At 42.7% G+C, this 72,089-nt stretch overlaps 1 protein-coding gene across 1 annotated transcript; it reads left to right on the top strand.

The window, feature by feature from the left end:
* Window positions 1-33,351: 33,351 nt before the first annotated feature.
* On the top strand, window positions 33,352-67,761 carry LOC147881882 (hydroxyproline O-galactosyltransferase GALT6-like). Its single transcript, XM_087401376.1, has 7 exons — window positions 33,352-34,479; window positions 34,848-35,080; window positions 55,095-55,385; window positions 66,341-66,469; window positions 66,596-66,769; window positions 66,856-66,963; window positions 67,122-67,761. The coding sequence occupies exons 1-7, from the start codon at window positions 33,498-33,500 to the stop codon at window positions 67,323-67,325; spliced, it is 2,121 nt and encodes a 706-aa protein (XP_087257502.1). The 5' UTR covers window positions 33,352-33,497; the 3' UTR covers window positions 67,326-67,761.
* The last annotated feature ends 4,328 nt before the right edge of the window (window positions 67,762-72,089 follow it).

Raw genomic sequence — 72,089 nt, 5'->3', positions numbered from 1 at the left:
ATCCCAACACACAAAATATTCTGAATGTGACAAAACTCTCACTTAGTACAAAAATTCTTCAAGTAATTCTCATATTAATAATATGTATAATTTCTTTTTATCCTCATACATTAAACCCTATCTTTCAATGTATGCCTGGCAAAATACACAAATGCATAATTTTCTAGCAATTATGCATCCATTCATGTTAAAATTTAATAATAGCATGCATATGTCTATCGGAAGGGCATGCCACTCTGCATGTGCCTCTACCCCTAGGTTGAGATGCGTACAAATTATTTTTCACATCGGATATGCTTTGCATGGTCAATCAGACATTAAACATTGTTTTTCCCTAGAAGTGCCAAAAAATTGGATGGGAATACCACTTTGCACGTGCATCAATACTACGGTCCCCTACCCCTTCTACAATAGCTAGATTATAGGAAATCTTTTCCAATATCATGGGAAGGTTTGGATCGATAGACCTAGTAGGCTTGCTAAACCCATTTGCTAGGCAGATGATGAGGGCAATGACAAGAGACTCAAATGCCATCCCAACCATCGATGTCAGAAGCAATACTCAGGCCAAGTCCCACTATGGATTTTAGAAATCAGGCCCCACCTCACCAATTCTTTGAGGATAGGCAATCCTATGGGGATGGATTTGACCTCTGACTCCCTCAAGAGTCTTAAATGTTACAACAAAGTCATAACATGAAAGGTCCACAAATAAGAAGTTACCCCCACCTTGTAATCCCCGATGTTCCCTCCTTGGCATTAGAACATGGGAGATTTTCCATATCCAACAAACACCCCTTATGGACCTATGCCAAGGGTGAACATGACACTTCTTAGAGGGCCCATCAGCCCAAGTTGTTAGGCCTAGTGTGACCCAAGTCACAATGCAAACGCCTAGTGGGTCAGGGCCCTCAAATCCCAACTTTATGCCATTAAATCCATGGAACCCTTCATCAAGACCATTGATGTATAGGACAGGGCCCACCATTCCACAACCTCCTCTTGTACCGCAAATGGTCCTTATGGATGAAGCTTTGAGAATCTTAGTGGAAGCTCTAGGAAGGGGGGCCTCTCAACCCCCAATGCTACCAAGGGACTTAAATATCTTGAGGAGTAGTCCAATTGCCATCTCCAAATTGATTACCAAATTCTTAGGAGAGAGTAATCCAGTCACACATGTGGAGCACTTTGAGCAGATATGCATTTAGGTGCTCCGGGTGACTTGGAAATGGTCAATGCCTTCAACCTTACCTTAGATGGCAAGTAAGGGCAATGGTTTAAGGCTCTAGGTCTAGAAGAGAACATTAATTGGGAGATGCAATGAAAAGCCTTCGTAGTAGGGTTTGCCCTAAGAGGTCCCAAATGGAGCCCAATCAACCAACTTTATGTGGTGATTCAGAAAGGCCACGAGTTTCTTAGAGACTATATAGACCAAATTAAACACCTCAACACCTACTGCAAGCCTCATGAGAGGATGAGCGATGAAAAATTACTCCCACGCTTCCTCATAAGATTGGTAGATGCTAAGTTACATGATCATATATGGCCATGCATCCCACCTCCTTCGAGCTATGCAGTAACTTTAGCCATACTCCTAAGTGACAATATGAAGGATAAGGCCCAAAAGGATAAATCCGAGGCCACATCCAAGGTGTCACACATGGCAAGGTCTTCCACAACGAAGCCTACCAAAGGATGAGATAAAAGCCTTAGGGGCATTGATATGATAGAGTTGGCTACAACCCTACTTAGTCAACTAGACCAACAATGGAAGGCCAAACCATCAAAGGACCCCAACAACCCCCACTTGTTCCCTAGAAGAGCCAATGTGTGGTGTAGGGAACCATCCCACCAATGAGTGTCTATGCCTAAGGGAGGTAGTGTCGACACTCTAATGTGGCCATTGTGTCAGATGGGGTAACCACGACACCTCTCAATGTCAATTCCCTAAGGCAATTCCCCAACCAATGTTCCAACTGAGGCCCCAATTGGTCTTACCTTCCTTGCCTAATCAGACACCCCTAGCGATTCAAGGAGCCCAACCTATGAACCAAGGGCAATGTAGGGCACAAAATATTCCATTAGCCCCACTAGTCTTGGCCCCACAACCCCTCCCACTGAAAATTACACCAGTAAACCAAATACTAGTGGAGGAAGTGCCCAGTGGTTGGACAGGTCTAGAGGTATATTGTTATGGATAAATTTAAGTAAAAGGCATAAATATGTGTGTGTTCTTGTATGTGTGGCAATAGTATAATAAAATATGGTGTGCATAAGGCCCAAGGTTGAGGTGGCACGGCATGACCATGTGCCACCCTTCCACGTAAGAGGACCCATAAGGTGTGTTGTACATAATCCATGGTAGTAATAATATAAAAGGATAAGGTGGCATGGGTCCTCCATGTACCACCCCTCTACCTAGGCAGCAGTCCCATGCCTGGATTTAATGAGATATGGCCCAAGGACCATGGGAGAAGTAATATAAAATAGGTGGAGATGGATATTATATTGGATTATTCCCTCCATGTAGGAGAGGCCCACGTGGGAGGGGGTGTAGAAAGTCCAAGAATGCAAGTTAAATAATGGGAAAGTAGGATGAGGTGGCAAGATTCCTTGTGCCAACCCTCCACTTGTCCTCCTAGATGTTTGAACATATTATAAAATTGGGAGGAGACCAAGGGAGTATCTTAGACTTGGGATATGGGGGTTGATTTATGTGGAAAAATGAGGCAAAGGGTTGTCGCACACAATTGAGAGTGCGTAACCAGCTAGCCCACAGGGGAGACTCTTCCACACACACCATGCATGTGGAAGGATGCATTTATTGGGAGAGACCCCCTCTCTTGGCTATAAAAGGAGGGGGCTATTCCTTGATGGGACATGCTCATTCTTGTAAAGCCGCCTAGCTAGTACTTTGATTTCTTCCCCCCCATCCTTCCTTTCAAATAAAGCATGACCCTCCTCCCTTGATGTCTCCATCTCTACATTTCTTCTCCCATTATGTACATGCTCCTCTTTCCCCTCTCCCTCTCCTCTTGTGCCATAGTCTCCCTCTTCATTCCCACCCCTCTTAATCCCTTTTCCCCACCCACGTTAACACTTCTCCCCTCACGTTCCCTTTTTCTATATGGCCCTCGAGTGTCGCCATGCCTGGCATCTAGCCTCTTGTCTCAAATTCTTTTCTAGCTAATAGAATTGGTATGGCTGCTGGGATCGAAATTTCCACGGCTAGTGGCATAAAATTCATTACTCCTATGGCTGGGTGTAGTTTTACAGCACCTTTCACATGCAGTTCTTTGCTTCTGCCCCTCCAATCTGCGTGTCTTCTAATTTAGTGGAGGAATCTTCACCCCCCCATTCACGCGTCGTTCTCTTGGCAATACCAGCAACAATGGATAAGAAGATATAGTCGAGAGACTCAATTCCTCCAATCAATGAAATTCTAATGGAGATGACTAGGGCACAATAGAACTCGGAGGGACCACAACCAATGGTCAAAAGTCAAGCACCACTGACGCAGGTGCTTTGAGGGAGGGGAGGATTTTGATCTAGGAGGAAAAGAACATTAAGCTGCCCTCCAACAATGCCGACACCCACACAACAGATGGACGTAGAGCAGGCAGCCACCTAGGGAGAAGAACAGCCTCCCCCATCAGTAACACTAGTGATGGCGCAAATGGAGGGACCAAGCCAACAGACAGTAAAGAACAAAAATAAAGGAAATGCACCAGAGGACACACGACCACATCAATAAGAGAATCACCAATCTAAGATGAGGAGAAACCACCTACTAAAGGTAAAATGGCTCCTTTCCTAGATGAAGATAGATTAGAGCAATCCATTGATTGGCTAGAATCTCATGCTTTAATTCGGTATCTCCCAGGACCTAGACCTCCAGCTCCTTTTCTTGAGGGATGGCTGAGGAATAATTGGATTAGAAAAGGTTTAATGGTCACTAGTGTGAGATTCCTGAGAAGGGTTTTCTTCTGCTTTTTATTTGAGATTGAAGATATGGCTTGGAAGGCCCTGCATCATGCCCTCCAAACCATCAGACATCAACCGCTATACTTACAGTTTTGGTCTCAAGATTTCAATCTTGACAAGCCTATATCTACTTTTGTACTTATGTGGGTTGAACTCCCTGACCTTCTCTTTTCTCTAGTAAACCAAGCTCCTAACCTCTGTAGAAGTTTAGGTCAAGTCATTGATATAGATGAGAAACAATTTATTAATCCTAGAGGGCACCCTCAAGTTTGTGTCAAGCTAGATGTTTCTCAAGAACTCCCAGACACCCTGGTAATTGTTAATAGGAATGGGACTATGTTCATGGAATAGCCTCTGGTTTATAAGAACCTTCCCAAGTCCTATTTTTGTGTGGGTTGTCAACCCATACAATGAAAAGCTATCCTCTGAAAAGGAACACAGGCCCAAGCAACCTAAAGAACCAATAGGCTAGCCAACCCCCCAAGCCCAAGTGGACTATTAAAGGCAAACAAAAAAGTCAAACTCAAGAGAAGAGTGCAGATATAGTGATAGGCAATGGGTTAGACAAGGAGGCAAAGAAGATTCCTGAGGTTCACCAAGTGAAGGTCAGAGTCACATTCTCTTGGCCACAAACAATGCATTTGAGGCACTAATAGATCACCACACCTCAACATAGATGATATTGATGGGAGTGCAAAGTGGCGTGCCCATCCGATGGGTACTTGTTCAGATAACACACCTAGGGGCGTGTTTTTTTATAGTTGTGCATCATACTTGCAGAAACATTGTTTAATGAGTGATCAACCATGCAAAGCATATCCAATGGGCATGATAATTTTCATGTGCCTCAACCTAGGTGGTATTGACACATATGCAAAGTGGTGCATCCATCGGTACTTGTTCAAATAACACACCTAGGAGTGTGTTTTTTAACGATTGTGCATAACACTTGGGGGAAAGGAGTGTTTAATGCGTGATCAACCATGCAATGCATATCCAATGGCCACAATATTTTCATGTGCATCAAAATAGTTTGGATTGATGTGCTTGCAAAATGGCATGCCCATCCCATAGGTCATTCTTAAAATGGCACACCAAGGTGTTTTTTGACTGTTGTGCATGACATTTGGAGACAAACAATATTTAAGGAGTGATTGACCATGCAAAGCATATTCAATGGGTATGGTACTTTTCACACACCTCAAATAGGTTGTATTGATGCAGTGCAAAGTAGCATGCCCATCTGATAGGTACTTGTTCGAATAACACACCTAGGAGCTTATTTTTTAATGGTTGTCCATAGAAGTTGTGGGAAAATAGATTTTAATGCGTGAACAACCATGAAAAGCATATCCTATGGGAATGATGCAATGCACATGAATCAATATAGATTGTATTGAAATAGGTACAAAGTGGCTTGCCCATTTGATACGTACTTGTTTGAATAACACACCTAAGAGCATGTTTTTTTATAGTTGTGCATGACACTTAGGGCAAAATAGTGTTTAATGTGTGATCGACCATGCAAAGCATATCTGGTGGGCATGATACTTTGCTTGGGTGTGCAGATTGGCATGCCCATCTGACAAGTACTTGTTTATATAACACACCTAGGAGAGTGTTTTTTGACGGTTGTGCATGACACTTGGAGAAAAACATTGTTTAATGCGTGATTGACCATGCAAATCATATCCCATGGACATGATACTTCAATGCACCTCAATAAAGTGGGATTGCTACATGTGCAAAGTGGCACGTCCCATCCATGAGGTACTTGTTTAGATAACACACGCAAAAGATTGCATTTTTATGGTTGTGCATTACACTTAAGGAAAAATAGTGTTTATGCAAAGCATATATGATGGAAACGACACTTTGCAAGCACCTCATCATTGGTGGGATCGACATACTTGCAAATTGGCACATCCATCCACTAGGTACTTGTTCGGATAACACCTAAGAATATGTATTTTGGCGGTTGTGCATGACACTTTGGGAAAAATAGTGTTTAATGCATGATCAACCATGCAAAGCATATCCAATGGGCATGATACTTTGCACACGTCTTAAGCTAGGTGGGATTGAGGCGCATGCAAAGTGGTGTGCCCTTTTGATAGACATACGCATGTTCTTATTAAATTTGTACATTGAAAGACATAGTTTAATGTACGAGGATAACAAGAATGTGTACATATTATTTAAAATGAGAATTACTTGAAGATTTTTTGTCCTAAGTGAGAATTTTGTAACATTTAAAAATATTTTGTGTGTTGGGATATACATATAGATGGGAGATAACTTTGCATGCATCTCAATGTAGATAGCATTTATGCATGTGCAAAGTTGTGTGTCCATCCGAGAGGTACTTGTTCAGATAACACACCTGGGAGCATGTTTTTTTAAGGTTGTGCATAACGCTTGGGAAAAAATAATGTTTAATGCGTGATCGACCATGCAAAGCATATCCAATGGGCACAATACTTTTCACATGCCTAAAACTAGGTGGTATTGATGCACGTGCAAAGTGGTGCTCCCATCCCATAGGTACTTATTTGAATAGCTCACCTAGGACCATGTTTTTAATGGTTGTGCATGGCACTTGGAGAAAACCAATGTTTAATGCATGATCAACCATGCGAAGCATTTTTTATGGGCATGATACTTTTCTCACACCTCAACGTAGATGGTTTTGACACATGTACAAAAAGGATAACATACCTAGGAGCATGCGTTTTTTACGACTGTCCATAACACTTGGGGAAAAACAATGTTTAATGCATGATTGAGCATGTAAAGCATATCCGCTAGGAGCGATATTTTGTGCATGCCTCAACCTACATCATATTTCAGTACACATAAAGTAACATGCCCATCCAAGAGGCACTTGTTGAGATAATAAACTTAGGAACGTATATTTTGACAGTGTGCATGACACTTGGTGAAAAACAATGTTTAATGCATGATGAAACATGCAAAGCATATCTGATGGGCATGATACAATGCACATACATCAAATTAGGTTGTATTGAAGCATGTGCAAAGTAGTGTGCCCATACGGTAGGTACTTGTTTGAATAACACACCTAGGAGCCTGTTTTTTGATATAGTTGTGCATGACACTTGGAGAAAAGCAATTTTTAATGTGTTATCGAACATGCAAATCATATCCGATGGGCATGAGACTTTGCTTATAGCTTAATTTAGGTGGGATCTAGGGGCATGCATAGTGGCATGTCGATCCAATAGGTACTTATTCTGATAACACACCTAGGAGCGTGTTTTCTAACGGTTATGCATGATAGTTGGAGAAAAACATTGTTTAGTGTGTTATTGACCATGCAAAGCATATATGATGGACACGATACTTTGAATTCTCATCAACATAGGTGGTATTGATGCACTTGCAAAGTGGCACGCCCATCTAATAGGTACTTGTTCGGATAACACACCTCGGCGTGTGTATTTTGATGGTTGTGCATTACACTTGGGGAAAAACAGTGTTTAGTGCGTGATCGACCATGCAAAGCATATTCTATGGGCATGAAACTTTGCACGCACATCATCATAGGTAGCATTGACACACATGCAAAGTGGCATGTCCATATGATAGATACTTGTTTGGATAACATGCACGAGCATGTATTTTGACGGTTGTGCATGACACTTGGGCAAAAACAGTGTTTAATAATCGACCATGCAAACATTTTCAATGCACACCATACTTTGGATACACTTGGACATAGGTGGGATTGATGTGCATGCAAAGTGGCACTCCCATCTGATCAGTACTTATTCGGATCACACACATAGGAGATAGACAATGCAAAGCATATCCGATGGTCATGATGCTTGGCACCCATATCAATGTAGATTTGATTGATGGGCGTGTAAATTGGCATGCCCATCTGATGGGTACCTGTTTGAATAGCACACCTAAGAGCGTGTTTTTGGACAATCATGCATGACACTTAGTAAGAAACAGTGTTTATTTCATGATGGATCATGAAAATCATATTCTATGGGAATTATACTTTGAAAATACATCAACCTCCATATTATTTAGGGGCATGCAAAGTGGCATGCCCATTCAACAAGTACTTGTTTGGATAACACACCTCGGAGCATGTTTTTTTATGATTGTGAATGACACTTAGAGAAAAACATTGTTTAAAGCGTGATCAACCAAGCAAATCATATCGAATGGACACGATGCTTTACATGCATGTCAAATTAGGTGGTATTGATGCATGTACAAAGTGGTGTGCCCATGCGAGAGGTACTTGTTCAGATAACACACCTAAGAGCGTGTTTTTTTATGGTTGTGCATTACACTTGGGGAAAAACAGTGTTTAATGTGTGATTGACCATGCAAATCATATTTGATGGGTAGGATAGTTTGCACGTGCTGCAAACTTTTTCATGTTGATGTGCTTGCAAAGTGGCACGCCCATTCAATAGATACTTCTTCGGATAACACACCTAGAAGCGTGTTTTTGGACAGGTGTGCATCATACTTGGGAGAAATTGTGTTTCATGTGTGATCAACCATGCAAAGCATATCCTATGGGTAGGATACTTTGCATACATGTCAATATAGGTGGGACTGATGTGCCTAGTAAGTGGGGCACCCATCCCATGGGTATTTGTTTGAATAACACATGTTGGAGCATGTCTTTTCATGGTCATGCATTACACTTAGGGAAAAACCGTGTTTCATGCGTGATCGACCATGCAAAGCATATCTGATGGGCACAATAATTTTTGCATGCCTTAACCCACGTGGTATTGATGCATGTGAAAAGCGAAACATCCATCCAATAGGTACTTGTTCGAATAGCACACCTAGGAGCTTGTTTTTTGACAGCTGTGCAGAGCACTTGGGGCAAACAGTGTTTAATGCATAATCGGCCATGCAAAGCATATCCTATGAAAGATAGGCATGCCTCAAAGTAGGTAAGATTGACATGTGTGAAAAGTGGTACACCAATCCGATAGATACTTGTTTGGACAACACACCTAGGAGCGTGCTTTTTCACTGTTGTGCATGACACTTGGGGAAAAACAGTGTCTAATGTGTGATCGACCATGCAAATCATATCTGATGAGAAGAATACTTTGCACCCACATCAATGTAGATGAGAGTGATGGGCATGTAAAGTGGCATGCCCATCCGATAGGTACTTGTTTGGATAACGCACCTAAGAGCGTGTTTTTTGACGGTTGTGCATCACACTTGGGAAAAAAATAGTGTTTAATAAGTTATCGACTATGCAAACAATATTCGATGGGCATGATAATTTGCATGTACGTCAACCTATGTGGTATTGATGCACTTACAAGGTGGTGCATCCATCAATAGGTATTTGTTCTGATAACACTCCTAGGAGCGTGCTTTTTGTGGGTTATTTATAACACTTGGAAAAAAATATTTTTTAATGCATGATCGACCATGAAATGCATACTCGATTGGCATGATAGTTTTCATATGCCTCTACCTAACTGGGATTGATGTGTTTGCAAAATGGTGCACCCATACCATAGGTACTTATTCAAATAGCACACCTAGGAGCATGTTTTTTTACTATTGTGCATGACACTTAGGGAAAAAAATGTGTTTAGTACGTGATACTTTTCTTGCATCTCAACCTAGGTGGGATTGATGCGTGTGCAAAGTGGTGCACCCATAAAATAAGTACTTGTTCGGATAACATATGTTTTTTGACGGTTGTGCATTACACTTGGAAAAATAGTGTTTAATACGTGATCGACCATGAAAAGCATATCCAATGGGTAGGATAGTCTGCATGTGCCTCACATTATCTCAGATTGATATGCATGAAAAGTGGCACACCCATCTGATAGGTACGCATTTGGAAAACACCCCTAGAAGCGTATTTTTTCAAGTTGCGCATAACACTTGGGAAAAGCCATTCTTAATGCATGATTGACCATCAAAATCATATTGTATGAGCCTGACACTTTCCACACACATCAAACAAAGTGTAATTGATGTGTGTTCTAAGTGGGGAGGCCCATCCGATAGGTATTTGTTTGGATAACACACTTACGAGCATTTTTTTGACGATCGTGCATTATACTTGGGGAAACACCATGTTTAATGCATGATCGACCATGCAAATCATATCTGATGGGCACGATAATTTTCATGCACCTCAAACCAAGTGGGATTAATGCACATGCAAATTGGTGCAATGATCCAATAGGTACTGGATCAAATAACACACCTAGGAGCATGTTCTTTGATGGTTGTGCATATCACTTGGAGCAAAAGAGTGTTTAATTCATGATCGACCATGCAAAGCATATCCCATGCACAAGATACTTTGTGCATTCCTCAAAGTGGCTTTTAGTTACATGTGTGCAAAGTGGTGCACCCATCCGATAGGTACTTGTCTGGATAACACACCTAGGCATATTTTTTTACGGATTTGCATGACACTTGGGAAAAAACACTTTTTAATGCGTGATCGACCATGAAAATCATATCCAATGGACATAATACTTTTCTCACTCCTCAACATAGATGACATTTATGAGAGGGCAAAGTGGCATGCCCATCTGATGGGTACTTGTTTAGATACTACACCTAGGAACCTGTTTTTTGATGGTTGTGCATCACACTTCACGGAAAAACAGTGTTTAATGAGTGGTCGACCATGCAAAGCATATCCGATGGACATGATAATTTTCATGTTCCTCTACCTAGGTGGTATTTACACACGTGCAAAGTGGTGCATCCATTCATAGATACTTGTTTGGATAACACACCTAGAAGCATGTTTTTTTACGGTTGTGCATAACACTTGGGGAAAAGCAATGTTTAATGCGTGATTGACCATGCAATGAATATCCGATGGCCATGATACTTTTCATGTGCATCAAAATAGTTTGTATTGATGTGCTTGAAAAGTGGCATGCCCATCCATAGGTACTTATTAAAATAGCACACTAAGGTGTTTTTTGATTGTTGTGCATGATAATTAGAGAAAAACAATTTATAAGTAGTGATCAACCATGCAAAGCATATAAGATGTGCACGGTACTTTTTAGGTGTCTCAAAATATATTGGAGTGACACGTGGAAAGTAGCATGCCCATCCGATAGGTATTTGTTAAGATAACACACCTGGGAGCCTGTTTTTTTACGGTTGTGCATAACATTTGTGAAAAAATAGCTTTTAATGCGTGATCAACCATGCAAAGCATATCCTATGGGCAGGATACAATGCACATGCATCAATGTAGATTGTATTGAAGCATGTGCAAAGTGGTGTGCCCATCTGATAGGTACTTGTTTGAATAACACACTTAAGAGCATGTTTTTTTACGGTTGTGCATGACACTTAGGAAAAAAGAGTGTTTAATGCATATTCGGTGGGTATGATACTTTGCTTGCACCTCAAAATAGGTGGGATTTCGGGGCGTGCAGAGTCACCTGCTCATCCAACAAGTACTTGTTCATATGACACACCTAGGAGAGTGTTTTTTGGCAGTTGTGCATGACACTTGGAGAAAAACATTGTTTAATGTGTGATTGACCATGCAAATCATATCCCATGGACATGATACTTTGAACGCACCCCAATGTAGGTGGGATTGATGCATTTGCAAAGTACTACATCCATCCAATGGGTACTTATTTGGATAACACACTTAGGAACGTGTTTTTTAACAATTATGCATTACACATGAGGAAAAATAGTGTTTAATGCGTGATGGACCATGCAAAGCATATCTAATGGGAATGGCACTTTGCACGCACATCATCATTGGTGGGATTGACATACGTGCAAATTGGCATGTCCATGCACTAGGTACTTGTTTGGTTAACACATATAGGAGTGTGTATTTTGACAGTTGTGCATGACACTTGGGGAAAATTAGTGTTTAATTTGTGATCGACCATGCAAAGAATATCCAATGGACACGATACTTTTAACACATCTCAAGCTAGGTGGAATTGAGGTGCATGTAAAGTGGCATGACCTTCTAATAGACATATGCATGTTCTTATTAAATTTTAACATTAATGGTATATAATTGCCAAAAAATTATGTATTTGTGTATTTTGCTAGGCATCCATTGAAAGAAAGGATTTAATGTATCAGGATAACAAGAATTTGTACATATTATTTAAAATGAGAATTCCTTGATGAATTTTTGTCCTAAGTGAGAATTTTGTAACATTCAAAAATCTTTTGTGTGTTGGGATATATATACCGATGGGAGATAATTTGCATGCACCACAATGTAGGTAGTATTGACGTGTGCAAAGTTGCGTACCCATCTGAGAGGTACTTGTTTAGATAAGACGCCTAGGAGTATATTTTTTTATGGTTGTGCATAACGCTTGGGAAGAAATAGTGTTTAATGAGTAATCAACCATGCAAAGCATATCAAATGGGTACAAAACTTTTCATGTGCCTCAAACTAGATGGGATTAATGCACATGCAAAGTGGCACACCTATCCCTTAGGTACTTATTCGAATATCTTACATGGGAGCATGTTTTTTAATAGTTGTGCATGACAGTTGGAGAAAAATAATGTTTAATGCGTGATCAGCCATGCAAAGAATGTTCGATGGGCAAGATACTTTTCACACACCTCGACTAAGGTGGGATTGACATACTTGCAAACTGGATAACACACCTAGGAGCGTATTTTTTTATGCTCTACATAACACTTGGAGAAAAACATTATTTATTGCGTGATTGACAATGCAAAGCATATCCATTGGGAACGATACTTTGCACATGCCTCAACCTATGTTGTATTGAGGGCCAAGTAAATTTATGTGCCCATCCCAGAGGTACTTGTTTAGATAACACACCTAGGAGTATTTATTTTGATGGTGTGCATGACACTTGGTGACAAATAGTGTTTAATGCGTGATGGAACATGCAAAGCATATCCGATGGGCTTGATACAATGCATGTGCATCAAAGTAGGTTGGATTGAAGCACGTGCAAATTAGTGCACCCATCCAATCGGTACTTGTTTGAATAACACACCTAGGAGTGTTTTTGACAGTTGTACATGACACTTGGGAGAAAATAGTATTGAATGCATGATCAAACATGCAACCCATATTTGATGGACATGATACTTTGATTCTAGCTTACAATAGGTGGGATCCAGGGGCATGCAGAGTGGCGTGGCCATCCTATAAGTACTTGTCCTAATAACACATCTAGGAGCATTATTTAACAGTTGTGTAAGACAGTCAGAGAAAAGCACTAGTTAGTGTGTGATTGACCATGCAAAGCATATCCAATGGACACAATACTTTGAATTTGCCTCAACATACATGGAACTGATATAAGTACTTGTTCAGATAACACACCTATGTGTGTGTATTTTGATGGTTGTGCATTACACTTAGGAAAAAATAGTGCTTAATGTGTGATCGGCCATGCAAAGCATATTCGATGGACACAACACTGTGCATGCACCTTTGCATAGGTGCTATTGATACACATGCAAAGTGGTGTGTCCATACGATAGGTACTTGTTTGTATAACACACCTAGGATCATATATTTTGATGGTTGTGCATGACACTTGAGAATAAATAGTATTTAATGCGGGATCGACCATGCAAAAATTTTTGATGGACACCATACTTTGGATACACCTGAACATAGGTGGGATTGAAGTGCATGCAAAGTGGCATGTCTAGCCGATAGGTACTTGTTCGAATAACACACCTACGAGCATGTTTTTTGATGGTCGTGCATTACACTTGGGGAAAATAGTGTTTAATGCGTAATCGACCATGCAAAGCATATCTGATAGTTAAAATAGTTTGTTCGTGCCTCAATCTAGCTCAGAATGATGTGCGTGCAAAGTGGAACACCCATCCAATATGTACTTGTTTAGATAACACACCTAGAAGCATGTTTTTTGATAGTTGTGCATCACACTTGAAAAAAACCATGTTTAATGCGTGATCGACAATGCAAAGCATATCTATGGGAAGGATACTTTGCAAACACCTTAACCTAGGTTGGATTTATGTGTGTGCTAAGTGGGTTGCCCACCTGATAGTCATTTGTTTGGATAACACACGTACGAGCATGTTTTTTGACAGTCATGCATTACACTTGGGGAAAAACCATCTTTAATGTGTGATTGGCAATTCAAAGCATATCCGATGGACACAATACTTTGCATGTGCCTCAACCCAGGTGGGATTGATGCACGTGCAAAGTGGTGCATCCATCGAATTGGTACTTGTTCGGATCACACATGTAGGAGCGTGTTTTTTATGGTTGTATATAACATTTGGGACAAAACAATGTTTAATCCATGATCGATCATGAAAAGCATATCCAATGCACAAGATACTTTGTGTGCGCCTCAAAGTAGGTGGTATTGACATGTGTGCAAAGTGGTGCACCCATCCAACGGGTGCTTTTTTGGATAACACACCAAGGAGAGTGTTTTTTAAAGGTTGTGCATCATGGTTGGGGAAAAACAGTGTTTAACGAGTGATCGACCGTGCAAAGCATATTTGATGGGCACAACACTTTGCATGTGCTTCAACCTAGGTGGTATTGATGCACGTGAAAAGTGGTGTGTCCATCAATAGGTACTTGTTCGGATAACACACCTAAGAGCATGGTTTTTAACGATTGTTCATAACGCTTAGGGAAAAACAGTGTTTAATGCATGATCAACCATGCAACACATATCCGATGGGCCTAATACTTTTCATGTGGCTCAAAATAGGTGGGATTGATGTGCTTGTGCCCATCCTAGAGGTACTTATTCAAATAGCACACCTAGTAGCGTGGTTTTTAAGTGTTGTGCATGACACTTGAAGAAAAATCTATGTTCGGACCTAGGAGCATGGCATTTGACGGCTGAATAACACACCTAGAAACATGTTTTTTCACAGTTGTGTATGATACTTAGGGCAAAATAGTGTTTAATACGTGATCGATCATGCAATGGGCATGATACTTTTCTTTCACCTCAACTTAGGTGGGATTCAGGAGCGTGTATAATGGCATAACCATCCGACAAGTACTTGTTTGGATAACACACCTAGGAGCATGTGTTTTTAACAGTTGTGCATGACACTTGGAAAAAAATACCGTATAATGCGTGATTGACCATGCAAATCCGATTGATACAATACTTTGAATTCACCTCAACATAGGTGGTATTGATGCAAGTGCAAAGTGAGGGTCCCATCCGATAGGTACTTGTTTGGATAATACACCTAGGAGCAATTTTTTTATGGTTGTGCATTACACTTGAGGAAAAACAATGTTTAATGTGCGATCAACCATGCAAATCATATGTGATGGGCATGACACTTTGCATGCATCTCACTATTGGTGGGATTGACACATGTGTAAAGTGGCGCATCCATCCCATAGGTACTTGTTCGAATAACACACCTAGGAGCGTGTATTTTGACAGCTGTGCATAACACTTTAGGAAAAATAGTGCTTAATGTATGATTAAGCATGCAAAGCATATTTGATGGGCATGATATTGTGTATGCACATCAATCTGGGTGGGATTGATGTGGGTGCAAATGGCATGGCAATCCGATAGGTACTTGTTCGTATAACACACCTAAGAGCGTGTTTTTTTATGGTTGTGCATTGCACTTGGAAAAGAACAATGTTTAATGCATGATCGACCATGCAAAGCATATCTGATGGGCAAGATATTTTGTGTGTGACTCAAACTAGCTCATATTGATGTACGTGCAAAGTGGCGAACCCATCCGATAGGTACTTTACATGCAAAATCTTTTGTGTGTTAGGATATACATATCCGATGAGAGATACATTGCATGAACCTCAATGTAGCTAGTATTGATGCGTGTGCAAAGTGGCGGCTCATCTGAGAGGTACATGTTTGGAGAACACACCTAGGAGCGTGTTTTTTGATGTACGTGCAAAGTGGCACACCCATTCGATAGGTACTTTGCATGCAGAATCTTTTATGTGTTGGGATATACATATCCACTAAAGATACTTTGCATGCACCTTAATGTAGGTAGTATTGACACATGTGAAAAGTGGTGGCCCATTCGAGAGGTACTTGTTCTGAGAACACACCTAAGAGCATGTTTTTTTATGGTTGTGCATAACACCTAGGGAAAAATAGTGTTTAATGCGTGATCGACCATACAAAGCATATCCAATGGACATGATACTTTACACATGCTTGAACATTGGTGGTATTGATGTATGTGCAATGTGGAACACTCATTAGATAGCTACTTGTTCGAATAAAACACATAGGAGTGTATTTTTTGATGGTTGTGCATGACTCTTGGGACAAAACAGTGTTTGTATGCATGATCGACCATGGAAAGCATAGCCGATAGGTACTTTGCATGCATAATATTTTGTGTGTTGGGATATACATATATCCAATTGAGATACTTTGCATGCACCTCAATATAGGTAGTATTGACACATGTGAAAAGTGGTGGCCCATTCGAGAGGTACTTGTTCTGAGAACACACCTACAAGCATGTTTTTTGATGGTTGTGCATAACACCTAGGAAAAAATACTATTTAATCATGCAAAGCATATCTAATGGACATGACACCTTACACATGCCTAAACATTGGTGTTATTGATGTATGTGCAACGTGGAACACTCATTAGATAACTACTTGTTCAAATAAAACACATAGGAGTGTGTTTCTTGACGGTTGTGCATGACTCTTGAGAAAAAACATTGTTTAATGCATGATCGACCATGGAAAGCATATCCAATAGGTACTTTGCATGCAAAATATTTTGTGTGTTGGGATATACATATCCAATGGAGATACTTTGCATGCACCTCAATGTAGGTAGTATTGACACATGTGCAAAGTGACGGCCCATCCGAGAGGTACTTGTTCGTTAGATAACACACCTAGGAGCATGTTTTTTTAGGGTTGTGCATGACACTTGGAAAAAAATAGTGTTTTATGAGTGATCAACCATGCAAATCATGTCCAGTGGACACGATGATTTGCATGAATCTCAGCATAGTTGGGATTGATGCAATTACAAAGTGGTGCTCCCATCCAATAGGTACTTGTTCAGATAAAACACATAGGAGCGTGCTTTTTGACGGGTGTACATCACACTTGGGAAGAAACAATGTTTAATGCGTGGTCAAATATGAAAAGAATATCCGATGGGTATGATAACTTGTACGCACCTTAATGTAAGTGGGATTGATGCACATCCATCTGATAGGCACTTGTTTGGATGACATACCTAGGAGCGCATTTTTTTATGGTTGTGCATGACACTTGGCAAAAATTAGTGTTTAATGTGTGACCGACCATGCAAATCATATATGATGGACATGATACTATGCATGCACCTCAACCTAAGTGGTATTGATGTGTGTGCAAAGTGACACACCCACCGAATAGGCACTTGTTTGGATAACACACCTAAGAGCGTGTTTTTTTAAGGTTGCACATTACACTTGGGAAAAAACAGTGTTTAATGCATGATTGACCATGAAAAAATAATTTCATGGGCAAGATACTTTGCATGCATCTCAATCTAGCTGGGATTTATGTGCATGCAAAGTGGTGTGCCCATCCTATAGGTGCTTATTCAAATAACACACATAGAAATGTGTTTTATGATGATTGTGCATCACACTAGGGAAAAATAATGTTTAATGCATGATCGACCATGAAACACTTATCTGATGAACATAATATTTTGAACACGCCTCAAAGTAGGTAACATTGAGGTGCATGCAAAATAGCATTCCCATCCGATCGGTGCCTTTTCAGATAACACACTTAGGAGCACATATTTTAACGGTTGTGCATTACATGGGGAAAAACACTGTTTAATGCATGATCAACCATGCAAAGCATATATGATGGGCACAATAATTCTTACATGCCTCAACTTGGGGGAAATTGTTGTCCATACAAAGTGGTGCACCCATCCAACATGTACTTGTTACGGTAACATATCTAGGAGCGTGTCTTCTGATGGTTGTGCATGACACTTGAAAAAAACCGTGTTTAATGCGTGATGGACCATCCAAAGCATATCCTATGGGAAACAACTATTCACACACCTCAACCTAGTGGTATTAATGCACTTGCTAAGTGGCACACCCATCCGACAGGTATTTTTTTGGATGAGTTTTGGATAGCACACATACCAACGTGTTTTTTGATGCTTGTACATTACACTTGGTGAAAAACCGTGTTTAACGTGTGATCAACCATGCAAAACATATCCGTTGGGCACAATTTGCATATGCCTCAACCCAATTGGTATTGGTGCACGTGCAAAGTGGCACATCCATACAATAGGTACTTGTTTCGATAACACACCTAGGAGTGTGTTTATTGATGGTTGTGTATAACACTTGGGGCAAATAGTATTTAATGCATGATCGACTATGCATAACATATTCAAGGAGTAAGATACTTTGTGTGCACCTCAAATTAGGTGACATTGAAGTGTGTGCAAAGTGGTGCACCCATCTGATAGGTACTTGTTTTGATAACACACCTAGCGGCATGTTTTTTTACGCTTGTGCTTGATACTAGGGGAAAACCAATGTTTAATGCATGATCATCCATGCAAAGCATATCCAATGGGCACGATGCTTGGCACGCTTCTGCATCACACTTGGGGGAAAATAGTGTTTAATGCATGATCCACTATGCAAAGTATATCCGATTGGCATAATAATTTGAACATAAATCAACCCACGTTATATTGATGCACGTGCAAATTGGTGCATCCAACTTGTTTAGATAACACACCTAGGAACGTGTTTTCTGACGGTTGTGCATAACACTTGGTGAAAAATAGTATTTAAGGCATGATTGACCATGAAATGCATAATTGATGGGCATGATACTTTTCACATACCTCAAACTAGGTGGAATTTAGGCACTTGTGAAGTGGCACGCCCATCCCATAGGTATTTATTCGAGTAGCACACCTAGGAGCGTGTTTTTTAACGGTTGTGCACGACACTTGGAGAAAAACTATGTTTAAGGATTGATCGACCATGCAAATCATATCCAATAGGCATGATACTTTTCATGCACCTCAAAATATGTTGGATTGAGGCACACACAAAGCAACATGCCCATGTGATAGGTACTTGTTCATATAACATCCCTAGGAGCGTGTTTTTTGATGGTTGTGCACAACATTTGGAAAAAAAACAGTGTTTCATGTGTGTCTACCATTGAAGGAATATTTGATGGAAACGATACTTTTCTGGTGTCTCAACCTAGGTAGTATTGACGTGCGTGCAAAGTGGCATGCCCATCTAAGAGGTATTTGGAATAACACATCTAGGAGTGTATTTTTTTATGGTTGTACATGACACTTGGGGGAAAATAGTATTTAATGCGTGATCAATCATGCAAAGCATATCCGATGGCCATAATAATTAGTACACATCTCCACCTAGGTGATCAAGAGCATGTGTTCATCAGCACAACTGAGGACCCAATTCTAGGTTGAGTTTGCCTCGACGCTGGGTCAAGGGGTGTCAGCCCCTTGCAAATTTGGGGTTTATTTCAATGCAATCTGCATGGAAATTTCATGTTGCTAGGGTTCAGTGGCCTCCAAAATTTAATTTAGGGAATAAAAAATAAGGTTGAGTGTTTAGGGTACAAAACCCAACCAAATCTTATAATTTCAAACCCAAGACATCTTGCCATTGTCACTTGCCTTGCCACTTGCCCCTTACACATGCCCCTTCCACTCCATTTGTGTATACAATTAGAATTATGGTTTTTTCACATATTATTTTTCATATCTTTAAGAAATTTGATTTGGGAGACCACTGGGACCCTAGCAACCATGTGCATCAATTTGATGCCAAAAAAACCCCTGCAAGCCCAAAATCTGACATCATGTGGCTAGAGCCCCATTTTCTGCATGATGTCGGATTTTGGGCTTGCAAGGGTTTTTTTGGGTCCCAGTGGCCTCCCGAATCAAATTTCTTAAAGATATGAAAAATCAGGGAGAGAGAGAGAGAGAGAGAGAGAGAGAGAGGGGGGGGGAGGAAGGGAGAGAGGGGAGAGAGAGAGAGAGAGATTACATGTCGATTTAGATGCTCTAGCTCGAGAGTTGGATATGCCATGACAAAATGTGACTTCCAAACTTCCACCGCTCTCCCCTACGAAGTTGATGACCAAAAGCATATCATGATGGATTCACGAGGTAAGTAGGTTATCATGCAAATGCACCAACTTTGTTTCTTCTTCCAAACAAAAGTGGTAAGGAATTAACCTAGAAAAGAAGGTGAAAGGGTAATGTGTGTGTTAAGAAAGGTGGTGGCAAGGCCGATGAGATTTTGATTAGAGTCAACAAAGGAGGAGGAAAGACTACATTTCAGTGAGATAATGTGTAGTGGATTGAGAGAGTGTTTCGAATGAAGCCTTGTCTTTAGGTGAAAGGAGGTCAAGATTTATGAAGCTCTGAAAACTAGAATTAGTAGGAGCTAACCCGGCAAGGAGGGGAGGGGAAAGGCATTGTTGAGAAGAAGGATGTCATTGCTGAGGCCAAGGAGGATGGTATAGTAATCATTCAAAGACTTTGTGCTGTTGAGATTGATAGCGGCTAGGTTTGAGGCAACTTTTTCAAGTCTGGCAAGGGGGCCATCACTTTTGCTTTGTGAAAATTTGAGAAGCTTGATCCAATCATTAAGGGAAAGCGTCCTAATGAGCAAAGGCGTGTTCTTTGCAAGAGCCTCGAGATTGTGCATTCTAATGAATGAAAAGAAATCAGGTTTTTGGAAACATGAGAGTACCGCTTAAGTCGCAGGAGAGGGAGTGGGGAGAGGAGTGTTGAGTGACTTGGACTGGAGTGTAGTATCCTAAGAGTATTTCTACAAAGATAAAAAATGAATTAGTAACAATGTTAAGAAAAACCAATTTAAAGCAAGGAGTCAAGAGGCTAAGAAGTCTTGATGACTAAAGTGTACTATGTGTAACCATCTAGAGTTGCAGGGGAAACGGACGTCTGTGGTAGACAAAACAGCAACCCCTTTTGCATAGTTAAAAGACAAGACAGTCAGGGAAAAAAGATAGAAAGAGAACATGATAGAGTAAAGGAAGTGTTTGAGTGAGTAGGTAAAACACCTATGAATTATATAAAAAAGAATGTAAGAGTTTGCCAACAATGCTTTAGCAAAAAAAAAAATTTACAAAAAAAAAAGAAAGCCGGTGAAGTCTTGGCAAGCATCTTTTTCTATTGAAGATGATAATCTGCATACCTGCCACCATCCAACAAGAAAAATGGTAAGAACCAGTTTTAGCTTAAGTTGCAAAGACAGGTGTCATAAACACTCCTCCCTTGTTATTGCGGTCACAACAAAAATTAACACTTAGCCTCAGACTAATCAAACTAGTGAGAGCCTGTGAATAAACTCTTAGGAAAATAATGGGAGAACATGCAAAAGGGAGATCAATGTGAGCATTTAAATATTCTAAGATTAAAAAAAGAGTACCTAAATATAAAAAAGGTTTTTATGAATAGAATAATCATGGGAGATTTAAAGGAAGGAGGGTGTAAAACAAATTGGGAATTTTTTTAAAGGAGAGGCAATTTATTTAAAAAACCATTCAAAGGAAAAAAATGGATTTAAAAGGATAAGGTTAGGGGAAGAGAGTTGGAAGTAATGATGTTTTGAAAAAAAGATAATTTGAAAAAGTGGTATGAATGTGTAAGACTTTTTAGTGAGGAAAGGGAGGGGAGAAATGGTAAGGTGAGTAGAATTAAAAAAGAAAAAGGAAAAAAGGAATGAAGTGGGGATTATAAGTGTAAGGACAAGCATTGAAATGATAGAAATAAACTTTTATATATAAAACTTTGAAGTATTTAGAGTATTACCTTAGGTATTAGAAAAAATATTATTAAAAAATATTTTTAAGGCTATAGCCTAATGAGAGTCATAGATAAAAAATCATTGGAAAAATAAAAAGTACGGGGGATAAAATAATAGGTGAGAGAGAGGGGGGGGAAGGGTGGGTTGATAATTAAAGATATACAGAAAGGGGAAGGGAGAAATTACAAGGTAGAAGGGTGTGAGGGGGGGTTAGAAATAGAGAAGGGAAAGTTTGCTTAAAGAGGTGGTTTAAAGAGTGCTTTAATAAGGAGAAGGGGGGGGGGGCAAAATGCACAAAATAAAAACAAGTAAAAAGTAAAGGATTAAAGGACCTAAGAGTCCATGGTGGGCGTGGAAGTGGCATCGCCGTCAAGAAGCTGAGCTCGTACAGGTATAGGAGGTATAGGATGTTCTGAGGCTTGCAGCGTGCAGTCATGGATAGCGTGAAGTAGGGCACGGGGATTAAAGAGCTAGCCACAAAGTAGAGGGGGCTGTAGCAGATGTTTGGAAGCACTGAAGCGAGGAGCAGTGGCGATGGGTGTTAATGCAGTGCGTATGTGGGCAGTGTAGTAGCACGAAGCACAGGCAGAGGTGAAGATTTTTAGATGGTTACTGTGGAGGTAGAGCCTCCTTATATAAGCCGGTGAGTAGGTAGTCAGCTGGCGGCGGTAAACACGGGATGGGCAAAAAAATAGTGGGCGGGTAGAAAAATGAGGGGAGGGGGACTTTATTGAGGGTAGGACACTAAGTTAGGCCCTTGCCAATTGGATAAGATTAACACTTATAATAGATTTGGAAGATAGGAAAAATTAGAAGAGAAAGGTTTTTGGAACAAATGTAGATTAGGAGATAAACAGAACAAAGTAAAAATCAATTATTAAATAGTAAAATAAAAAAAAGGCATTTTTTTAATGGGAATTTTGGAAAGGAGGAAGAGTAAAAAAGAAGTAAACTAAAAGGGAGAAATAATGTAAATTAAAAATTTTAAAAATGAACATTAATATAAAGGAGAAATTAAGGGATAAGAAGAAAATATATATATATATATATATATATATTATTTAAAGGAATAAGGGGGGTTTTAAGGGTAGCCAAAAAATAATAAATTGAGAAAGGAAATAGGGGAATTTAGAGGAAAATGAGAAAAAGGAAATAGGGGAAATTAAAGGAAATTATTGGAAAATAGGGGGGGTTAGGTGGGAAGACAAGGGAGCTAGGGTTTCAACAAAAGGGAGGAAGGGGTAGGAAGTGTGTGTGTGTGTGTGAAATTGATCTATGTAAGAGATTGTAATGCAGCAATAATTAAGACTAATATATAATTTAAGAAGCATGAAAACAATGAGCAACTCATTTTTAGTTTGTCATACCAATTGAAATCTGGCCACACCCCAACCCTTTTACTTCTACCTTTGGTGGTAAAATTTTTCAATCGGCCCTAAAAGAGGTGGAGAAGCCATTTACTGATCAGTGAGATGTTTTAAAGGCCGACGTCTGGGAGTCCTAGACCCTGTGAAGTTTAAGGGCTTTTAAAGACTCCCATGGAATGTAATGCATCCCTCCTTGCCCCAAAGAGATTCCCTGAGGAGTCATTCAAATTTTGACCATTGGGATTTCTTAAAATGCCAAATGGATGCCATGTAAGTAGTTAAGGTACTACAACATGTTGTATAATGAAGAGTTGCGTGTTTCATCTGAGATAAGTCCCTTGCCACTGATGAATCTTATAATTTACTTTCATTTACCCTTCATTAGCTAACTGTAACTCTCCCCCCTCTTTTTATTTGTCCTTATTATTCTTCTTTTTTATGCTTAACCCTAGTACCCACTTAACCATTTCAGCCTTCCGATGTCATATCAGTTTTAACTTAGAGGACTTTCCTAGAACCCAAAATGCAATAAACCTCTTCAGCCATAGTCCTCATTTTAGGAGTTTCTATGGTGTATTATCAGACTCCTCTGGATTTGATGACTCAAATAAAATAAAGCTCCAGATGGTGCCACAACCTTATTGGGCTCAAATAATTCCAAGAAAAGCCCTCAACAAAATATAATCCATAAAATGGATTTTGAAAGAACTTCAAAGCAAAGAAGCAAGGGAAAATGTCATGCAAAACTTTGAACTTACGAGCATGGCAAGTCAAAGACATAGTTTGATGAGAATCCAATAAAAGTTCCACTCAAATAAAATATGGGACTTCAGGAGGAGCATAAGCATACCTATCCTTACCCTACTAACACTAACACCACTAGGGTCTTACGTCAACCCTACTAACACCTTCTTCCTAATAACTTACCCCTTAGATTTTTCTTTTTCTTTTCTTCTTCCTTCTTTGAATGGTCACAAGTACTCAACTTGGCTCACTCAAACCCTGAGGTGCCAGTTCCAGAAGGATCACTCATCCATACTTAACAATTCCATAACAAGGATTCACTACATCCCTCTACTACAATGTAGCAAAAGAAGATTTAGCCCAATGCACAAGAAAGACTACTTTGCATGATCTTCATTGACAACACTTCAAAAACCATGAACTTTGCATGATCCAAAGGACTGGATTGAGATCAGGAAGGGGGGCATGTTAATTGATTGGTTAACAATATGCCACCACTGGTTAGTGATGTAATTTGATGGATAGTGGCAAGTCCATAGAGCTAGGATTGTGCCTTGAAGCCAAATAGGCCCAAGTAAACTGTAAAAGAAAGTGACACTTGCGGCAGACAGCTTGTGCTTTGCATTGCTCTCACAAGGAATAGCTTGGAGTGGAGGCTCCATCGGCATTCCTTCAAGATCCCCATGACATGTGAGCCACAGTCGAGACCACAAACTTCTTGAAGGAATATTTTTAGTTACTTCCCCATACTATTACCCTCGCATGGCTAGCATGGAGTAGTAGAATTGTTTGGATCTCCTGTTTGTATGATGGTCTAGCTTTTAGAACTTTGAGAGCATCCATGAAGGATTACTATACGTCTTGGGCTCTGAGAAGTCGTGATCCAGCATAGCTTCGAGCTTGACATATATTTTTTCGAGTTCACAACTCTTTAACTTTGCATTGTTGTCCCTGTTCAATCTATACACTGGTATATTTTTTCGAGTTCATGACTCCATGGCCCTACACTTTCTTTCCTAACGTTATGACTATATCCATGAGCTTAGTCTCAATTATAAAAGGGTATGAGTCTTGTAGCATAGTAAGCTGTCTTCTATATCTACATAGCTTATTTGTCTATAGTATGCCATTTATGGTTGGAGAGTGAGATCATAGAAACTCTAGAAGGTTCGTACAACAAATATCCACAGTGCTCAGCAACCATTTCTCATGACACCACTTAGTTGGAAAGATAGTTTCGATCTTGTTACATATTGAAGTATCAAAGCCGAGCAATGTTTCTTGGATAGAATTCTGGCTCTATATCTTCCTTCCCACATGTCCTAGGGAGGAAAGGCATTTCCTCTCCCTTCCAATGACAAGGGCTCTGGGAAAATATTGTTTACAAACCACCATTAAAATTGGTAGTTTCCATGAGTTGGATTAGACTTGGAGCAAGAGATGTTGCTTCTTGATTGATTTATTTTATTAGAGTTGATATATATGTAGAGTTAATAAGTATGGAATAATACATGGGTTATGTTAGAGACTATTTGATCCCTTCATAAGGATCATTATCTCCAAGATAAGGAGGAGAATCAAGGCCTATACTTGATTTCGGAATGTCGACCTAGCATGGGAAACTAGGGCCATAAGTACAAAACACATCCATCTATAAATATCTATGGTTAGTGCTTATAGGCATTTTAGAATTAGACTATACTACAAATGGGACCATTTTGAAAAAAAAAACGCTCATTTGACCTACAAAAATATACATTGGATTAGAAGGAAATGAAGATCCCATATCTTCAGGGTTCCTTATAGTCCCTTTGAACTTATTTGGAATTTATATATTTATTTATTTCCTTAATTTTGGGATTATTCATGGTTATAGGAGATGGGATTATTACATCGAATTATTTACTTTATATAGGTATCAAGTTATAGAGGATCATTAACTATATTCATAATACAGCAGCATATAACTTATAGCTTTTACAAGAAGGAGTAGATTAAGAAAGAGAATTGTATGAAAGAAAATTTTGAAACATATTAAAACGTTGGGCTCTAATTTCCATGGCAGCCATTGACCATGATCTTTGGTATGTTCCATATAATACTTTCCTTATTATTGCCGCCCTTTTGCCATGGAAATGTAAAGAGACTTTTGGGCTATTTATTATGAAATTTAATTAATCTATTGTAGGATCATTAGATAGGATTAGTCCTTGGTATATTTTGGGGATTTCTAAATATATGATCTTGGGCAAAGGAATTAGAAAAATTCCTAAGTATATGATCTTGTGATTTCTTTGAAGTATTAGAAAAATTTCATGTGTGAGGAAATGTTATTATGGTCTTGTTCTCCTTTAACTTCTCATGCATCTTACATCTTTGCTTTATGCCATTCTCTAAGCCTTTGGACATGATGATTAAACAGGGTATAGTAGTCTTGGTTATTAGGATTGCAAGGGCTGGCATTGGAGTTTTATAACCTTGTTTAGATGAGGACAAATGTCCATGGAGATTTAGCACTTCGATGGCTAGAGTAATTGCTTAACACTATGGATTCCTTGGTTTTTTCACTCTATGTTCACACTGAGGAGTCCTTGGTTTTCTCACTCTATATGGCAATTTATGGAAGTAAATTTAATGTTTTATAGGAATAAAGGAATTTTCATTATTTTTTGAAGTATGGTAATAGGTACCTTTATGCATGTACTACTTCATTACTTTCCTTAGACTTGAAGTGGGTTTTAATTAATGAAATAAGAGTTTTTTTCCATGACTATGAAATACTTTTTATGAAGCTCATTTCCATTCATTCCCTTGGGGATTCCACTAACATTTCTTAAGTATTCCATTTACCTTGGAAATTAAACCTCTTACTATTTTTAGAATATTAGAATACAGAAATTGATTAATGAATCTCACTATTTTTTATTGTAACATTGATTATTTATTTTTGCCAACCTTTAATTATAATTGGAATGTCATAATGCTAATCTAGATAGGGTGCCATGGATAACAATGGTGTGCTGGCATTGAGCCTATCTTCCACAACATGAATGAGATGTTTTAACTTTCATTGTGTTGTGATGGCACCAAGTGAGTTAGCATACCCCTCCATCAGATTTGCATTATTAGATATTTGGCATGATTTGATTCTGACTTACCAACCCAACAGCATAGCTCTAATCTGGCCTGGTAATAGTCATATAAATCAGACTTCCTACTATGCGTCTGTACATAGTAGGGTCTTCCAGAAGCTCACCTGCATCTGCGCTTAGCTTCACATTCTGCTCCAAAGGAACTGAAATAGGCTTACAGCCTGTCGTCCCATATTTGGACAGCATGTCCAATCCATACTGCCTCTGTAAGAGCCATATTCCACTTGTGGATCTAATCAACTCAATGCTCGAGAAGTAACGCAGCTCTCCCAAATCCTTCATCTCAAACTTCTGCTTCAATAGCATTTTCACATGAAGGATATCTTCATCACTATCACCTGTGATGATCAAATCATCAACATAAATGACAAGCAGCATAATGCCTTTCTCTGTTTTTCTCACATAAAAGGAGAAATCTGCCTTGGAAATCTGAAAGCCAATAGTGACAAGATACTATCCTATCTTGTTAGACCATGCTCTGGGTGCTTGTTGCTTCAAGCCATACAAGGCTTTCTTTAACCCACAAACAAACTCAGGATGAACAGCATGAACATAACCTGGTAGCTGCTCCATATAGACCTCTTCTTGCAAATCACCATGCAAGAAAGCATTCTTTACATCCATCTGATGTAAAGACCATCCCTTTGATGCAACCATAGCAATGACTGCTCTTACGGTTGCCATCCTTGCAACTGAACTAAATGTTTCTTTATAATCAATGCCATATGTCTGTGCATACCCCTTGACAACTAATCTTGCCTTGTATCTGCTCACAGAACCATCTGCATTGTGCTTCACCTTATAAACCCACTTGTAGCCAATTGCATTCTTGTCTTTAGGCAAAGGCACCAATTCCCATGTAGCATTTGCTCTCAAGGCATCCATTTCTTCATCCATGGCTTTCTCCCATTTTTCTTTTCCCATGGCTTGCTCAAAAGAAGTGGGTTTTAGTTCTTGTATCAGTTTGACCATATAGGCATAGTGAATGGCTGTAAATCCATCATATTTTAGCCTATCCATAGGATACTTAACTCTGGTAGACCTGCACAAATAGGCTCACTACCAGGTGCTCTCAAAACATCCCTTGTCTTCCTTACTCTAGGTGTAACAATAGAAGGAATACCCAACTCATCATCAAGGCTCTATTCTGAGCCACTGGATTCACCATCCACATAAGAGTTCACGACTTGCATTCACATCAACCATGGGCTGATCTACTTTCTCTTTTCCCTTTCGTGATACTTGCATACCACTATCTGCATTGCTTTGAGGAGATTCTCCTGATCTCAATCTGCTTGTCCATGGCAAAGTATGTGAACCATTGCTAGAGGACACTATAGGTCCACTAATATTTTGTGATTGCTACTGTGAATTCTGTATAGCATTACCATTTTGTGCATCTACATCATCAATCACATTTACTGGTTTATACCAGCTACTCATCTCATCAAAAACAACATCTCTGCTCACTGTAAACTTACAAGTAGAAGGGTTATAGCATCTATACCCTTTCTGCTACAGAGAATAACCAATAAAGATGCACTTCTCAGCTTTTGGATCCAACTTGGATCCCAACTCATCTGGCACATGAACATAGGCAATGCAACCAAAAACTTTCAAATGAGAAATATTACTAGTATACCTCTCCTCTGGCGTCATGCCATGTATTGCTGCAGTGGGACTCCTGTTCATTATGTAGACTGCTGTAGCAACTACTTCAGCCCAAAAATAATTTGGCAGGTCTTTTTCGTTGAGCATGGCACGAGATACCTCTCCAATATGCCTGTTTTTCCTTTCTGCAAGTCCATTTTGCTGTGGGGTATGACTACAAGAATATTGCTGCTTTATGCAATGCTCCTGCAGGAATCTTGCAAACTCATTTGAGAGGTACTCTCCCCCTCCATCTGACCTTAGGCATTTTATTTGCAGGCTTGTTTCTTTCTCAACCATAGCTTTAAAAGCTTTGAAATGCACAAACACCTCACTTTTCTTTTTCATAAAATACACCCAAACTTTTTTGCTATAGTCATCAATAAAAGTGACAAAATAATGACAGCCTCCAATAAATGCAGCTTTAGTAGTCCACACATCAGAGTGGATTAATTCGAATGGTTTCTTACTCTCTTGAACATGTCTAGGAAATGGTTTCCTTGCCTGTTTTCCAAATTGACAGGCTTCACATACCTTATGCATTTTTGTAACCTTGAACTTAGGTAATCCTGCAACAATATTTCGGGCCTGCATTAATTTAAGTCGCTGTACATTAACATGACCAATGTGTTTATGCCAAATATCAATATCTGCAACTACACCGGTCCCATGTGCAAACATTGTTGCACTCAATTTAGGCATGTCTGCATCCAGCGTAAACATCCTACCCTTCTTCTTCCCTTTTGCTATCAAGCGACCTTTATTTTTCATATCCTCAACAAAGCATCCATGAGGATTAAATCTGACCTGCAAGCCCTACTCAACCATTTGACCAACAGAAACCAGGTTCTTGGTGATATTTAGGACATGAAATACATCAGACAGGTATTTCTTTTTCCCATCCTGCATAGACAAAGGAATTTTACCAATCTGCACAATAGGATGTGCAATATCATCACCAGTCTCCACAAATCCTGGTCTTTCCATTTTCCTTGCATCCTGCATCCATTCTGCATGACCTATCATGTGGTTTGACGCACCTGAGTCAACATACCACACATCATTGCTTTCTTCTGCACTTGTCACAGAATTAGTCATGTGCTGCACCATAAACAAATGCTCATTTCTGTCATCACCCTATCTACTAGAGGATGCATAATTGCCTTGCTACAATTTTCCATTCATGATGTCATTCTACTTTTTATAGCAGTCTTTAACCATATGACCCATTTTACCACAGTAGTAGCATTCAACATTACTTTTTGCATTTTGGCCTCTCTGCCATCCTCCACGACCTCTTTGGCTCCCCCTGCCTCTAAAGTTACCACGTCCTCCTCCATAGGACTGGTTTTCTTGAATTTTTTGCATATTCTGATTTCTGCCATGGCCTCCAGATTGGCCTGCTCTACCTCTGCCTCTACCTCTTCCAGCATTTGAGTAAAAGATAGTTTCTTTTGAAGTTCCGCTTGAAGAAGATGCACGACCATTTCTCTGCTCTTTAGAAATTAGAAGAGCAATCAACTCCTCAAAATCAGGAAAATTCTCATGGATAGCAATGGATGTACGGAATTAAGCATAATCCTTTCCTAGACCATTAAAGGTCACAGAAACTAAATCATCATCTTCCACTGGCGACCCAATAGAAGCAAGTGCATCTGCAATCTTCTTCACCTTCATGTGGTAGTCATTGATGCTCATATTTTCTCTCTGCACATTATGCAACTCTTGCTTGATGAGCTGCATTTTCCTGGTTTGCGTATTTGTGCTATACATTTTTGTCAAAGCATCCCATGCCTCCTTCGGCGTGCTTGCATCCTGAATGTGCACAATCATAGAATTTGAAATACTGATAGACAGCCAGTACATAACTTTTCTGGCTCTCTCATGCCATCCTTAAATGCCTGCAACTCCTGTTGATTGGGAACATTAGGAATAACTGGTTCTTGTTCAGCTCCAGTAATGAACTCCCAATAGCCTTTTCCCTTAAGGAAATTCGTCATTCTAAACTTCCATGCTGGGAAGTTGTTCTTGTCAAGCTTTTCAGTGACTATCTGTGAAAGAGCATCAGACGCCATTATAGAACACTACAAAAATATTCTGTCACTGCAAAAAACACAACTTCTGCCTCACAAGGGCAAATTTGCAAACCTGACGAAAGTGGTATTTGACCAATAGTCACTTCCTAGTGACGATTTTGCATCAACAGGCAATAAGAATGATTCTGTCACTCCCAATATCTCTGCGCATAGGCATACGATGCAATTTTTGCGTCAACTTTTCACCGACTTGCGGAACACTGGTCGCACAGCAAAAACAGGGCACTTTTTTGAGTTCCTGTGGAAAACGTCCGCCGCACTACGAAGGGCATCCCAATCTGAGACAGTGCACTCTTGCACTTTCAAGCTGTGCTACCTACAGAGATTTGCTCCCAAACTCGAAAAAGGAAAGCAACACCATGAACTTCTTACCCCCGCTCTTCTCACCCCCGCTCTTCTCCTCAATACTTGCTTTTTATGATTAGCATATGGCATTTCCTCCTCTTGCGGGGTTTGGACTTGTAGCAACCCATCAACCTAATCTCCCACCATGTTTGTGCTCAGGTCGATTGGATTTAGGTCTAGGAAATTTGGAGGTCCGGTGTAGGTCGATTGAGTGGTCACAGCAAGGAGGCAAATGACAATACGTAATTGTAGAGGCTAGAACCCGTGAGAGTCTTCAAAGGTCACAACCATGTGCACTATGAGTCTCCAAGCTGCCATGTACGGTTGCATGCAGAGACGACCAATCAAACAAGTTGATTGCATGGGCCAATCCCATTGCTTTATTTGCACCACCTAGCCAATCTCGTGAGGCTACTAGAAGGTTAGAGCAGTAGATGCCTCCCCATGAGGACGAGCTATCAAAGCTCTAAGCCAACATCTTCTTGTGCCGGTGTTCCTTACCATGTCCTTGATTTGTTTGGATATTGACTATGGGTTGACAATGGAGGGAGTTTCCTCCATAAACTTCTTACCCCCGCTCTTCTCCTCAATACCTGCTTTTTATGATTAGCATATGGCATTTCCTCCTCTTGCGGGGTTCGGACTTGTAGTAGCCCATCAACCTAATCTCCCACCATGTTTGTGCTTAGGTCGGTTGGATTTAGGTCTAGGAAATTTGGAGGTCCGGTGTGCAATTGTGCCTCTTTCGCATGCTTGCCTCTATTTGGATGAGCTGCTGAGGCCTTACCCTCATTGCTCTTCTTATGACGTCTTTTCGGAGTTCTCATATCTCCCTTCCATGCACACGCACCCTGATCTGATTTGTGTTTCTTGCGTGTTGGATGCTGGGTTTGATTGATCCCTATCCCATGTAGTTGTTCACCTCTTTTCGAGAGTGGCGTTAGTAGGGCACTCCTTTCCAGATGATAATTGTAATATCATGGTGGTGATATGGAATTAGATGAGTGAAAAAAAAATCAATATTTTCTTACCGATGGATTTTTTGCCTTTGAAAGTTGAACTCTTTTATTGAATTTGAGCCGATCGACATCCAAGGAAGGGGCACGGCAAACCCCCATTTTGAGGTAAAGTTGAGAACCTGCACAAATGTATGGGGGCGAATCATCGTCTAGTTATCCTTAGGACAATAAGCATTGCCTACTTGACTCTAGGGACTTTGTTAGGTTTTGAAAGCTTGACATGATTGTAGCACAACGAATGTGTGACATGGACCTTTATAAAAAGTGGGATTGTATCGAAGCAAATCTAGTGGTTTCATTAAGAAGAGCATCCCACACCTCAAGGTTTGCCTTAAAGGGCATCTTATTGATAGCAGATTCTTCCAAGTTCAAAAGGAAACACCCCTTAAAGGGTGGAGTATGGATTTCGAAATAAACATGTTGCTGTGTGAGTGCAAGGTGATGGTGCATGAGGTGTGAATTCAATTAGTATGGTGTCGCACAATGGTCGACATGGTGACATGTGGCCAAGGTACTGGTGATAAGGTTGCTGTTTGAGTTTATATCATGGAAAAGGTGCTCTTAGAACACAGGAACCTAGGAATGCTAACTAATTGAAGCCCATGAACAATGTCAATTGGTACATAATGGTTTTCATGGCAATATGTGGCCAATATATTGGCGATGTGGCTGATGTTTGAGTTCATATTGTGGTGAAGTAATGCTAACTGATTGTAGTGCCATAAACGCCGTGCCGTTCGTTGCTCCAGCTTGTGGCTATACAACCAAGGCAATGAGCCTTGTATGAGGAGAGGCTGTTGTAGATTTGGCAAAAGGTTTGGCCTTGCAAGTGCAAACTTGCTAGACCGCATGGCACACCTGGACGCTGGATGTGGCAAATACTTCTCGTCCACGTAAGCTCGCAATGGATGCCAGCGTGGCTACGTACAAGGGCTCGAGGGTCAGGAATGGTTGACCGGATGTGGCAATGCATAGAGCCCGTTGATGTGGCGGCCTGCATACGTGGAGGCTGATGTGGCAATAGTGCACGTCCACCTCATGCCAGCGTGGCGGTCTACGTGGCAGCCGGCCAGGGAATCGTCGTCGGCATACAACGCCATAGCCACAGCTCGCAAGCTCTTCTTCTCCATCGCCATAGCCACAGCTCGCAAGCTCTCCATCAACAGAAATCTGTACCTCTGTAGCTTCCCCTTCGATTTCCTTCTCACCCATCGCTCACTCGCTGGCTCTCCCCCCCCCTTCCCCTCGCCTCACTCCATGAGGCGAGGCAAAGGGGACCTCCCCTTCCTCGGCTGGCGCAGATTCTTTCATCTTCTCCTCGCCGCTGTCTTGCTCTGTCTCGTCTCCATCTCCTTCGAAGTGCCCAAGCTCCTTCACTCCAGCCTTGTCCCTTACTCCGCGCTCTTAGACGGCATTGATCCCAACCCTTTCGGTGGTCGAAAATCTAGCGTTGAGCTTCCGGAAAGCAGTCTGCGCAAAGGTGCAGAGTTTTTAACGACACGAACCACTCTGGGCGAAGACGCAGAGTCCAGGTCCGGCGATAGTATTGGAGCGGGGGGATTGCGGACGCGACTTGAGGAGGCCACGAACAATCGATTGGCCGACAGTCAAATTTTTGATGCGCCTAATAGGCCTAAAGGGTTTCCGTTAAGCTATGGGCGGCAATGGGAGCGGATCTCACTTGGAAAAGTTAGAGGATATGGTAGGATTCCGAAGAGGATACGAGAATCAAAGAACGGAACACAGGACCTTTCTGGTTTACAGAAATTGGCAAATGAGGCTTGGGAAGCAGGTTCCAGAGTATGGTCGGGTTTAAAAAACAGCTCTGTCTTAGCGAATCAAAGCCTTTCAGCAAAGGACGATTGCCCTCAGTCGATCTTTTTGTCTCAAGAAGAATTGCATAGCCTCAGCAATGTAGCACTTTTACCATGCGGTCTTATGCTAGGCTCTTCCATAACAGTTGTAGGAAGGCCCCTACCTGCACATCTAGAACAGATTTCAAAACTTTACAGACTGAAGGGACGACCATCGACAGCTATGGTGTCTCAGTTCATGATGGAATTACAGGGTCTTAACGTGGTGGACGGTGAGGACCCTCCCCGAATTTTGCACGTAAACCCCAGGTTGAAAGGCGATTGGAGCGGAAAGTCTGTCTTCGAAGTGAACACATGTTATCGGGGCCAATGGGGCGTCGCTCAACGCTGCAGTGGGTTGGAATCTCAGTACGACGACGAGACAGGTAAGGGTGGAAGCTAATACGGTCATCGATTGTTGAAGTACTAGTTGGGTTATGTAGGGAAAATTTGAGGTTCACCAGAATGGGCAGTTGAGGGAATCGCATTTTGAAAGTTAACACTCTCTGTAACCGTCGATATCAAGAACCAGCAGCAACGGATGCCTGTTGGGTGCTTTTTTTTTTTGCAAAAAGGCCTGTTGGGTGCTTAGGCTTTTGGTATTGATGCTTTTGGGTTTTCCTCCTTTCCTTGCATTTAGGGTGCAGCCATTACCCGTGCTTTGAATCTAGAAATTATAGGGAAATTATCATATTGCGTTTCATTTTTATTGAAGAAGTGACTGTCTTGTTTATTTTGCTTTTGATGTCACCAGTTGATGGCCTACCAAGATGTGAAAAGTGGAGTCGTAATGATGAGAAGAGCTCTAATGAGGGTAAGTCAACAAGCTGGCTGGATAAGTTGATGGGACACACAGAAAAGCCTAGTGTGGAATGGCAGTATCCATTTGTGGAGAATCAGACGTTTGTTTTCACTATCAGAGCCGGGTTGGAAGGGTATCATATGAGCGTGGATGGGCGGCATGTAGCTTCCTCCCTATATAGAACGGTACGTTATTTTGCAATACGTAAGTCTGCACATGTACCTCTGGCAGTCATTACATGGTAGAAAGGGACAGCCGTTGGCTGTGGGAGCCTCGCACATTGCTATAAAGTATAATCTGCAGCAATGTAGCTCAAGTTTTGCATGTGAAAAATCTGTACGGCAGGCCAGTTTAATGCTTTTTAAGGCAAACAACCTAAATTAGCCATTTCGTCCTTGTCTGCAATCCGCTGTGTAGGTTAATCGTTTCCAAGATACACCTGAAGTAAGGGACTTCTGATCAATTCATCATCATTGATCTTGAGTTTTGCTTATAGAGCGCAAGGGGCAGAGAGAGAGAGAGAGAGGCGCAAAAGAGTACATAAAGAACTAAGGGAGGGCCTAAGTGCTTCTCCGATCTGCTGCAAAAATCGTAAAGTGCAATAGAACATGGGAATCAGCTGTAATATATCCACCAAGTTAGAGTTTACTGAAGGATGTAGCAGGGAGATTGCAAGCATGTGGTGACATCCTCGAGGTAGGTCTGAACTACAGTCTACGATGTGCATTGTGACTTGCCTAGAGGTCCGCTTGCTGTGTAGAGTGGGAGGACCTAAAGCATCTGATCTCCCCATCTGGTCATGATCTGACCATTGGACAGATAGATCTCATAGATTTCAACGCCAAGGAGTCCTGAGCCTTTCCTAAAAAGCAATATTGCTGCCCTCTGATTGTTGGCAGAGTTTGGTCAATTCCCCACCTGTGAGCCTCCACATGTAGAGGACGTAAGTGCAAGGGAATGAGATGACTGCCTCAGGAAAAGGAAGCCACATGGGCAGCATCGTTGCTGCCATGTAGACATGACTATGGCACGCCACGTGGGCAGTATGACAGGCTGCTACATGGGCAGTATAGCACATATCCTCCTTGTATTACGTTGCAGCCCCTGATCAGGGCCAAACAGAAGGGACTGGCATGGAGTGTGGCCCATTGGAGCAATAACGGACCAAGCTCCTCAAATGTGAATGGTGTTGATCTCTCTCCAGTACCAATCCATTGTAGCTCTATGGCACTTTGCTGACCGTGTGTTTGTGTGTGTGTGTGTGTGTATCTCTTTCTTTCTTTCTTTTTCTTTCTACGTATATATATATATATATATATATAGAGAGAGAGAGAGAGAGAGAGAGAGAGAGAGAGAGAGAGAAGCATGACCAAACCCATATTCTCACCGACTACTAAAATTCAATACCTTCACCTTCACAAAGGAATTGTTGATAGGTTTTCCCTCATCCATCATAAACATAAACAATTGCATTGTTGGTCTTGAACAATTCACACAAGACTGACCATGCCTTTGATGACATCACTGCGAATAAGTTTTGGAGAAGCAACGACCTGGAGGTTATTACAATGATCATAGATAGTGACTCAACTTCCTTGAGTACCAATCTCTGGCATCCGCAACTTCTGCAGTTGACTTTGCCTGTGGGATTCTTTTGATCCATGGGCTTAGTCTCCAATTCTTCAGTATATCGAGAGATATGGTGCCATGTGCGCATAATTAGAGGCAAAGGTATGAGCTAAGGTATGGTGTTGTGTGAGAAGATGTGGAGCGAGGGCTTCCACTAGGTGAGCAAGGGCTTGGTGGCAGTCTCATTGGGTTTCTTATCATGGTATCAAGCTTTGTTATCCACTAAGTCTAGGTAGATTAGAGTCTTTGTTCATTACATTATTTATTGTATAGAAAAGAAAAATTGGCAGACTCTTATGTTTTTGGGAGAGCACTGGTGTTCGAGTTTTTGAGTGGAAGATTTTTCACTTCATTCTATATCGTGCGACATATCTTTGCGAAATTTGAGTCAACCTTTAGCCTGAGAGAGAGATGCAAAGAGAGGTTTTCTATCCTATCCAGGGACTCTTAAGGAGAGCCATATCCACAAGCAAAGCCAAGGTAGGACTACTACAAGCAACACAGACTCGGACGACTAGAGCAACATAGACACAGGTCACAAGCAAGCCATAGTCAACTTACGATGGCACAACAAAAGGAATTCAAAACATGCAACAGGCAAAGCGGAGTCAGCTAGCAAGCTATAGACTCAACCACAACACAAGCACATGGGCGATCCGAAGGCTAGCACAATATAAATAGCAGAGCAAGAAGAAAGCTCCAACGGTGGCCAATGTCAACAAATATGCGCTACAACCGTATACGAGGTAGTATGTGAGAAGGCAAGTAGGAGCCGACTTCGAGGAAGAAATCCATTTGCAGCTCATGGAGAAGAAGCTTGCGTAGAAGCAAGAAAACGAATTGGCTTAACAGTTACGATTTTTGGAGAAAGAAACGATGTGCTGGCCAATGCAATAGAGCCGACTTTGTTGTGTAGTGCAAGATTGCCATAGGGAAATAGCGTAACTTATAGTAGCAAACATTGCACTCACAAATTTGATGAGGAGCCACTGCTTATTAGCCAGCAGTTTTGGAGCACAATGGCAGGCTGACCATTCATGACAATCACACCATCACAGAAGTCCATGAAGAGAGGGCCACTGTCCTTGTAGGAAGCTAGAGCACCATATTCCTGATTGGTTCAATGAGTAATGGAAAATCCACAAGACGATTACATGATGCAACTCCAACGGGTGAGAAGACACTTGAAAAATGGCAAGCTACATTAAGGCGGACTAGCTAAATGGCAAAGAAGAAGAAAAATAGTCGACTATATCACGCAAAGGAGCAGCCAACAAGCTATATCAGAGAAGGAGAGCTGAGTTGAGAGAAGACTGATGGTGGCATCTGCTTTCATCTCAACCTAAAGTTTGAGTAATCTTAGTTTCTAAATATCTAGTGTGAGCAGCCCTTGAAGACCCCTCCTCTTGCAAGCCATCATTTTTTTCAAAAGCTCGGTCATTCCCTTGGCTTTCTGCCTTATGATTGTGCATCATTGTAAAAGCGGCCAAATGAGCATCCAAAAAAATGTAAGTGAAAAATAAAACTACGATCCATGTAGAAATGTCGTACCAAATGAGTATGCAAAAGGACAAGCTTCCCCTGATATGTACTAGTTCGTCGATACCATCATCCCTGGTCAACACCTGTCTTGTGAGAGGCACAAGTGACTCTCCCTTTGGAGTCAATCTTTCCGAATCATTGCTGGCAGTCTATACCAGCTCAGCCTTGACAAAGTACTCCACCGCTATGTGGCCCTGCAACACAAGCAATTTGCAATCCTGCATGAAGCCCACCAAGGAGTAGGCGGAGGACATTTTTCTTGGCAATACTACTAGCTAGAAAATCCTTCATGCTGACCTATGGTGGCCCACAGTTCTAGGTGATGCTGATGTATGCCAGTGGTTGGCCCAACCCAACATTAAGCATCAAATGCCGCACCCCCCAGTTCTCCCCCTCGAACCATTTCAAAAATGGGTGTTGGATTTTGTTGGTCGATTCACATCAACTTCCTACATACTTGCATGAGATGACAGCACAGAACATGGAATCCACACATAATGCAATAAAGGCAGCTGGAGAACAAAGCATCATGCATCAAGCTACCTCAAGCAAAGAGGAGAATGCCATCAATAGAATGTATTAAAACATGAGCCTTAACCATTAACCCATGTCTTGTAAAGGTCACCAAATGCGTAGACCTTGGCTTCTAGTTATCAAACCTGACGACCTGTGAGTAGCTATGTAAGCACCCAGGGAAGGTATTGATCATGTTGTAATACCACACTTGACCACCTTAAGTAGCAAGTATGCACTAAGGGGAGGTGATGGACTTTTGTAAACTCACATTTGATCACCTTGTAGTAGCCCATGCATCATGGCACCAAGGGGAGGTGTTGAGAGATATGGTGCCATGTGCACATAATTAGAGGCAAAGCTATGAGCTAAGGTATGGTATTGTGTGAATTAAAGTAGCCACCCAAGAATGTGGACTACATGAGAAGATATGGAGCAAGGCTACCACTAGGTGAGATGTGGATCAGAGGATACCACATGGGTTGACTACACAGTAATCTCCCATCTAGCATGTTGGACGCTCGACTTGATTATTCTAACATGGTATCAGAGTCTAGGAGGTGAAAATCATCAGTTATTAAGCCTAATCCCAAACTACTGTACAGTGGATTTGTTGAATGGGACACACTACCCAATCTACAAGATCAAGATTTGGAGCCGTGTGATTGCATGTTGTAGCGGAAGACTCTTCTAAACTAAATCAACACTCACTTACACTTTCTGATGGCGTATCCACACGGAGGCTTGGTAGAAGTTGTATGAGGGAGCTGGCGATGAAAGGCACTTACTGGTTCCAGCAAAGGGAAGTATAATGGGAAGGGCGAGCTTGGACAAGATAAGCCAAAGAACAAATGCTCTTTAGAGGCTGAAAACACTGAGATAGAAAGGCGGAAAAGAAATGCTATTACTGTCATCAGATTGGACATTTGTTGCAGCCAGAAGAAGGCAGATCAGAAAGAGGAGGACCAATGAGAGTCGAAATGAGATGCAACTAACGTGATGCAGAGGAGCTTTTCTTGGTGGCTACACATTGCTGCCCCAAGATTGGATATGTGGACAGGGGTGTTACCATGCTCATGTTTGATGTTAAGTAGTTGTTAGCAGTGGAACATGCGAACAACCAGAGAGCAGACCTGCGAATAGAGGGACAAATAATTGCGGGAAGAGAGAGAGAGAGAGAGAGAGAGAGAGAGAGAGAACTGCGCAAAACCACATGAAAAACTCTGCATATAATGTTAAGAAAACCCCCAATGAATGATCACAAACTAGGGCAGGAACTGTACCGTGGAACACCACACACACAGGCTGGGCACTGCGCCTATGTTGAGACTGCAAATTGAGGTAGAACTTCACCCGCAGTGGACACCAGGAGTAGACTGAACTGCACCTACAAATGGGACAGCAATCTGAAGTAGAACTGGACCTCAGACCGCCCCAAACAGTGGCTGGAAAATGCTCCACTGATTATAGAAGACCAGTGCCAAATGACCATATTTATTGAGGATGCACACCTGCTAAATGGCTGACTGGCAGACTGTTCTAACCGACTGGGCTGACCCGGTGAACGGACCTGGTCTGGTTGGGTTAACACAAGTGTGGTCAGGTTGGCTGACCCGACCCTGGTCAGGGTCACTTAACCACCCTGGTTGCTGGTGCGAACTGTGGGCTCTTTCTAAATCAGCTTTGTACTTGCTCAGCAATTTACCATGGCAATGTTCCCTGGCCAAACCCCCAACTAACCTGCATAACTGAAGGAGCTCTAAATTACGCCCTCTTCACAAACAGTTGTAGCTTGAATGAAGAGAATGTGGACTACTTTTTGATTAGCCTTCTTCTTTAGTGCTAATCTTTGTCACAGCTGAGTTTGCCCTTCACCTCCTGAGTGTCGACATAAATTCAGTACGAAGACCTTTGTATAAATGGATGCTCAAGTACGTGTGGGTGTGTGTATTTGTATGTGTGAGAGCATATTATACTATGGTCTACACCCACTGTTGGGCGCTGATTATGTCAGTAGGGATGCCATAGTAGCTAGTCTTTGCTATGTGTGATGGAGTTTAGGGTTTTCAACCTTATGATTGACTATCATGATATTGACACTGCAATATGTGTCGTGTTTTAGAGGATGAGTTTGGGAACGTTTCTGGATTCATCTAAATACACCTCTCTCTAGGTGGGCACATCCACATAGAAGCCCTCTCTCCCTAATGTACAGACAACTGACTGACGTTTAAAAAAAGGATTCAATTCCCTTTGTGAATGAAGGATCAAAAACATCGATTGGTGTTTGACTCTGTTTCATGGTGATGATGCTTTGGTGTGTACTTCATGGGGGAACCAATAGTAGGCAATGGGATGATGAATCAGGCTATGCTCTCTCTTCGATGCTGGCACCATATTTGCTCAAGTGGAGGGTGAAGGCCTTCTAGACTGGTAGAGGGGAGTTCTCATGGGAGAGGCAGTGGAGCCTTCTGCTTGCAACCCTAGGTTGGGATGACCCTCGGCTGGGTCTGTTATACAGGCCAAGCGTATGTTATGTACATAGGGGCTAATCCTTTGATTAGTAGAATTAATCCAGCAGCCTCGGATAAAGGGAAGCAGGCTAATGTGGGGCTAGAGGTCTTAAACACTAGCAAAGGGCAAGTTGGCAAATTTTAGCCAGGAGGCTTTCTATAAAACAGGATGCTCTTCTATATAAGGGTGGCCAAGGCTGTTGTGATGGTATTCAGAGTGTACACACCACTGGATGATCTTGAGCCTAGGTTCCTACCTTCTACATGGCGGATCACAAGATACGGTGCCAATGGTTCCTTGTGAACGGGTTGTGGTGGTACGGGATGCTAGAGCTGTAGTTGTGTGTTGGAAATGGAGGGAAGAGTCACTCTTATCTCACACTCATTGCTCAGCTGATGTTGTACACCTCACTCATGAACATGAATAGCAAATAGAATAGAGGAAGACAGAGAGAACGCTGTGTATATTCTTCCACCAAACGGTGGGCAAAACACAGCTCAAACTGTGCACAAAATATCCAGCAAAGGGGCTGGCATATAACAGTAGAGAACTATCTGCTAAAACTGCAACTCTCCCTCAGTCAGACGGGCTCCTGACTTGGTGTGGTGGTATGCTGCCAATACATTAGGTAGGGCATATGTCTTTTGTCCCCCACCATCCTCACTCACTTTATAAGCCGAGCAATGCTCGATGACCAAGAAGAGCTCACTAGTAGTCACATTCAGTGAATTGGACTTGGACTCCTCCTTGGGCTTGGATCCCTCTTTCGCTTCAAGTGTGTCTTTTCTTCTGGCAGTCCTTAGCATAATGGCTGAGTTTCTGGCAGTAGAAGCACTTCACCTTCTTCTTCATTGCATCATCTACCTTGGAGTTCTTTGACTTGCCTTTACCGGGCTTTCCCTTTGCCAAACGTGTCTTGTCATCTTCTTTGTTGTAGAGTTTCTCACGGAAACCTCGGAAACTCTGCGGAAGCATTCCAAGCGTGAGCAATGTGAGCTGGCTTGAGTCCACTTTCTAACCAACTGATGCAAGCTGGTCTCTTACCATCTTGACCTTTGAGAGGTGGTCATCTACTGTATCTCCCTCGTCCATGCTCATATCTTGGACCTACTGTCCTTCTCATACATGTCCTTCAGAGTGAGTTACCAGGGAACAGAAACGTTACGAAATTTTGGATGCTTCAATGGGAACGTTTTGGGAAGGGTGAATGGGAACCGGAACGCCACATCATATGACACATCATCAATTCCTATGAAAATATACCAATTATGAAAAGAAAACCACTTTTAGCAGTTCTAAACTTCCCATTTCAGCTTTAGAGTGTCTTATAATAGTCAAAACTGAAATGTACACGTTTGCAATGTGCATAAAGCATAGAAGTATAGAATACTATAGATCCAAGAGCATATAATATGCAAAGTACAAAAAAAGAAGGCCATGCCTCGGGCTTGAAGGCCTCAATACAAAATAGGACTCAAGACTTCCGATTCAAGTACATGGTTATAGAAAAAACGAGAGTCAGCCCTAACAGTTTGAAGGTGGCATAGCAATGGAGGCCTCTTTCTCACCCTACTGAGCCTCATCATCTTAATCCTGGTCCTTGGCCTCATGCTCAAGAGCATCCTCTGCTGCATTACGATCGGAGCCCTCATGTGGTTTAAATCCAAAATATGTTTTAGGAGTGCACTCAACCCTAAACTTGTTAGCAAATGCAAGTTTGCATTAACAAATACAAGATCATTTGCCTTTTGACCCAAGCCCGCCGTTCCTTTTTTTGGATGCAATAATTCCAAAATTTTTCCACAACCGCTCAACGGGCAAAGAGCTCCCTAGCTGAGTATACGAATGACCAAATGCTGCAACAATGGAGCATCTTCCCCGTAGTCCTCCCACCAACGAACGGAGGAAATCTTGAACCTGTCATTCTGTGCATCCTCCAAACCAAACAACTCTTTTCCTTGCCTATAGTATGACAGCTCCTCCCACACTTTTCTCCTATCATCTGCACTTGAGACAAGTCAGCTCAATACCTTCTCCCATCCTTGCACCACCTCTTTATCTGTTGCTTGCCCCTTCCCTTGAAACTCCGTATCCAAATAAAAGGCTGCAACCTCCAAAGGTGAATGATATATTCTGTCCACCGAGAGGTTGCTAGTGTCCTCAATTCCTCCTTCCTCCAAGCATACAAAGTATCTATACTCTGAATGGTCTTAATCATCCTATCCATCCCTTCATACAACTTCCCAATGCAAGGACCATCTCCATCAACAAGCCTCAACATCAAAAGAATAGGCTTTGTAACCTGAAGCAAAAGGCAAACATCATCCCAAAAGAGGTCATCCGAGACAATGGACTTAAGTCTCTAAGCCCCTGTAGAGTTCTGTTCACGCCATGCATCCTACCCAGTGGAAACAACAAGCTGCCTCAACCACGAGGACCCCTCATCGTGCTTGGATCCTTCATCGTGCTGGGATCCCTCATGGTGCTGAGATCCCTGGGATCCCCCATGAGAGTCGGATGGTGGGGACTCACGTTGCTTGGACTCCTGAAGAGGAGAACCGCCTTCAGATCCTTGGTGATCATTGCCCTCTTGGCCACTGGGGCTTGCAGTGTGTTTGGAGGCCATGGCGTTGTGAGAAGGACAACGGGTAGCGTCTAAACGGCGTCCAGTGGGTCTAGTAGTTTGTTTAACTCGTGCCATAGAAATGAGGGATTTTAGGGTTTTGAAGTGCTTTATATAGTCTTTTTTAAAGCAAGAGATTCTTTTCTGGGGATATCTTTTTAGTGACAGCGAGTGATGAAAGAGACAACATGATTACCCATATTAACGGTAGGATCCACCCAATCCAACTTATTAAGAGATTATTCAACCAATGTGCCATGCAAGGAGTGAAGGTAAGGTGAGAGTACTTCACTTCAAGAATCCTCCCTGCTGCCCTGTTGGAGTTCTCACCATTAGAAACAAACTGAATAACTGGATCTACCTCCACATGCTCAATGGACTCCATCCAAATGCTAGCCAACCTCTTATCTAACTTTCCCTTCTTTGAATTATCAATAGCTTTAATGAAAAAGCTGGCCTCTTTGGAGGATGTAATGATGCCCTGAATAGAGCGGCTCCTAGTGTCACTTCATCCATCTCCCCATCAATCTGGCACCATATTTTAGTCATATGTCTTTGATGGGAGCCAAAGCTTGCTCTATGGTGGTCTTCTCTATTGCCAAAAGTGTGGTACGCACAGCCTCATGACACGACCCCGTAGGATCTGACCCTATCACTGACCTAGAATCTCGTCCTCAATCCAACTAGAATCATAGCGCAGGCGCCTCGATCCTCTTGACCACCCCCGAGCACGTGGGCTAATGTGATTATATCACCACTTGTGTTACAATACCCCAACCCATAGGTCAAAGAAGAAAACAAGCAGGTAGCATCCCTAACAACTCTTGAATCCTGACTATCCATGACCTCGGGCTAAAAGAGTGAGAATTAGAATGACCCCGCTGTTGGACATGATTCAAAGAAGGTATCCAACAAGACTCATCTTGGTCTAATCAATAAGAACCTTCATATGTCCAAACGGTAACCCAAAAAAACGTCATAACTTGCAATCACATCGAGATCAAAACTTCAAATAGAAACCAAACAGGAATCTATGCTCCAAGATTCGAGAAAGGAAAATCCAATTGTCTTAGTTAAGTCCAGTTTAAGATGTAACAAAGTCTCAGGCATCCTCAATGTACCATATATCTAAAAAACTTCAAGATATATGGAGCAAAAGTACACGTTATATAATTTGAAAAAAAAACCCATCAAATTATAGATGCCAGTTACAAATCATAACCAAATTAACCAAAAGCTGGTCAATTTAATAACAAGACAATTTACAATTCATACAAAGTTGGGGGAACATCTTGAACCAAAAGTGGTTCAAAAGATCCACTCGAGCAAAAAATAATTGGGTTTCGGTCAAAACTGAGGATTTCAACCTCTTCATCGCTTCTCAATAACTCGGACGCGGTATAAAGACTCTAAAACAAGTTGTCTACATTTAGAACAACACGAGCCTTCTTCAATATATTTCTGGTATTGCGGGGTTTTATAGTAGTGAAGAGCTGCCGAGAGTTTATCCATCAAAAAATCCATCTCTCGTAGCAGGTCATGAGGTCTACGAGGAATAATCTTCGATGTAGCCTCGTCCTCCATCTCAATAAAGAAATAGTCCAGTGATGGAGTTTGATTGCTTTGATGGCGTTCCATAGGAATAGCAAACCAGGTGTGAAGAGCAACGAATGAGGAAAGATAACGAAGAGGGTGAAGGGGAAATCAGGGTAAACAGAGCAATGGTGGGAGTCTTATAAAGGTGAGAATCCCAAAAGCCTAATGCTTTGAATCAAAAAATACATGGGCTTTTAGGAAAAGCTCATTCGCACTTTTCCAAAAGCATGCTACCAAAAACAGCGTTGCTTTTCTATTCTTGGCCGCATCAGTAAAAAATAGTGAAGCGTTGTGGGATGATCTCAAAAGCCATGGTCCCCTAAATGCCAGGCTCACATCGCCCATCTCCTACGTAGTAATCCATGCAACACATGCATGTCCATGCTGTTGCACTAATACCTCGAAGAAGAAAGGCGCTCCTGGCGCATCAATAGAGACGATCAAAACATGGCGTCTGGACGAGATGTTGGAAAGCGTTGCTTTTCATACCCAATCCTTGCGTTTAGCCCAAACAAGGAAATCAAAGCTATGCTGTGGTAGATCATCAGAAAAGCATCGTAGCGTGCAACAATCAGTAGTGAATTACTCCGTTGTCCCAATTCATAAGCCCAATCCAGCCCTGGATAATCGCACCCGGCTTCTCCAATCCTATACGGCCTAATCCCCCCCTTTTGTCATCCCCATCGCAAGAGCTTACCTAGCGCTCATGATGCAATCGCATCATCCATCAACCTCATTGAATCTCCTACGTTAGGTACTTTCCTCAAACAACTAGCTGGTCAACAATTCCAAATTCTCATGCAATAATCCATCGTCAAATTCCTTCTCTAAAGGCGAACACAGAGGAATCCCAACTAGTCAAAGAAATCCAACAATTTCACTAGTTACCAGTGCAACTGCCAACCCTATATGTTCGTCTTGAACAGAAGAGAATATGGAAAATCCTATGCAAATATGAGAACCGTACTCGAAAATCTCTTGCGCTACTTCCCCTCTCTACCTGTCGTGAAAGGGCGGTTCTGATACCAAATGACACGACCCCGCAGGATTTAAATCTATCACTGACCTAGAATCTCGTCCTCAATCCAACCAGAATCATAGCGCAGGCGCCTCGATCCTCCTCACCACCCCCGAGCACGTGGGCTACAGCTCGACTCATCCATAGGCCCGTATTTAACCTAGGCATTCCATACCACTTGAGTTGGTCCAGAGGACCTTCGATACACCACCTATGATCCATCCATGTAGATGGCCAGAGTCCCAGCCTAGGTCCAAGCCCCGTCCATCAGTTGAGGAGCGCTCAACTGATCTACACAATAGCATTGGCCCTTCCTCTATATAGAACGAAACCCGCTATAGATAGCACAATGCTATGAATGGCTCCCTCCATATAAAGCCAGCACTATATATGAATCAATCTCTATATATAGAAATCTCGGCTAAAAATAGCCATCCAGCCCTATGCTATCCCGTAACCCACGTTCACCTGCTATCCAACCCTAGGTACACCATGCACATGACACCTCACATGAGGGAGGAGTGTAACTAGGTCTAAAGGTTGTGTTGGAGATAAGTGCACACTAAGTGTACTATTTCCTAGTCTACATTTGTCTAAGTCTAAGTCTAGTCTTTAGTGTGTGCCATGTGGCACTTCTACAATTATCCCATAAGCACTCTTGCTTTATGTCTTGTACTTTGCCCATATATTCAATGGGTCACATCATTGTAATCAACTAGTCTAGCTTGTGTCTTGTCTACACTCTTCTCAAGGTATTTCTAGTCTTTCAGTCTTGTCATTTCATTTCTAGTTTCTAGTTCTAGTTCTTGCTTCCATATTCCAACATGGTATCAGAGCATGTAGATCCCCTCTCCTCTCCTCTTACTCTCTGCTGCAGCCATAGCTTCGTTTTCTCCTTTCAGTTTACCTCTCCCTCTGGCATCTCTCTCTTCAGCTTCTCGTGGCACCTCTACCTCTGCACCACCCTCTTCTACGCTTCTGCTGGCCGCCTCTTCTCCGAGATCTGCCCTCTTTCTGTCCCGCAATTGCGCTCCAGATCTGCGCGAATCTGCTGCGTGTACGCCTGCTCCGCCTGCTCCAAATCCCTGCGCCAGATCTGCGCTTCAGATCTGTGCAGCTCAGCCACAGATCTGAGCGCCAGATCTGCTGTCACGCCAGATCTGCACAGCACTCTGCTGTCACGACAGATCTGCGCAATCTACTGTCACTTCTGCACTCGCTGTCACTCCTGCTATCCGTACAGATCTGCGTACGTATTTCGTACGACGTCCGTACTCCGCTGGTCGTCAGTCGTCCGTACTCTGCTGGTCGTCAGTCGTCCGTACTCCGCTGATTGTACGGCGCCTGTACTTCGTATGTCGACCGTACCTCGCTGTCCGTACAGTCCGTATGACAGTACGGAATCCGTACCTGCACAGGCTGACGACTTCTCCGTACCTGCACAGGCTGACTTCTCCAGCTCCTTCACGGAGATCTGCATCCTTTCTACACTTCTACTTCTGCCCGAGATTAAGGTACTAAGCTTTGCCCCTTTCAGTTTGCTGAACAGTCTCTCCTTTTTTTGCTGGTTCCTCTTGCTTCGATGGGCTGTCATATGCTATGGCCCTGACAAAGTGGTGAGAGAACCGGCTTCTGGGATCTCTTCCTCTCATTTATTTATGCAATATTGTAAGGGAATAGACACTGCCCTTGCATCCTAGCAAGAGGTAAGACCTTCCCACATGGCATCTTCCTCTCATTCTCTCATATCTATCGACAAATTCAATGGGTCCAACTTTCATACTTGGCAGATCAAAATCAAGTGCCATCTTATGAAAGAAGGCCTTTGGGACATTGTTCACCGTGATGCTCTCGAAGGTCCATCTGAGCAAGTTGTCGCTGCCAAGAACGACAAAGCCTATGCTATCAGATTACTTGGCCTTGGAGATGATTACATTCATCACATCTCCGACATACAGTCTGCTCCTCAAGCATGGATCACTTTGGATACTCTTTTTGGAGCCCGATCTAAAAACTCTAAGATTGCACTTATGATCTCATTCTTTGATCTACATATGCAGGAAGGAGCTACTATAGCCTCTCATGTCAATTATTTTCGCAGTCTTATGGTTCAGCTTGCGTCAGTCAAGTCTCCCATCTCCGAAGATATTGCTATTGCTGTGCTTCTCAAAAGCTTACCTGACTCCTATGCTACTCTTGTCACTACCTTCAAGTATCATAATGATCCTTCTCTTGAGGGTATCATCAATGCTCTCCAAGAGGAAGAAAGAACTCAACAACGAAAGGTAACTGACACTGCATTTTTAGCAAAGAAAGGAAGTTCTAAGGTAAGAAAGCCTTGCACCCATTGTAGCAAAACTAATCATGAGGAGAAGGACTGTTTCAAGGCTCATCCATGCACCATTTGTGGCCGTGATAATCACCGGGAGAGGGACTGCTACTTCAAAACCTCTACATCAGCTCCTGCATCTACCTCAGCCCATGTTGCTGCAACATCTCCATCAGCTGATCCTGCTGTTCCTTCCTCACATGATGAGAAGTGGGCTTTCTGATTACTTCTATGTCTTGTCTACCACCTTGACCACCGATGATGTAGGTCAAGGGGTTCTAGTGTCTTGGTCTTTCTATTTGTCTACAGTCAGTCTTCTGTCTATCTAGTCTTGTCTGTCTGTCTATTTGACTATCAATCTGACTATGTTTTAGATCCATCTTGTCCTTACCCTTGTGGACCCATATGAGGATATCACTTGAGGAGGGGTGTCTCAGGATCATTTGTCTGTCATGTTTTCTATCTTGTCTCTCAGTCTATCAATCTGTCTTCTAGTCTTGTCTTTCTGTCTTACTTCTAGTGTCCACTTAAGGAGGGATGTTGGAGATAAGTGCACACTAAGTGTACTATTTCCTAGTCTACATTTGTCTAAGTCTAAGTCTAGTCTTTAGTGTGTGCCATGTGGCACTTCTACAATTATCCCATAAGCACTCTTGCTTTATGTCTTGTACTTTGGCCCATATATTCAATGGGTCACATCATTGTAATCAACTAGTCTAGCTTGTGTCTTGTCTACACTCTTCTCAAGGTTTCTAGTCTTTCAGTCTTGTCATTTCATTTCTAGTTTCTAGTTCTAGTTCTTGCTTCCATATTCCAACAGGTTGCAATCTCCTTCACCATAACAATGAAATAAGGATTGCGGGCTTTCGTTGTGGGTACATCTGCTCCATAAAAGAATCAGCCCACTGCATTATCTACATGTGCCCTCCTCTTAGGATGCCATGAGGCCACAAGGCTAGCCTGCATGACTCTTTGGCTAGGCCCTGATGAAGTGGGAGTCCTGGTATGTGCGTGTGAAGCTGTACTCGCAAAGGAGGAGCTAGAAATTGTAAGCTAGGGCAAGCAATCGAAGAAAAGGAGATGGAAGCAATGGAGAAAACCGTACTGCTGTTTGAATTGCTGCAATGAATGAACTAGTACAAAGTACACCCAATATAACAAAACCGTAGGATAGGGTGTCCTAGTAGTACCAAGTGTACTAACTGTACCATATGTCCTAACTGCCTATAACTAGGCCTACAAGGCACATACCAAGGAATGAGTGGCACCTATGGATAGCCCATAGAATGACCTACAAACCCCTCTCCATGGTATGGGCTGAAGTATACTGGACACGTCTCAAAATACATGAATAACTAATGTCATGGTTGCACATGTTCATCCTATATGGATATAGCAACCTATGACTGTACAGAGCATAACAGATCAAGTCTCACCAAAGGTACTAAGTTCAAAGCTTGTCGGAAAGCTCCAAACTTACGTCGAGGAAGAGCTTTCATAAAGAGATCTGCCAAATTTAGTGGGAACATAAGATAACTAAATATCACCTGCTGACAATCTCTCTCTGACATAGTGATAATGAACCTCAATATGCATTGTGCGGGCATGGAAAACAGGATTCTGTGCAACAGCAAAAGCACTCTGACTATCAGTGAAGATGACGGTAGGAGCTGTCTCACATACATGAAGATTTGCAAGTAACTTCCGGAGCCAAACACACTCAATTGTAGCTGTAAAAGCTGCTTTGTACTCAGCCTCATAGCTAGAAGTAGCAACTGTAGTCTGCTTTTTGTTAAACCAAGAAGGTACCAACCATGAAACAGTTGCCACAATGTGATACACGGGTGTCGAAACAGCCAGCCAAATCACTATCAATGAATCTATGCATGACAAGTAAAGAATCTATGCATGACAAGTAAAGAATTGGCCTTGTAGAGAAGGCCCAAATGCTGAGTGCCTTTGAGATACTTGAAGACACGCTTCTCAGCCTGCCAATGGTGTGTAGAAGGGCTGTGCATATATTTGCTCAACTGTGGGACAACATACTGAAGATTTGGCGTGGTATGTTATAAATAAATCAAACAACCAACTACCTTCTGATAGAGAGTGATATCATATGCACCATTGCCATTCTCAGATGAGAAATGAAAACCAGGCTGTAATGGTGTGGATACTGGCTTGCAATCCTCAAACTAAAAACATTGCAAAAGATGTCCAATGTAACTTGGATTGTGACATCAAAATACTCCCCTCACTGCTAGCAAATTGAATGCCTAGATAATAATGCAAAGGACCAAGAGTTGACATAGCAAATGTCAATTCTCCCATCCTTGGAAAATGCAAAACGATGCATTTTTCCAAGTAGACATGCTTCACAGACGTGCTTTGAAGGCATATGCATTTTAGGAAGATCAACAACCATATCTTCTATGTATGTATATATATATATATATATGGTAAAGCTCCAAAGTTGAGGTGTCCAAACCTCTCATGCCATAAATGAGTATCTGCCATGGTAGAAGCATGAACAGCATAAGTATTTGCATCTGCAAGTCCAGCGTCATCCAAGCATGTGTCATATGCATCAAGTCTATAAAGTCCTCTAAGCAATGTGCCGATCAAGACCATGGTAAAGGCATGCGTAACATCATAGACTGCACACCTAACACCATAAAAAAGAACCTGATATCCACAAGTAGCTAAGGATGAAATGGATATGAGGTTTTTGTGGATGCTTGGTACATATAGTACATTGTGTAGACGGACTAGACCACCAGATACTTAAGTAATGGCAACTTGCCCAATGTCTTTTATTGAATAAGATGCATTATTTGTACATGTGACGGTTACCCCCTTTGGTGCATCTGCAAGGGAGCTAAATAACTTCCTACAGGAAGTGATGTGCTTGCTAGCATCACTGTGAAAGAACTAGGCATTAGAAGCATTAGAAACTGTCATATAGGCATCATGAATAGAAGGATTTAGTCTACCTATAACCAAGGCACAAACTCTGAGTGAGCAACCAACCACTCTTTGGCATCAAAGGCATTACACAGCCTGCTAGGCATCCATAACCAATGCATGCTCTTTGTTGAGAATGGCTTCACCAAACATGACAAATAGGTATCCATTTCTATTCCAGATGGCTTGTACTCAACCTAGGATTGTTCCTAGCAACCAATACTTGGTCACACAATCCCCTGCAACTGCCTCAAGTGCTGACACGACCCCAGCACTCCTGAAACCTCTGATCTGCAAGCAAACACAAGAACACACCAAATGTGAGGAATCTGGGCAGGCTACTCATCACCCAACCATGACATCTACGGGATGCGATCCCGAATCAGGAGATGTCCCCTCCGAGCCACGAGCTGAGCTACTGGCACGAACTCCCAACTAGATCCTAACTAGCCTGGTGTCCCATACCACCAGGTGGCATTGTGAAGTCTAGGATTTGCTGCTGGGCCTTGGGCTATGCTATGATGCAGGCGCACGTCCACGACTCAATCCAGGATTAGGCCTAGCACCTGGGAATGAGACTTGCTCCCATCGGCTCTCCGAGAATTGAACCCAAGCACCAAAAATAGCGAAGACCCCTAACTAGTTCGTACCCTTGCCACTCAACCGGAGAATCAAGCCTGCCTAACTGTAAGCCTCCCCAGGCTACTTGAGCTAGTCTTGTGTACCCAGTACACGTCAGATACCAATCCGTGCACATGACATACTTCCCCTCCTCTAAGTACTCACTCGGAGGTTCTGTAAGGTCTCCCATGTTGAATCCTCCTCTACACGATCCTTCCACTTGATCTTGTATTCCGTGATAGTTCTATTACGAATCTGTCTTTCACAAAATTCAAGAATACACTCAGGTTCGTGTGGAATAAAAGTCAAATCTGTAACTTCTATTATCTCTTGAGGAGACACAAGTTGATCATCCGCACCCAGTAACTCTTTCAGTCTACTGACATGAAATACTGGATGTACTCTAACATCAGGAGGCAATTCTAGTCTATATGCGACTGGTCCAATTCTTTTAATAACCTTGAACGGACCACAATATCTGGGGGATAACTTTGGAACCAAACCAGTACTTAGGCTCTTGGATTCCTTGGGAATTCGCAAATATACCATCGTTCCTTCAGAGAACTCTCTAGGTGAACGATGTCTATTAGCATAAAATCTGTCCCAATCTTGGGCACTTCTAATAGACTCCTTGGCAAGCTGCAACATTTCTTGCATGTCTTGCAAGAATGTCTTTGCAGCATCATTTTGGATTCCCTTTACCCCAACCATAACTGGTGACTTAGGTTGAAACCCGTACATGAGCATAAAAGGACTGTACCTAGTACTCGAATGCTTTGCACCGTTATAAGCAAATTCTATCATAGGTAGATAATCTTCCCATGAAGACTGTCTCTTAGAAACATATGCCCGAAGCATATCTTCAACCAATTGGTTGACCTTTTCTGTACTGCCATCAGATTGTGCATGATCTGAGGAACTCATACCTAGAGTAGTTTCCAACTTCTCAAAAACAAGTGTCCAAAAGCTACTTGTAAACTTCGAGAGGAACTCATACCTAGAGTAGTTTCCAACTTCTCAAAAACAAGTGTCCAAAAGCTACTTGTAAACTTCGAGTCCCTGTCGCTAACTACGTCAGAGGGCAAACCATACAGCTTAAACAAGTGGTCCACAAACTCGTGAGCCAGCTGAACAGCTGAAATAGTTGTTATAGTAGGCACACCTCATATGGGGGCTCACAGGTGGGCCCATTGACTTCTAACAGCATGGGCTTGTGAGAGTCTGATCTCTAGTCCACGTGCTCGGGGTGGCTGGGAGGTCAGTTTCCTTCTGATTATCCTTTTGTTTTGCTGACTGTGGTTTTAGACTGTGTTGAGGATTAGATCCTAGAGGGGATTCTACAAAGCCTGGTCAACATAACGTACAGGTCAGCTGGGTTCAAAGCAAGGCCAGTTGGCCTCTATGCTGGCCACATTATGACAGCGTGTAACATAACAAAAATGCCTTTATGTGATTGTAACCTGCACCAAACAGCTAGTTCTGAAATTCCATTTGATCTACCAATTTGATCTGCAACTCCCTCATCAACAGCTAGGACAAACACAGGCGTGCAAGGGTGATACACCACCGAGCCAATACAACACAAACAAACCGTAAAATCTCATCAGCATACACCACTTGTGCATTACTTTCCAGGCCTTCATGTGTGTTGAACACTTGGCATCTTGTCAAGTGTCCATTCCTTATGCTTCTTCCCAAATGGTCATCTGAAGAGATCACTATTAAATGCTATGTGTATTAACTGCCCCTGGGCAATTAACCACCTATAGCCAATACAATTCATGCATAAAGAAATCTTAAGAACCGCTAGACCCCTTGCATCCCTCATCAAACATATTGAGAGAACCTTGTCTTTGACTATTAGTTCGATATGTAACCTGCAAACCACAACATGGCTTCATACGTAAAACTAAACATCGAATGTGGATGCCAGCAATTTGATAGGCTCCCTTGAGATTGTGCCATTGGCCATGGTGATACAAACATTTTATTTAGGTTTGTGTTCGTGCAAAAAATGAACTTTTCTTCGGTTTCTCCCTGTTGCAGCTGCACTATGCCAGTTCTTCATGTTAGTAGCAGCACATTTGCATTAGCAGCTCCATTCTCTAAATAAGTACTATATTGGATGATGGTGCTAAAGTGACAATAGTGCATCTCTATAAAATGATTATTACCGTATGGGATTGAAAGGAGTGCATCTGGTGAGCTTTCCTGTCATGCTATTCATCATGTTGCAGCCGCACTTGATGTCAGTCCTTTATATCCTTTTGTATTAGCCACTCCATTCTCTAAATAAGTGCTTTTGTAAATAATGGTGTAGAGCAACAATAGTGCATCACTATAAAATGATTATTGCTGTCTAGAATTAGAATGAATGCATCTGATTAGCTCTCCTGTCTCAGGCTGGGTTCCATGATGGTTGAGTCTATGTTTTGGAGTAGTGGTGGAAACTTGCATGGTGGATGGGCGGACATTCATGAATATTAAAGTCAAAATATCAGATTATGTACGGTGTTGTAACAGACTTTTAGGTGCTCATGATGTAGCGTAAAGAGTGCATACTTTCTATTCACTGCAAAGTTTATGGCTTGAAATTGTGTAAACTGTTGTGAACTGAAGACTGCATGCGGATTCGTCTTTCTCAGTATGTAATATTTGGAATAAACCTGGGACTTTCATCAGCTCCCTGTTTTATCTGCTTGGCATGTGGGTCTGTCTCCTCATACTCAGAGTACCTTCAGTTTATTTTACAACTGGGGTCCCTCTAACATGTATTTTCATGGTGGGATTTGGCTAGGTGGCCTGTAGTGCAAAAAGATTGATCTCTGTTATTGCCATTTGATTTGATCACAGGGTTTTGTTTTGGAGGAGGCTACTGGGCTCGCCATAAAGGGTGATGTGGAAGTACACTCTGTAGTAGCTACTTCCCTCCCTTTGTCACATCCAAATCTGTCACCAGATAAGATGCTTGAGACAATTGACAAGTGGAAGGCACCTCCTTTACCAAGTGGACCACTAGATTTTTTCATTGGAATATTGTCAGCAAGCAATCATTTTGCTGAAAGAATGGCAATAAGGAAAACATGGATGCAGTCAAAATTGCTTCAGACCTCCACTGTGGTGGCACGCTTTTTTATAGCTTTGGTAAATGTCTGTTTGCTATTTGGTTTTTTTAGTTTGCGTTAAAAAAAAAAATTCTACAAGAAGCTTATTTTCTTGCATGGGTGCACTCACACATGGTTGCAGGCACAGTCATGATCATGGATATGTAGTGACACACACATACACAGACACAAATGTGTGTGTGTGTGTGTGGGGGGGGGGTGTGTGAGAGAGAGAGAGAGAGAGAGAGGGAGAGAGAGATGATTTCGACGATGTATTTTTTAAATGATCTATGGGACCAAAATGAAACTGTACATGGTGCTCAACAAAAAGAACACAAATACTCATATCTATAGGAAGAGTTAATGGTTTTACATCAGTTAAAGGCTAGGAGCCTCTTTTTGCTTCATATTCACAAATTTGACTTTTGACAGCTTGTCCTTCCCTGTAGGGTGCCTGTATGTAGGCTCTCTAGCTTCCCTAAGTTGTTCTAATTCTGTTGTCTGTTTAAATTGCATAAAGGAGTAAGCCCTTGGTCCCTCATCAAATCATACAGGTAGAGTCCTCTATGACGCCATGATGCCATCTTCCTAACAATGACATATTTGCACAGGGTATGGGCCTTGCCTGGCTGGAGACTACCGAGGTTGGCATTAGAGTCATCTACACGATGGTTGAGAGTTGGGTCAGCACAGCCTGGTATGCATGCATATCCAAATGCTTTCGCAGTCAGGGTATTCAGATGGATCACCTCCCCCCCCCCCTTTCAGTACAACTTGGACGTCCCATCCCTCCAAATCCCACGAGATGAGATCAACTGTATCATACTCTTGAACCTACTTCAGCTCTACACATCACGGACTTCGGAGAGGGACCAATAGTTTCCCACCAAGCTCCAGTTATATCACGACCACTTCTTGAGAGTATCAGAGGATGGATTGATTACCAGGCCCCAATATTTGGAGGATAGACGGGTCACACACACACACATAAAGGATTTCTATAGGATAGACACGGGTCTCGTCTCATTAGCTGAGGATTGAGCCAGGGAGGGCCGCAGGCACACCTAGAGAGCAGCGCATTTGCAGACTATGCAAATTAGTACTGATGGAGACAGAGGAGCACTTTCTGTGCATTTGCCCTACCTACTACGAGATCCGAGAATGATACTACTGCTTCTTTCAGGAGGGACACGAGTTTGGACCACTCTCCCAGCTGATCCATTTTCATGACCAGGTTTGCATTGGCATGGGGATGCGGCAACATAGAGAGACTGTGCTACAATAGATCAGAAAGCAAGAGGTGATAGTACCATAGGAGACTGAGCACAGAGACACATCACCAACTTCTATGCCTTTGAGTTAGCCCTAGGACACATTGGGATAGAGGAGGAGATAGTTGACATGAGGGCAACATGGACCAGCGGGTAGAGAGGGCGCCACACGTAGATGATGTGCTAGACCAGCTTAGTGGTGCTTCGGTGTTTATCAGGATAGGTCTGAAAAGCGGTTATCACCAAGTCCGCATACAATTGTTTGAATACTGAGTAATGCCATTTCGGTTGACAAATCCCTTGCTACGTTTAATCGAATGATGGATCCTATCTTCCGTTCTTATAGGTAGTTCACTGATACCTTCTTCGATGACACCATAGTCTTTTCTAATTCCGAAGAAGAGCACAGGGACCACCTTGCTATTGTCTTCCAAGAGCTGAATAATCATTAGCTCTATGCCAATAGCAAGAAAAGTGAGCTTTGCTTGGAAGAGATCCATTATCTAGGGCACATCATTTCCAAGAATGGAATTCAAATGGATCTTGCTAAGATTGAAGCCATTCAAGAATGGCCTGAGTTGAATAGTGTTCATGAAGTACGCAGCTTTCTAATTCTTTGTGTTGGAGAAATCATAGCCAAAGAGTGTGTGTGATGTGTTGTACTAGGAGATCTAGTAGTGGTTCATGTGTGAGTGCCACGTGTCACCATGGGAGTTATCCCATATGCACTTGGTACATGTGTGTGTGCGCCTAGTTTATTAAAGGCTTGTACTTCATGTTAGAAACTCACTGTGCCCACCTGTGAGCCCCCGATTTGAGGGGACAAGGGGCAGTGAGAGGTAGGAGGGCTGGAGAGAGAGAGACTCAGGTCGGCATCATAGGCAACCAGCACACGGGCCCATGTGGTCGGCCACCAGACAAGGGTACCGACCTTGCTGGTCGGTCAACTCAAGGGGCCTGGGCAGTGCCTATAAAAGGCCTACTTCTCTGTTCATTCCAGCATCCAGTGCAAGACTGAAAGCCCCTCTCCAAGGCTGTGTTCAGCACTCAGATCTGGAGCAAGGTTGTGGGAGAGAGAGTCCATCTGTTTTCTCCAGCAATCTGCTGTGTTTTGTACTGCTCCCTTGGAGCTATTTTTCTGCCCACCATCTGGTGGATGAATATACTCTCTTTCTCTCTCCGTCCATATTTATTTCTGAGAGAGTGTTTGTTGCATCTGTGATCATCTATCTGAGTTGAGTGTGTGTAAGAGTTGGAGAGATCTTGGGTGGAGGTTTGAGTGATTCATTCCCTCTTGATTTTTAACATGGTATCAGAGCCATAGGCTCTCAACTCTTCTTCATCAAAGCACTCTCTGAAGGAAGGAGTCCCTTGGCAGAAAGGCGATTCCGTTTTCAGCTCAGGCTAGCACGGGAGGTCAGTACATGTTTTTTGCTTCAGTTTTTCAGTTTGCTATTCACCGAGATGGATCAGTGTTCAGAAGCCTCTACACCCACTGCTCGTCCTTCCCCCTTCTCCAGTCATCTTCCTTCTTCATTTATTCCCAATTTTGGTGAAGCTGGAAAGCTCGATGGGACGAACTATCCAATCTGGAAAGTCAAGATCCGAAGCCATCTGTTGGCACGGAAGCTGTGGAAGATAGTGATTGGGACCGAGGAGAAGCCGGAGGACATTGTGGACAAAAGAGGTGAAGTTTTATTTGAAGCAGATGTGGATGAACTCAGTGCATGGGAGAAGAGGGATGCTTAAGCCTTAGCAATGCTAATTGGCACGACAACAGATGCTGTCATTTCTCATATCCAGTTGGCAGAGACGTCTTTAGAGGCATGGGCCATACTGAAGGAGCTGTATGAAACCGATAATACAGCCCGTATCATTACTCTTCAGCATCAGCTTTATAATCTTGATATGAATGAGGGTGATAGTGTGCATGACCATTTGACAAAGGTGAAAGTCGTGCGGGACCAGCTCGCAGCGGTTGGTCAGAAGGTGGACTTGAGTCAATTGGCGTTGCTCACACTCCACAAGTTGCCACGGAGTTTCAAAAGTTTTGTGACTACGGTCACTGCGGGTCAATGGACTAAGCCAATCACCTTTGAGGAGCTTGGCCCACTCTTGCTTCAGGAGGAGGCTCGAGAGAAACTCTTTACGCAAACCGACGAGAAGGCATTAGTGGCCAAAGACAAGCCTGGAAAAGGCAAGCCAAAGGAGTTCAAGAGTCAGAGTACGCTGACCGAAAGAAGAAAATGAAGTGCTATTACTGTGAAAAGCTTGGCCACTCCGCCAAAGAATGCCGAAAGAAGAAGGCGGATCAGAAGCGGAAGAGAGAAGCCAGGAACAAAGAAGAGCCTAAGAATGATTCTGCCAATGTGACGACTGGACAATTGTTTTTAATCAATGAACATTGTTCAGTGTATGCAGTCAGTGAAGGAAAAGAGGGTTGGTATGTTGACAGCGGTGCTTCAAAGCACATGTCTAACAGAAAGACTTGGTTCAAAACCATGGAAAGTACACACCCAGATTTCAAAGTTTTTGTCGGGGATAGCCGGACGTGTCCTATGAAGGGCATCGGTAGCATTCCTTTTACAACCATGGGTGAGGAGAAGGATATCTCTGGAGTACTTTATGTATCCAACCTTTGCAAGAGCTTACTGTCTATAAGTTAGATGGACAAAAACATGGCAGTTCTCTTTTAAGATGGCAAGGTCACTGTGACATCTAAAGCGAATGGACAGATGGTGGCTCAAGGAGTTGAAGAGAACGGACTGTACCGCCTCAGTGCAATGTTGGTTCATGAAGACAACGGAAAGTCCAAACTTTGGCATGAGTGCTTCGGTCACGTTAGCTATGGAACCTTGGCTGAAATGTCAAAGTCGAAGATGGTGGATGGACTTCCACCAATTACAGGCAAGGATGGTGTCTGTAGGGCTTGTCTAGAAGGCAAGCAGCACAGAGACAAGTTCCCACAAGAGGCCTCGTTTTGGGCCAGCAAACCTCTTGAGTTGGTTCATGCCGACATTTGTGGCCCAATGTCTACAGCATCGTGGGCAGGATCCAGGTACTCACTTCTCTTTGTGGATGATTTCAGTAGAATGACCTGGGTGTATTGCTTGGCCAAAAAGTCACAGGCTTTTGAGAAGTTCAAGGACTGGAAGATGAGAGTTGAAAAGGAGACAAGGGAGGATGTCAAGACGTTCCGTACAGACAGGGGGGGAGAATTCACCTCAAATGAGTTCAACACATTTTGTCGCAAGCGTGGGATTAAGCGACAACTCACCATAGCACATACTTCTCAGCAAAACGGGGTAGCCGAGAGGAAGCATAGAACCACCACGGAGACAGGGCTTGCTATGCTCCGAGGTAGGAACCTTTCTAAAGCCTATTGGAGTGAAGCTATGAATACAGTCGTACACATTCTCAACAGGAACAAGACGAAGGCCATCGAGGACACGACTCCATATGAGACATTTTATGGTAAGAAGCCCTCTATCACTCATCTTCGCATTTTTGGTTCTAACGCATGGGTGCATGTGCACAAGGAAGACATGACCAAGCTTGATTCCCGGAGCAGAAAATGTATCTTTGTTGGGTATAGCGAAGAATCCAAGGCCTATCGACTCTTCGACCGAGTAAAGAAGCAAATCCTTATCAGTCGGGATGTTGTCTTCGAGGAAAGGAACCTGAACCCCAGGAGGAGCCTCAGATTGAGGAGGAGATTGTTCAACCCCGAACCCACCCCGCCCCAGGTTGACCATCCAAGAGGTGGCAAAATCGGAAGCTGATGTACCACAAGGTACTGAGGAAGAGCAGGATGTTCCAGAAGCAGTGTCCAGTTCCTCCTTCCACTGACAAGGAGAAGAGGTTTCCCAATGGTACCTACGGACATTGGAAGACTCTCGGGTCACCGAAATACTTGAGAGTAGCAGTTCCGGATTACGACGGTTCCAACGTTTTCAGAAGAACCCATCCGTGAATTTTGCGTTGGTGGCTCAGCTTGAAGAGCCAAGGACCTTCGAGGAGGTGAAGGACCATCCAGAATGGCAGGCTGCCATGTTGGCAGAGATGGATGCTATCCTAAAGAACAATACCTGGGACTTAATGGCCAAGCCCCGCGACGGAAAGTTATCGGCACTAAGTGGGTATACAAACTTAAATACAAATCAGACGGCAGCTTGGATAAGTATAAAGCAAGGTTAGTGGTCAAAGGTTTTGCTCAAACTGAAGGCATGGATTTTGATGAAAGGGAACCCTGGAGGAGGAGGTATACGTAGAGCAGCCACCGAGCTTTCAAGATCCAGGGTCCCCATTAAAGGTCTGCAGGTTGAAGAAGGCGCTATACGGGCTGAAACAGGCCCCCAGAGCTTGGTACCAAAGGATTGATGTATTCTTTCAGAAGATAGGGCTAAGTCGGAGCCCTTCTGACTCAAACCTCTACTTGTTCATTGAGAAGGGGTTGCGATTGGTACTCATCCTCTATGTTGATGATCTTATCTTGACAGGTGACCATGTCAAGAAGATTTCTCAGGTCAAGGAGCTACTCATGTCTGAGTTTGAGATGACTGACCTTGGGTTATTACATTACTCCCTTGGGATAGAAGCAGGCCAAAGACACGATCTTCATTTCACAGGAGAAATATTGCAGAGAACTTCTGAAGAGATTTTAGATGGAGGATTGCAGGACAGCAGTAACTCCCATGGAGGTTGGGCTCAAGCTAAGTGTTCACGACACATCTCAGCCGGTCGATACTCCTTTGTACCGACGATTGGTAGGAAGTTTGCTTTACCTTACCAATACTCGACCTGATATTTGTTATGTAGTTGGGCTATTATGCCAGTTCTCTGCTTCTCCCAGGAAGAGTCATTGGGATGCAGGTTTACGGGTGCTGAGGTATCTAAAGGGTACTTGCACCTACGGGATCACCTATACCAAAGGCATCGAACTAGGCTGGTTCTGTGACAGTGATTGGGCGGGTGATGCTGACACCAGGAGATCAACAACAGGGTATTGTTTCTTACTTGCATCTGGTGCCATCTCTTGGCTGAGTAAGAAGCAACCCTTAGTGGCCCTTTCATCTACAGAGGCAGAGTACAGAGCTGCGTGTATAGCAGCATGTGAGACACTGAATCCAGTATACCATGCGCGGACCAAGCGCATCGAAGTTCATCACCACTTTGTTCGAGAGCTCATCATCGACGACGTGATCGAGCTTATGTACTGCCCGACTGCCGACAACTTGTCCGGCCTCTTCACGAAGGCACTTCCTCGAGAACAGATGGAGCACCTCATCAAACGAATGGGGATTGGCCCACAGTTGTGACATTGAGGGGGGGTGTTAGAAACTCACTGTGCCCACCTGTGAGCCCCCGATTTGAGGGAACAAGGGGCAGTGAGAGGTAGGAGGGCTGGAGAGAGAGAGACTCAGGTCGGCATCATAGGCAACCAGCACACGGGCTGGTTGCAGCCTGCAACAGCAGGTAAAACAGGGCTTTAGGCCTCACATGGAGGCTCCTGCAGCAGCGCAGACTGGCTGCACAGGGCACCCTTATATAGGGGCCTGTGGCAGGCCAAGTCGGCCCAACCAGGGCCACCGACCAGGGCCAACCCTGGTCGGTTTTCTAGGGTCCATGTGGTCGGCCACCAGACAGGGTACCGACCCTGCTGGTTGGTCAACTCAAGGGGCCTGGGCAGTGCCTATAAAAGGCCTACTCCTCCATTCATTCCAGCATCCAGTGCAAGACTGAAAGCCCCTCTCCAAGGCTGTGTTCAGCACTCAGATCTGGAGCAGGTTGTGAGAGAGAGAGTCCATCAGTTTTCTCCAGCAGTCTGCTGTGTTTTGTACTGCTCCCTTGGAGCTATTTTTCTGCCCACCATCTGGTGGATGAATATACTCTCTTTCTCTCTCCGTCCATATTTATTTCTGAGAGAGTGTTTGTTGCATCTGTGATCATCTATCTTAGTTGAGTGTGTGTAAGAGTTGGAGAGATCTTGGGTGGAGGTTTGAGTGATTCATTCCCTCTTGATTTTTAACACTTCACTTGTCACTATATACTTGATGAATGAATGAAAGCCTTTCATTATGCCTTTATTTGAGTATCATTCCCCCTCTCCCTGCCTCCTCTACCCCACCCCTTCTTCCATCTCCTCTCTCTCCACCGTCCCGCCTCGCTGCTCCACCCTCCTGCCTCTCTCCTTGCTGCTCTGCCTCCCCTGCAGCAGCTCCCTCTCGTCGCCCTGCAGCTCCTCCTCCTGCCGCCTTGCAGCTCCACCCTCCCGCCTCGCTGCTCCTCCCTCCTGCCTCGCTCCTTGCTGCTCCGGCTACCCTCCATGCTCCCCCGTCCGCCTGCAGCTCCCTCCTGCCACCCTGCAGCTCTGCGTAGCTCCTCCCTCCTCTCGGCCTGCAGCGCCACCCTCCCTCCCTGCAGCTCCTCCCCCACGCCACGCTCCTTGCTGCTCCTCTCAGCTCCTGCTTGCAAACCCCCCCGCTTGCTTCACCGCTTCGCCCTTGCCTTGGTTTCCACACCCCGCCCCCCCCGCAGCTGACCTAACCTATGAAGCAAGCCTACCCCCACCCTTGTGCCTCTCCCTCCGTGCTGCTGTTGCTGCCTTTTGTGCAGCATCCCCCCACCTTGCCTCTTCATTGAACCTTTCCCTGGAGTGCCATGGAGGGGGTCCTTGTGCTCTTGTTTCTGCTTCGGTTCCCACCTCTGCCCCTGCACTAGAACCGGTACAAAGAAAACATAAAAATGGGAAAGGGAGAATGAGATAAAGAGACGGAGAAAAACAAGGACGACAACACCACCACACAAAAAAAACAGCAAACACAACTGAAACTTGAGGATGTGAACACACGCTACAATCAACGTGGACTTGGGGTTGACAGCAAAGCAAAGGCGGGATCCACCTCTGCCTCAGCTTCAGCCTCAGTCGTTGCCTCGACCTCTACCAGCCCCCGCTTCAGCTTCAGTCTCAGTTTCAGCCCCCGCTACATCCTCATCCTCAGCTTCAGTCCCAGTTTCAGTTGTAGCCCCTACATCCACAGCTACAGTTATTGCCAGCGACATACCTCTGACATCGACCTCCTCGGGGTTGTTACAGATTTCATCCCTCCCTCCCTCTCCCGTTACAGCTCTCTCATTGATTATGACACCTACTTCGGAGGTGTCATACATTGCTCCGCATCACGCCCCGACCTTCCCCTCCCCTCTCCCTCTTAGTCAACCTGCGCTCCCATAACCCTTTGGGATCACCTCATCCATGCCACTGTCATTCCATTTTTTACCCAGTTCACTCAATCACCACCTAGCTTCCGCCCCCATCCCCAGACTTTCATGACACAGTCCTCCCAGTCTCAGCTAGGACATGGACGGGGTGACTCACCAAAGGCTTGGGAAACCTTGCTTATGGAGGTACACAGTGTCCGTGAGCATGAGATGGAGCTGACATGCTTCGCACATGAGTAGATCCACCTCACCCAGGAGCAAGGCCGTGTCATGCAGGAGCATGCTCGGGCTATTCGGGACCAAGCTGATCTCATTCAGTGACTCAGACAAGATTTCTCGCAGCTGCAACAGGTCACCGCCATACACACAGCCCCAGGGAGCACTCCAGTTGTTGAGGCATAGATTGCGGGCATGCAATCTTTAATCGAGGAGACTTCCAGATGGGTCGACGTGGCCAAACAGGAACCCGCGAGGGCAACCGTTTTGGCTACCCTCATGGAGCAGTAGCAGAGAGCCAGTAAGGCTCTCAACATCAGAGACGTGGGATCCCACGCACTGAGGCTACACCGATGACAGATGCGACGGCCTTTGTGGCCATTTTGCTTGGTGTAGCCGAGCAGAGGATCGAGAGGGCGTGGCGGGTGGGGAGAGACCCCAACCGAGAGCAGCCCCTGATCATATGGTTTCATGACGCTTAGGCACGACTTTCGGCTTTACGACGCAGGTCAGTTCTGCGAGACCAGCCAACGATCTCCATGGATGAGGACCTCACCCCCCCTACAGGTTGAGGAGAGGCGCTCCCTGTTGCAGCACCCAAAGTATAGTACCATGGCATTGTCCTCCATATTCATTTGTGGAATCTGTCCCGTCTTTTTTTTTTTTTTTTCCAGCCATTCAATGTTAGGGTGGCTGCTTTGATGTGTGCTAGAGTCTCGCTGTATGTTTCCTCACCATTGAACCAGCTTCAGGAAGGCCTTAGTGCATTGCTGTGTTTGGCTTCGTGCTCCTTAATCTCAGCCTAAATGTCAGTTTTATTTTTCTTTGTATCCACCTCTACAATCATTTCCTTCTTGATTGTTTCAATTCTGTGTGAACAAGATCCTCGGCTGTAGTAACTAATTGAGGGGTACAAGGAGAGCCCTTGCACACCTGCATTACCTCATCAATCACAGCTTGCTTCCCCAATCCTTGGAGGACTTGGATTCGGGCTACCATCTTAGCCTTAGCTATCATACATCTTGCTGTAGATAGAAAATCTTCTCTTCGGGGTCAACGATGAGCCAGTTAAGGCACCCCTGTTGTTATATCCTTGCGGAGGGCGAGGGTGTCGAGGCCACAACTGAGGATTTTACTCGATGGAGTCAAGGTTGCAGGAGGAGATTTTGAGGAGCCTGTCTGCTCCATATTGGCCATGGCATTTGTTGAAACCAACCCCCGGGTTAGGGCTGGGGTTCAGCCCAACTCAGTGGGGGCAGAGAGGGAACCAAGACCACTGCGTTTCTGTGAGCTACTGAGAGAGGAAAGGTGGAGCGGAGAGTGAGAGGGGGCTGTTGCAATGCTACCACTTCTCTTAGTTTTACACCCTTTTTTGGAATAACCTTTCTTTAGTGTTTCTTCCAAGCTACCCCTCTCAGCTTCAAATGTGGCTTCTTCCACAGATTAGCTTTATAGTTCATAGTGATTTGTGACATATTCCGACTTGGCTCAACCATCTTACACAGTCACTGACTGATCGGGCAGTCTTTGATCCAAGAGTATTTCTTTTTCTTTGGCATAGTTCCATTCTTCCCTTGAGGCGTGAAGCTTGCTAGATCCACTCTCGCACGCTTTTAATTTAATGTCGTATACATCTTTGGATTTCGTAATTCGTTGTCTATCCGAGGCGATTTCTTGTTTACGTGTGAACTTGAATCAAGTATTCTACTAGAAACTTTGGGAATCCCTTGCAGGCAAAAGGAACAAATGGACAACAATTAGTGCTCTGACCTACAAAGAAAGGATGATTTGCAACTTAAGGGAAGGATGCAACGGTGAAGTTCTATAGAGTTGTACATATACTATTACACAAAACCACATGCAAGTCACTTCTTGCAATGACTACCTCTAATGTAACTTTTATTGCTTCCATGGATTCCTACACAGTATTGCCTAAGATGAGTCAATTACATGAATATGTCACGAAACTTTCAATAAACCTTTTAAAGAGTAAGGCCCATATACTCACAAAGTGCATAACAGTTGGACATCATGGATAAAGGGAGGGAGCGGAAGGGAAGGGGATTGCAAAAGGGAGTGTAAGAGAGATGCAGCTGGGGAGCTGTGTGAGGGGCGGCAAGGGAGCTGCATGAGGGGGCTGGGGAGCTGCGCAAGGGGTGGGGCGGGGAGCTGCATGAGGGGTGGGGAGCTGTGTAAGAGGGAGGACAAAGCTGAAAGAGAACACAACACAATATACTAATTGTACGCAAGAATACTAATATTTCATTTATCTTTTCTAAATTCTCAGCATGCAAGCACAGATGTCAATCTACAACTGAAAAAAGAGGCTGATTTCTATGGTGATGTGATCATTGTACCTTTCATGGACCGATACGAACTTCTAGTGCTGAAGACTGTCGACATTTGTGAATATGCGGTATGAATATAGTAAAGTCCTCTTAACCATGCATTTGTTCAACTTTTTCAGCGGTCTGAATTCTGAAAATGGCTTTGGAAAGTTGATTTACAGAATTTTTACCAACATAAATTTATGCTTCTACAGATCCAAAACACTTCCGCTAAATACATTATGAAGTGTGATGATGACAATTTTGTCAGAGTCGAGACTGTTGTTAAAGAGGTGAAGGCGACGGGTCATGAGCATGGACTGTACATGGGCAATATAAACTTGGATCACAAGCCTTTACGATTAGGCAAATGGGCAGTCACGTATGAAGTAAGTGGACTTGACATTTCATTTTCAACTGTAGTGCTTGTGTCAACATCCCTATCAGGTGACTAACTTCTGAATTTCTATGACAGGAATGGCCAGAAGAGGAATATCCACCATATGCCAATGGCCCTGGGTACATCATCACAAGGGACATTGGAGCCTTTATTGTTTCACAGCATAGGAACCAGACTCTTAGGGTATGCCGTCACAATCTTTTTCAATATTGGTGTGGAATCTGTGGATCATTCGAGTATTATTTACCCTCTAGGAAAGTTGGAGGTTTCTATGTACTTTTGGATCTCCAAATTTGAGTGCCATAGACGATGCTTATTTTCTGTAGTCTTTCTGGTTGCAGTTGTTCAAGATGGAAGATGTTAGCATGGGAATGTGGGTTGTACAATATAATCTCTTACACAAAGTTCACTATCATCACAGCTGGAAATTTTGTCAATTTGGATGTGTGGAGGACTACTTCACTGCTCATTATCAGTCACCACGCCAGATGCTTTGTATGTGGGAAAAATCGTCACAAGGGAGAGCTGAGTGCTGCAATATGTGAAAGAAATTCTAATCCGTTCATATTTTTGGAAATTTGTGCTCTGCATGTATTTTTATCACCATACAGTCCGGCTGAGACTCTCAAAGCTAGGCTTTTCAGCCGTCATACAAATTCGATGACAACTGCAACAACCCTCTATGTAGTTGTAGGCAATTTCAGTGCTGGTGAACCAAATAGCATCCACACTGTTCCTACTGTACAAGCAATCCTTTACATGACCATTGGAATATGGTCTCTAGTTAAGCTCTATCAAAAGGTTTACTGGCTTCTTAAAATTGCCTCAAAGATCATGAAGATTTCACTTACAGTTACACGTGAGCCCCTGAAGCAGGAGAAATGTATTTTTTCATTCATTTCCTAATTTCTGTTATCCTTGGAACGGACTATTGTTAACCACTTTATTACCTATTGTAAGGCAAGGATGCGCAAGAGTAGCATAGCGAGCATTGCAGTCACACATGAAACAAAGATAAAAATTTGCAGCATCACAAGACTTAGCAAGGTCAGCATTTCTTCTTTTGCGAAAATGTGCTTCAACCAATAAAGCTTTGATGGTCTTGTTGTATTGTTCTGGGGGGGGGGGTTTTACTTCTAGTTTAAGGTTTTCCTTGTAAATAGTGCAATGAGGACAACCGCTAAGACGACATTTAGAACATCTTTGTCCCTGAATAAATATACCTAGCTACATGGATAGATTACACTAAATATGAGCATGTTGGCATATTGATATAAGCTAAATGGAAGGCATTGTATACCATACATATATGGGTCGTGATGGTTGGTAGTAAGCCATTGAAATGATAGTAATAAAGACATCTATGAAGGAAGCATTTGGATTTAAGAGGACATATGGAGATATCAAATTACATACAGTAAAACCAAGATGTGGTTACAAAGATATTCAATGAAAGAACATATCATTACCTCGTTTACCAAGATGCCTAATTAATGGTCATCCATCTCAATTCATTCTATAATCCCCCCCTCAATATGAATTCTGAGGAGTGGGAGCAAGACTACTTCCTTGATGAAGGTATACAAAACGATCTTTGGAGAATGGTTTTGTAAAAAGATCTACGAGCATATCGTGAGTGGGGCAGTATTTGAGTATGAGAGCTTCTCGTTGGACAAGATCTCGAATGTAATGGTATTGAATCTCGACGTGTTTGATGTGCTTGTGATTACAACCATTTTTGCTGAGACAAATGCATCTATTATCGTTGTTGTAGACCACATTGCTTGCGAATTGAAGACCAAGTTCATTTGCTAGTGCATTGAGCCAAACATGTTCCTTGGAGGCGTGACAGAGGGAGATGTATTATAGAGCACTACAAATTTGATTGTGAAGGATAGTCCCATAATTGTAATTTCTTGTCCTCTTAGTATTCCAAGAGGTTGTATTCTTCTTTGGTAAGCCATTCTGACCTGAAATGGTGCTATTGCAAGTTCATTGCAACAAAATTTCTTAAATAGATCCTCAGAGAGGATATTCACTCATGATCCTCCATCTACCAATACTTCTGGTATCCCTTGCCTGTGGGTGATTTGAGCCTAAAATGCAATTTTTGACATAATTGATTCTTGAATGCTAGAACAAGATTCAGAAGCTGATCCAATGTTATCTAAACTTTGGAATGCAAAATCTCTTTAAATTAGAGTGTGTTGTCTTCATATCATGTTTGGCCTTTTTTGGTATCTAACTTCTGCTCTTTAGTGTAGTGTCTACAATTGGAACGGCTTGCTCCTCTTTGATTTCTGTCAGCTTGACCCTGTCACCATTTTTTTTCTGTTCTGCTAAGTCTGAGCTGGTTTCGTGCAACAAATCATTGTTTTCTTTGGGAATATATCTCCGGTTGGAAGAAGCTTGTCCTGTTGTGTGTGTATCTGGAACCTTGTTGAGTTGTTGGATGTTGCTTTGCTAAAGTTGAGTAGCTGTAGGTTGATGTCGGACATTTTCCATCAAAAGACTGTCAGAATGTGTTTGGAGTTCTTGGAGGTCGGAGCCTTACCCTTGTTTTGGAGCTATGATGCTCTTGCTTCTATTGCTGCATTACTCTCAAGTATTTGCTATAGAGCTTTATTTCATACCTGTGCTTGATTAGGCCAGTTCATTGGCTTTGTTGTCATTCTTGGTGCATCTCTAAGGCCACGGGCATGGCCTTTGTACCTTTTGATCTGGTCATTGCTAGTGCATGTATATGACCTTGATTTCTTTGATTTTGTTGATTGTAATCCTCATTTATAGGATCCAAGTACACCATATGAACACTTGGTGGTGGCTGCTTTTGCTAATTTTGGTTGGCTCTTGGATTATAATTGATTATGGGGATTCCTCTTTCTCCTCTGTGCTTGCACCAAAGCTCACATTGAGGACCTTTTGACTGTGGCCTTCCATGCCACAATATGTTCATGCTTGTTGATCCTGGTTTTGTCCTTGTTGATTTCCCCAAATCTGCTGATTGGGTCTTCTTGGTGGTGCATTATTGAACCTTTGTTGTCCTTGCTTGCCAATTGCAATTTGAATAGCTGCCACGGGTGGGGGTTGATTGTTTGAGTTTTGTACATGAGGAGGGACTCTCACCCTATAATTTGGATTATACTAACATCTCTCTTTCTCATGATTGTCCTTCCCACAAAATGCACAAGTAACTTTGGGTAGTGGTGGCGGTGTTTTTAAAGTTTCCAATTGCTCCTTAATCATTTGCTCTAACTTAGGGAGCTTGTATGTTTTCTTCTTGCCTTTTGATTTTTCTTTGTTCTTGCTCTATCTTTCTTTTTCTTTGAGGTCTCTTCCTCTTCACTCTCATCATCTGATGTGTCATCCTCTGTATCGTCTCACTTTCCGCGTCCTCTACATTAGTGTCTGTCTCTGTTTCAAAATCTGTGTCAGAGTCAAACTGCCTTTTCTTCTTTTGTTTTTTAGACCTTAACTTCATGCCTAGTCTTTGTTCTACTCTTTGTGCCACATCAACCATGTTGTTTAAATCATTTACTCCTCCAAGTTGATCTCTGCCAGCTACTGTTGTTCGTAATTGTTTGTTTAGTCCCTCCCAGCTGCTCATTAGTGAATTGTTGATTGTTTGTCAACCTCCTATTCAGATTTCTAAACATTTGTGCATAGTCTTCAACTAACATATGTTTTTGCTTCATATTCCGAAGCTTCTTGCATATGTCTTTTGGAGTTTTTTCTTTACAAAAATGGCTTTAAAATGTAGTTTTCAATTCATCATAAGAGGCAAAATGAGCTACACCATATTGCATAAGCCAAATCATTGCCTTTCCATTAAACGTTGCTGCAAACTGCTCTTTCTGGTAAGGTTCGGGAGTTGTTCGAATCTGCTTGCAGCACACCTTGTTTCAAATTGTCTGACATGACTTTTTGGATCTTGTCCTTTCTTGCCGGTGAATTTGGCCGACTTCACCAAAGGATTCTACATTCTTGGCTATTGTTGTTGTCTTTGAGTTGGAGCTTGTAGTTTCTTTTTTGGAACTGGAGGTAGTGGATTGAAGTTGAGTTTCCTTTGAGCCTGAACAAATAAGCATGCTATAAAATTTGTTGCAATACTTCTCTTGATTAATTCTTCAGAAGTAGGTGATTGCACCATCAATTTGCTAAGTTCAATTTGAATCTCAGTTATTTTTTATCATGCATAGAATTATTAGAAGAACTTGTTCCACTAGGTGTGTAATCTGGATCATGGAAAATGTCGTCTTAGTCTTCTGTTTGTGTGCCTACTTCCAATCTAGCACGGTTTCTTGTGAAATATGTATAGCCAATTTGGTGAGGTAATATTTTCTCCTGAAAGTTATCTAACATGGACCAATGTACTCGCCATGTAAGAGAGAAATAGAGCACTGTACTCACTAGTTATTGTTGAGGTGCCTGGAGTGCACTTTGATAAGGAATCTGCTTGCACTTTTTTGGATCTTGTCGCCTTCAGTACTTGATTGTTCTTGTTGCGCAATCGGACGACTGTCCACTGGTAATCCGATGATTACTTGTTGGCGTATCTTGTTGGCGTATCGTAGTGTTGTTGCACCCTTGTATGGTTGGAAAGGAGTCTGAGTACAATCCGCTTCTTGCTGATTGCTGACTCTGAGCCACAACTTTGTAGACACCTCACTCGTCACAGTGTGTTCACTTGTCCAAAGTGTTGTGGCAGCTATCCAGCTAATTTTTATCGTGAGGAAGCCATTTATAGAAGTCTTGAAGAAATTCCAATAGCGATCTGGCTTCAAGTGATTTCTGAATGACTTTATCGTTGAACATGGTTGTATGTTGTTTTTGCTTTGCTAGACATTGTCTTTGCAACAATAGGTCATTGTTGATTTGATTTTCTTGGGAGTTGTTGTGTCTGCTACTCTATTTTTCTTGTAGTCATTGTAGATCTTACACTTTTCACTCTTTTGCAGAATTGCTATGTAGCAACAACCAGCAATAAGAGCTCAAATGCAATAGAGGATCACGAATAGTGTTAGTGGTGTCTCCAAAAGATTGAAAAACACCTACACATATTCACTTCTGGCAATGGGGATGCTAGGGTCAGAATTAGATCTAATTAACGTCGAAAAAAGGAAAAGATAGTACAAAACATACAAAGAACTGAGACAACTATTTGTAGAGTAGAAACGTTGCAAATAGTTTGTATTTTAGCAGATGCCAGCAACAACAACAACGATACAGGAGATGATAATCGGCTTATAACAACATCCGATAGTGCTCTGACTTCAATTTGGTAAAGTAAAAAATAGACATAGTTGCAA

The sequence above is a fragment of the Dipteris shenzhenensis genome, chromosome 30 (assembly GCF_047967505.1).
Source record: "Dipteris shenzhenensis isolate YYH24624 ecotype China chromosome 30, Dip_SZ_1.0, whole genome shotgun sequence".
In the NCBI taxonomy this organism is placed as follows: domain Eukaryota; kingdom Viridiplantae; phylum Streptophyta; class Polypodiopsida; order Gleicheniales; family Dipteridaceae; genus Dipteris; species Dipteris shenzhenensis.
This window is presented reverse-complemented; position numbering and strand designations above follow the sequence as displayed.

Excerpts from the sequence above, each read along its gene's own strand:
- LOC147881882 (XM_087401376.1), top strand. The coding sequence starts at position 33,498 with ATGAGGCGAGGCAAAGGGGACCTCCCCTTCCTCGGCTGGCGCAGATTC. Across the intron at positions 35,081-55,094 it reads CTTCCTCCCTATATAGAACG|GGTTTTGTTTTGGAGGAGGC; the intron begins GTACGTTATTTT and ends ATTTGATCACAG. Across the intron at positions 66,470-66,595 it reads TCGACATTTGTGAATATGCG|ATCCAAAACACTTCCGCTAA; the intron begins GTATGAATATAG and ends ATGCTTCTACAG.